The sequence below is a fragment of the Coptis chinensis genome, chromosome 5, assembly GCF_015680905.1.
Source record: "Coptis chinensis isolate HL-2020 chromosome 5, ASM1568090v1, whole genome shotgun sequence".
NCBI lineage: Eukaryota > Viridiplantae > Streptophyta > Magnoliopsida > Ranunculales > Ranunculaceae > Coptis > Coptis chinensis.
In genome coordinates this window covers 54,105,636-54,177,724 of record NC_141460.1, presented here as the reverse complement: position 1 = coordinate 54,177,724, position 72,089 = coordinate 54,105,636, and the positions used below count along the sequence as shown (strand labels likewise).

Below are 72,089 nucleotides of genomic sequence, written 5' to 3'. Positions count from 1 at the left end.
TTCGGTCCCCGGAGGTTCACTTGCCGCTTGTCTGAAGTCGGTGCTTGGCTCGCGGCGCTCGGCGCTTTTTCGGGCGAAATGCCTCGCGCGTGCTCTATGTTGGTGCTCGCCGGCCGGAGTAATCGGGGAACTGGGACGCCCGGCTGTCATTATTCGACAACAGTGGTCGATGATGACCGCTGGCGTGACAACAAAAACTAGGGTAGTTCCCTGCCATCCTTCTGGTTGGAGGGGAGGTTGTGGTGGTATCACGAGACTCGCTTTGTTCGTGATACTTTTCGATGGGGCGACCTCCATTATTTGAACTGTTGGTACGCCCGCTGCTTTGGTAGTGGCCGAGGTCGGGCCGAGAGTGGAAACTCTTGCCGGAGCCCCGCATCGTTTTGTCAAGGTTTAGTTTCACCTCGACCACTAAATCCGCGGGCCATCAGTATAGTTGGTAGGTTCGTTCGACGGAGATGGGAGGTTCCTTGCTCTTTGTCATGCAATGATTTGGTTACAATGATGGGCTTCGAAATGGTTGTTTCGGTTCCATCATTCCCTCGGGGCCGAAAACGGATGACCGATGCAGCCGTGGATGGTACGGCCTGCATCCGATGTATCCAACGCCGCCCTAGAATGGCGCCAGGGACGATTTGGTATCTAGGACGAGGGGCTGCGGTTGAAGCCGACTTTGTCTTCCGGATCCCACCGGAGACCGGGAGGATGATGTCTCCTATTGGGTCGGCTCGAGCCGTTGAATCCAAGTTAGGGTGCAATGGGGTCTATGAAGACCGACTTTGGTAAGTTCATCTCTCGATCGTGTGATAGAACAAAATATCGCACGAGCTGCCAGGGTCGATCAAAACTCGCTTGACGGTCCAGTCACTGATTTTGACGTGGACCACGAGTGCATCGTTATGCGGGAGGCAGACCTTGTTGAGGTCGGCCTCTGAGAAGGTGATATCTCATGTTCGACGCCCTGAACTGCGTGGCATAGCTGCAGCTTGTGAAGAGAAATTGTATACTTCGTGGAGGGCACCTACGCGCCTTCGTTTTTCCCGTGAGCTCGAGACGGAATCATCTTGAAGAGTGATCATGTGGATGGTTCTCGTGCTGCTCGCTCTGACTGGACGGGCCGACGGTGATCTTGACGGATGCGTTCGGAGCGCCCTCCGATATGAGGGCTTACTTTGAGAACGCAGTCGCCCTTCGGGTGGGGACTCGCCAGATCCCCGCGAGCCATGAGTTTGTGGCGCAGCCGGCGTATATTAGTGTAATCTTTTGATGTGCCCAAACCACCGTGTCTTGCAAGTAATGTTTGAGCCCCCAACGACGCCGGTCTCGGCGGCAATCGGGCGCTGATGAAAAGCGCAGAAGGTTGGTCCGGGCGATCCGGGCGGGTCGCTTTATCTCTCGGGTCGGTAGAATGCAAAGACGCTTTGATCTTTTCTAGTATGTAACTAGGAGATCTAGTGAGCTCTCGCGGAATTCCCGATCGTTTCTTGGTTTTGGTCCGGACGGCCGCCTTTGTTGTCGGGTCGCTTCTAGGAGGATGATGCTACTTCAAACCTCTCCCTCTTCCTGCGGCTTCTTCTTCTTCTCGCTTTTTCGCTTTAGCAAAGCTTCTTGTAGTTTGATGTATTTATCCACTCGAGCCGCAATTTCCCAACGCTTCGGTTGATCTTTTCAAGAGCGAATTGGTTAGGTCGGTATTGAGAGCCGCAAGCGGTTGTGGAAAGCCACCGCTGCAAATGATTCTTTGAGGCCGCTTTCCATGTCCAAGAGCTCTCGCTTTTGAACCGCTTAAGAAAGAATAGGTTTCCTCCCCGCCCTGTGAGCGAAGCCGGAAGAGTGAATTGAGATCACCCTTTTGCGCCCGGTTGCGGTAACGTCTTTGGTTTTGCGGTAACGTGTCGGGCGAGCCGCTCAAGCTTCGATGGAGTCCGCTCGCGGAGAAAAACCGGTCGAGTGGCCGCCCTTTAGGCTTGCCGGAAAAGTCCGTGATCGGAGATGGTCGAACTCGGGCGCTACCGTAGAGCGCGGGCTTTGAGCATATCGCGGCTATATATCGGCCCGGGCATGTACGGTAACCGCCATACGCTGGAAACCGTGGGTCGACAAAGTCCGGAGGGAGATCTTATGAAGAACTTCGCCGGGCGAATGGAGATGCACGATAGGTTTTCAACATTTTCTCGCGACTATCCGGGTAGAATCTTTCTTGACCGCATTCTTGTCGAGCCTTTGGTTTAGCTCTTCGATCCGGCTGACCGACGTTGATGACGCCGCCGTCCTGCGATACCCAGCTAGTGGGCTTGCGGTATCTACTTGTGTGCACGTTAACGGACGTTTTCTTGCCTAAGTTGGGCAATTTGTTCGCTCATTGTTCCTATCGGGCCGCCAAAGTGTTGAATTGAGCTTCGAGGCTTACCATGCTTCGTGGGCTTGAGAATCTTTTGGTTTGGTTTTTTGTTACTGATTAGTGTGAAAGTGGTTTGGTTTCTCAAGTGATCGAGACCACAGACGGCGCCAATGTAAAGGTGTGATGTGTTATTCCTCTACAAAACGGTCTACGGGACCGATATGAATAGATGGGTGAGACCGAAGTTCGGCTTTTGGAGTTTAACCGCCCACGTATCTTACTCTAGGGGTTGGGCTCAGAGTAGAATCAGGTCTGGCGTAGTTCATAGGAGTGGTATTTATAGAGATTGAAAGTGTATCCTCACCCTCCACGTAAAGGATGTCACCAACGTGGGGGTGTGGATCATGGGAGCACGCGGAGAAATATCTACATAGGTCCGCTTTGATGATGATGAGGGGATCTAATGCGGCGAAAGTAGCTTTGCGGCCGTGACCAAAGATGATCGACAGATTAGGATGAGTGCAAGTACACCTTCACCATGATTGCTTATGGATAGGGTCCGTGGTCATCCTTTCTGCGCAGAAGTTCGCATGATGATTCGCGACCGGTCTCGCGTGGAGCGATGTTGGCTCATGGATGCGACACGGGACCCAGGTCGGTGCATTAGTTCCACCATGTTAAGCGCGTGCTGGATAGAGAATATCACTCCCCTACAGCGACCGAATTTGCTTCCACCTAGAATTAAATTTCTATAAAATTCAGAGTTTTAAAAGCAAATTTAGAAAATTTAGGAGGTGATACTACCACTTAAAGATACTCTTAATACTTGAAAGGAGCATGTCTGCAACACTTTAGTGGTGCCCCTGAATGCTGGGTGGTGTGGATGTCTGCAAGACTCGTCAACAACTCATACAAGTATCAGGGGACAAATCTGCCATGGGACGAATAAGACGTGACTGAACTGAATTAGTCTGATATTAAGCTAGCCATCTTACTAATTGTTTAATCGAAAATTTGATTATCTAACCGTGAAGCCGTGACGGTGACGGTGACGGTGACTTGAGACAGCATTTAGCTCATAACATGGCATGTATTTATGATAGGGCGAGTGATAGATATCATGAAAAAGATGTCTTCATCGCTATCCACTAATCAACTCGTGCAAGCAACAGATTTTGGATCGGGTTCATCGTTCATGAGTTCAACTTCAATGTTGACATGCAACCTGACCTTTGTTTTTATTTAATTAGTCAAACACAATCCTCCTTTCTGATAAATACTTCAACAGGGGGTCCTAGATTTGAGTTACTTTACTCCTTTTTGAGGTTTTCTTCTCTTTCGTTGAATCTCAATGAATTGGACACAGCTTTGAATAGCCTAAAAAATGGTGGTTTTCCCTTGTAATTATGGGACATCCCTCTTAAAACTATGCCCTTATTGGCTTATTGGAATCACATGGAATGTTTTGAAGTAGATAAGAGTACCAACTTAGAAAAATTTATTGTAGCCATTGATTTAAGGCGTGCATGTGCTATGATTCCCAGATTTGGTATCAATCAAGAATCAGCCACTAGTTCTATTAATCTATGAAATTGTGTTGCCATTTGATTTACTGTTGCTTGCTTATATAACAACACATCATCAGTTGTCAGTTGTCAGTTGTCATGAAGCTGTATGTAAATGTGTAGCGAACATGCTACGTTCACATCTACTGGTTTACGAATTTGGTGGGAGTTAAGGCCTAGTATCAGTCACCGGAGTATTTTGTGAACTTCTACACACTATTCTCTACTGCTTTAAATGGGCCCATTTAAGTTGAAAACTGGATAAAGGCCGGGATCGAACCTTGCCGTGAATGTTAGAAATATTGTCAGAACTCACAAGACACATTTTAGAGCATCAGATGTGTCTTCTGACGTTGACCACACCATAGTACAAACAACAAATGGGACGACTACAAGTCTACAACACATGAACCAGCACCAAAAAATAAAGAGTTCGTCTACCAGGAGGATATCCCTATAGGGATGCCAGCCGAGACCGTTGGATCCGAGATCTAACGGTCCGAAAATCCAAAACAAACCTATATTCTCTCTCTTTCTTTTTGTTTTTGATTTTCGGACCGTTGGATCTCCGAGATGGAGATCCAACGGTCTCGAAACACTCATCCCTATAGGGATATTCTCGTGGTAGCCCAGATCAAAAATAAAAGAAACGAAGTCAGCTGTCATTGGCGGTTCCAATCTACGTGGCCAAAGAGAGAAGATTTAGGTCCACGTACAAAAAAACCGAAATTAAAACAAAAAATAAAATAAAGCTTATATTCTCTCTCGTCTCTCTTCAGCCCAAGAACTCCTTTCTCTCAGTCAAAAAAATCAAGTGGGCAAATATCATCAGGCTGATATTTCATCCCATAATATCATAACTAACTCGAAATATCTGTGGTTAGTGTTCGTATATTGCAGGTTCAAGCAGAAAAAAGATGAGGAAGATGAGAATGGACACGTGTTAGGAAGTGATTGGGCAAGACTACCAATGGAACACCATATAAAGACTGGAAAGAGAAAAAAAGATTCATTCGATTCATTTTAGAAAAATTTGTAAAACCAGCGCAATAGAGAGAGAGAGAGTTTGAGTGACTTTGTAACCACCATTACTGATGAATACAAACACTTTAGTGGTGCCCCTGAATGCTGGTGAGGAGTCGAGTTTAGGCACTCCAGTGGTGAGGAAGAGCCATCTCGAGGAAGTGAGAAAAAGCCACCTCGAAGAGGTGCAATCAGTAGCGAAATCGACACCAAAGGTGGTGCAAGAGGAAGAGGTAAAAACACCAATCATGAAGGAAATGGTGCAGGAGATTATGCAGAGGCAATTTGGGGACCAGCTCCTGGAAAAGGTATATATCAACTTCGATTCGTAAATTGGTAGACGATGTAAGTAGAAACCTGTTGAAAAAGGAAGTATAGAGGGTGCCATTACCTCCAAAATTCAAGAATCCGAAGTTTACCCAGTATGATAGGACCATTGACCCCATGGACCATCTCTTTATCTATCGACACCAGTTCTCGATATATCACGGAATGGAGTATTGGGATTTTGTACTATGTCGATCATTTTCTTCGAGCCTTAAAGGCAAAGCACTGAATTGGTTCTGTACAATACCTGAAGGGACCATTTCGTGTTTTCGTGAAATCGAAGAAAGATTCCTCACCAACTATGGTCATCAGAGGGTGAAGTCGAAATAGGTGTCAGTCCTATTCCAATTGAAACAAGGGAAAAATGAGTCTTTAAAGGATTTCTTAGCAAGATTCAAGGCCGGAACTCAATCGGTTGAGAGGTTTGACGAGTCTAAAATAACAGCCATCATGACTTTTCAAACAGGTGTGATACCTGGATCATATATGCACAAATATCTCTTACGAAAGGAATTCAAAAGTCTACAAAAGTTGTATGACAAAGCTGACAGAGATATTAGAGTGAAAGAGGGAATAAATGTAGCCACTGTGCAAACTGTATTGCAAGTGTCAGAGACAGGAAAGAGGGACAATGTTAATGGAGATCGACACAAGAGATGAGACTCCTTGAGGTCAGATAACAAAAGACCTCAGGAGCATTATACAAATCGGGATAATCAACCACAACAAAAAAGGAAGTATGAGAAGACACTGAAAGAAAAGTTAGATCCCAATAATTTTATCGCCATCAATACCACACCGGAGGATATATTAAGGAGGATCGCGAAAGAAGATTTTGTGATATGGCCAAAATACACTCTCAGGGAGATGAAGGGCATGCCTTATTATCAATTCCACAAGATTGAGAACCATGAGACAAACATATGCTTGCAGTTATTAAAAGAAATTGATAGGTTGATGAAAGATGGGAAGTTACGAGAGTTCAGGGCTGATGTTAGACTCGCAGAAACTACAACCATACACGAGAAACCCCTTGGAGTAATAAATATGATCTACAAATGGGAAGTACCATAGAAGAAAATCATGAGAGATAAAATAAGAAAGATTTCAACAGTAAAAGAAGTGCTTGAGGTCAATGTCTAGCCTATTCCAGTAAATCAAAGTCTGGTATCGGCTACCATTCCAAGAGTAATTATGTTCGTACCAGATGACCTGTCTAAGGTGATGTTGCCGCATGATAATACATTATTAATCACTTTGCGTATCTCTAGATATGATGTGCAAAAGATACTCATGGATTGTTGAAGGTCACAGGCATCGGTCTCGATGAGACTCATCTAAAGCCACCACAATTCAGTTTGTTTGGGTTTAATGGAAGCTTTACTAAGCCTGTTGGAGAGATAAAATTGCCAGTTCGAGCGGGACCTCAGACAGTGATGACGAAGTTCGTGGTCATAAAACATCACTCCGATCACAATGCAATACTTGGTAGAAAGTGGATACACAATATGTGTGCTGTCCCAAGTACATTATACCAGGTAATCAGATTTCCCGTGGTGTATGGCTTGCACGAAATCAGGGGGGATCGGTAGGAGTCAGAAAAGTGTAATTTCGTCACTGTAAATGGGATGATGAAGGGAAAAAACCAAGACACTGGGGGTGTCTTAGAAAGCTCTAAGTAGTAGTTACAACAAGCTTTACTTACCAACACCGATATGCAGATACATGAGCAGGTAAAGTTCACACAAGAGCTAAAGAAAAATGAAGAACCCTGTGAAAGAAAAACAATCGAAGCGGTGGAAAAAGTTGATATTAGTACAGGAGAAAGGGAGCGTCATATGTTCATTGGTACAGAAATGACTGGGACCATAAGAGATGAATTAATGGTTTTCTTGAAAGAGAATCAGGATGTTTTTGCATGGTCGATGTCGGACCTTACCGATATTGACCTAGCTATTTGTTCACACAAGCTAAATATGGAAGAAAATGCAACTCCGATCCATCAAAAGCATCGAAAGGTTAGACCAATGTACGAAGAAGCGGTGCAAGTTGAAATACAAAAGATGCTAAATAATGGCATAATTAAAGAAGTGGATCATTCTCAATGGGTGGCGAATATAGTCGTAGTGCCCAAGAAGGATGTAGAGTTCGAATTTGCGTCGACTTTACCGATGTAAATAAGAAGTGTCCCAAAGATCATTATCCGATGCCAAGGATAGATGAGTTGGTTGATCGAATAGTTGGTTTTTAATAGAAACAGCTGGTTCGAATTAATCAATTTCTGCGATGGATATTCGGGATATTTTCAGATTCTAATGGCTATTATAGATTAACTCAAAACAGCATTCATCGTTAATGGAGGTATATACTGTTTCATCAGAATGCCATTTGGGTTGAAAATTGTTGGAGCCCCTTATCAAAGGCTAGTGGAGAAAATATTTAAGAAGCTCATCAAACGAATTGTCGAGGTCTATATCGACAATATGGTTATAAAGTCCATGAAAGTTGAAGATCACGTGAGGACCTCAATATTGTATTTCGAATATTGTGAGAAATTAACATGAAGCTTAACCTAGAGAAGTGTACTTTCGGGGTCAATTCCGGCAAATTCTTGGGGTACAGTGTTACCAAGCGAGGCATCGACGCTAATCTAGATCAAATACGATCACTTCAGCAGATGCCATCACCAACAACTAGAAAGCAAATACAAAGGTTGACTGGGAGAATAGCTGCTCTCAACAGATTCATCTCTAGAACTTCTTATTGATGTAAGCCTATTTTCAAGTTGCTTAAAAAGAATACTAAATTCTATTGGAATGAAAAATGTGAAGAAGCATTTTTGGAGTTAAAGAAATATCTGCAAGAAATCTCAATGCTTACAAAACCAGATGAGGGAGAAAATTTGCTTTTCTATTTAGCGATATCTGAATTTGCCATAAGTTTGGTATTGGTGAAAGTTGAAAACGTTGTTGAAAGACCAGTGTATTTTCAAAGCAAAAACAATGCTCGAGGTAGAGGCACGGTATTCGACACTAGAGATATACGCTTTGGCGCTTTTATTCTCATCTCAGAGGTTGAAGCCATATTTTCAATCACACTTTGTGATCGTTATGACGAATCTCCCATTAAAGCAGACTCTGGCAAAAACTGCTAAGTCAAGAAGGATATCAAAATGGTCGGTATTAATAAACGAATTTGGGGTCGAATATCAAAAAAAAAAAAAAAAAAAAAAAAAAATCAGGTACTGGCTGATTTCCTAGCTGATTTCCCATGTGAGGATGCTAGTTGGGGCATGGAAGAGGAGGAGTTCTCAACACTACAAGAGCCTAATGATATTATTGATACAAATGATCCATGGGCTGGAATAAATAGTTAGAGACTATTTGTCAATGGATCATCTGGGAGTAAGGGATGTGGCATCGAGATTGTATTGGTTACACTCGAAAATCAAAGGCTCGAAACAGCAGTAGCATTGGGATTCCATGCATCGAACAACGAAGCTGAGTATGAAGCTTTAATTGATGGACTTGAGATGGCCAAATCTCTCAAAGTGAAAGAATTATCAATTTTTAGCGAATCAATGCTGGTAGTCAGTCAGATTAATGGAGGATATTCAGCAAAATGTGAAACATGGTGGATTACTTGAGTTTTATAAAAACTAAGTTGAGATACTTTAATAAAATAAGGCTTCAACACCTCAATAGAAATGAAAACAAGCATGCAGACGCCCTGGCGTATGTGGCAGCGATGTTAGAAAACACGGAGGGTCGCACTTTGCACATTGGTGGCCAAGAAAGGCCAAGCATCGATGTCGACAAACAAGAGGTTATGGAAATACACACATTGAGGGCGTCATGGATGGAAGCAAATATATCATACTTATTTGAGGGTAAAGTACCTGAGAACAAAAATAAGGCCAGAAGAATCAAATATGGAGTGCAAAGATATGTGTTGATTGATAATGAGTTATCTCGAAAAAATCCTAGAGGTCTGCATTTGAAATGTATATCACCTGAGGATGCACATTTAATCATTGTAGAGCTCTGACACTTCTTCTTTTTTGTGTGTGAGATGTGGTATGGTCGTTGAACAAAAGAGAAGCGTATCAAAACCTAATTATCCCTCAATAAGTAAAGGATGAGTAAGGTATCGTTCCACTTTTAAGTGTATGTTTATATGAAGGACAGGACTGGAAAGGGGGTTTGAGGGATTAAAAACTATTATTATAGATATTATAGATTCTAATGTTAAACTAAACTAAACTAAACTAACTAACTAAACTTATACTAAAACTAAGAATTGGAAATAGGGAGAGAATATGAGAGAGATAGATTCAAGAGATTCAAATCCACCAATGCTTTTGATTCAATGACCTTTTGCTTCATGTTGTTCTCCAAGTAGACTACAATCGGGCAATCAAGCGAGTGCCGATGCTCTCTTGGATGAAACATCGTTAACAATTAACTCTACTTAAGGTTGTTCCTATGTTCATATTACTAGTATCTTCTTTCCTTTTATGTGAGCTTGGGCAGCTATTCAATGAATCACCATCTAAGGCAAACACAAGAAATACTTCCCTTACTCTAAAACACTACACAATTAGAAGAAAAGTAGAGAATAATAGTATAATATTCAATTATAATAAATAAAACTCTATTCTAGCATTATATTCAATTGCAATAAATAAAAGCATGTTACTAGCAAATATTCAATTGCAATAAATAAAACCCTAAACTAGCATGATATTCAATTGTAATAAATAAAAACCTTAATCTATACTTCCATCCCCTGGTGTGGGCAATGGAACTAATAACTAAAAACATAAAGAACTAACCTGATTGAAGAACACCATAAACCAGAAGAATCATTAAACCTTAATCACCGGCTTCATCTCCTCCCTTGAAGGAGAAGATTAGCCTTCCATAAATAAGGAAGAACAAGAAGAAGAAGAGTTGAAGAACATAAGACTAGAAAGACTAATTTATTAAGACTCAGCTAGTTAAAACCGATCTTTTATTATTAATCTCTCTCTGCCTCAAGTTCTGGAGACAAGAATATAAGTGAATTGGCCAATTACATGAGGCACTTAGGTCCTCTATTTATAGGGGTTACAATGAGCTCTAGAAGCATTCCAAACCGTCATTTGTTTCCTAATACAAATAGACTTCTTCCAGAGTCCGACTTCCTCTTCAAAACTGAGAAGGAATTGGCTACAGTGTCAATTCATGCGTCTGGATGCATTATTCATGCGTCCCAAACTTAATCAATGCGTCTGGACGCTCGATTTATGCGTCCCAGACGCAATCAATGCGTCTGGACGCTCGATACATGCGTCCCAGACGCATAAGCCGATTTTCTCTCTTCTGCTCTATCCTTCTATCCTCTTTTTACGGGCTTTGGTCCAAACAACGAATCCTTTGGCCTTGGGATTCCAAATAGACTTTAAAATAGGTCCAAGTCGCATCTTTAACAGCTCCAATTCCTTGGCCTTCTCCATGATTGTCCACGGGCCTCCCATGTGATCCTTAATGTCTCAATTGCTTCGCTTTTACCCCATTTTCTCTAATATTCTACAAAACTCTCTTTTTCACCTGTAGAATCTTAAAACACAACTTATAAACACTATTAGTCCACTAAAATGGCTAAACAAGAGGCATAATCGAGGGTTAAATAGCACTTTTTGAGCACTTATCAAGCTCCACGAAGGAGAATGTGGAAACCATTCAGTTGGAAGATCATTGACAAATAAAATAACGAGGCAAGGATATTTTTGGCCTCAGATACGAAGAGATTGTCTTTGTTATGCTAAAAAGTGTATGCAATGCCAAATACATGGAAAAGTTATACATGTTCCAGCTGAGGAGTTGCACTGGGTATTGAATCCATGACCCTTTGTGCTATGGGGCATGGATATTGTCGGTCCTCTTGCACCTGGAAAAGGTAAAAGACGATTCATGCTCACGGTCATAGACTATTTCACCAAGTGGGTAGAGGTCATTGCCTTACAGCACATAGATTTTCTTTTCGAAAGAGTAATATGTCGATACGGGTTGCCATATGCCATTATATCAACAGTTCGAGGGAGGAAAAGTAAAAGCTTTCTTGGAATCATACAAGGTAAAACATTTCACATCTGCGCTATATTATACTCAGGGTAACGGGCAAGCAGAAGCAACAAATAAAACCATCATGGATAATATCAAGAAAAAGCTGGAAGACAAGAAAGGTCTCTAGATGGATGAATTAAACAGCGTTCTATGGGCTTATAGAACGACACCTCGAACTGCCACGGGTGAACCTCCTTTTACATTAACTTATGGCATGGAAGCATTAACTCCATCAGAAATGGTGGTATCGACATCCAAAACCAAAGTCTTAATGAATGGCCAAAATAATGAAGTAATGGCAACAGAAGTCCTCAATCTTGAGGAAACAAGAGATCAAGCAAGATTAAGGCTCGACACATACCATCAACAGCTCAGAAAAGCTTTCAACAAGAAAGTGAGAGAAAGACATTTTCAAGAAGGTGATTTGGTCTTGAAAATGGCCACTCAAGCAACTAAAGAGAAAGGGGCTGGCAAACTAGCAGCAAGCTGGGATGGGCATTACATCATTCACAAAGTGGGAATCAATGGAGCTTACTACCTAAAAATGGCTGAAGGTGTAATATTACTAAAGCCTCAAAATATAAGCAATTTGAAAACATTTTATTAATAAATAATATTCTAGGTTTCATGATGTATTTTTCGAAGTTATGCATTCAATAAAGAGATTGATATTTCCAAAAGCCCTATACAAGTATTGCAAATCTTGGTATCTCTAGAATTATATGTTGATAACAGGTCAAACAAAAAACCTGGTGATCTGTAGATCCTCATCTCGATACCAGGCCAAACAAAAAACCCTACAGATTTGTAGATCCTCATCTCGATACTAGGTCAAACAAAAAATCTAGTTCTTGGTAGTAATATTGAGTTCGGGTTAAAAAATCCAGTTCTTGACAACAATGTCGAGTTCGGGTAAAAAAATCTAGTTCTTGGCAGCAATGTCGAGTTTGGGTAAAAAAATCCAGTTCTTGGCAACAATGTCGAGTTCGGGTAAAAATATCATGGTATTGGCAGGAATGTCGATATCAGGTCAAGATCGTGATGAAAATCCTGGTATTGACAGAAATGCCGATATCAAGTCAAGATCGTGATGAAAATCCTAATATTGACAGAAATGTCGATATCAGGTCAAGATGGTGATGAAAATCCTGGTATATATGGTATCGTATGCTCGATACCAAGTCAAAGAACAAGGAGGCAAACACCTAAGATATGTAACATAAGGGATATTTCTTTCTTGATTTTCCAACTTGAGTTTCAAATAATTACAAGTGCCATTTGCTAATATTTATAGATGAGTTTTTTAGGTGTTGCAATATAGAAAAATTGAACATTTTTTTAAGCAAAAGTAGTGCAATAATAATTCTTTGAAAAGGGATAACATAAGCAAAATAGAGCTGTTACACATAGAGTTGAAAAGTAAATAACATAAAGAAAACATTAGTTTTCATCTTCATCATCGTCTTCGTCTTCATCTTCATCTTCATCCTCATCATCCTCGTCATCACCATCATCCTCGTCATCACCATTAGTTGAAGACCCATCATTACCTTTTTCATAGCAATATGGGTCTCGAAGCCATTCATCTTCATATTCTTTTTCTTCTTCGTCTTCTTCTATATTTTGGGGAGTATAACAGTTTGGGGAGGTGAAGGATCTTGACCTTTAAGCATATTACTCTTTAAGGTATATAAAGGAGCAACATAATTGTCAATATCTTGTAAGACAACATTCAAGACTGGATTTCCATATTTATCAGCACCAGTTCTAGCAGTTATTTCTTCATCAGTGCCTTTCAGAAGCTCCATTACTTTAGTACTCTCCATGACCTCTCGAAGTGGCAGGTCTTAGTACTGAAACAATGGCACAAGTGTAGGCCAATCAGATAAAAGGTCCAAGATGGAGTGTCGAAAACTTTTTAGAGATGGGGTCATAATGAACGTACCTCTAAGATTAAAAACACGAAGTACTAAGGAGGGAACAACGATAGATGCGGATGACTCCCATGTCCCATTGACCAGATATGATGGGAGGATAGAGTGACCATCTAAAGTCACTATCTCGCTTCACTCTTATGATGCCCTGTCGGTTACTTCGTTTCTTGGGATAAAAATAGCCACTAGGCTCAGTTAAACCATTTTTGGATATTTTTTAGTACGTTCGATAAAGGTATAATGGGTCTGAATATCGATAAGCCGGATTTTTTGGGATCTCTGCATATCGGGTTCAATATGCATATTATAGTAGTTACAAATGTACATCAATCTCTAAAAATTGCCCGTGCTTTGGTCAGGGGAGATGGTCAAATGGTTCAGTACCTCTCGATCGAGGTCAGTCAAAGGGAGTTGCAAACCAGCAGCTAGGTGCCCAACAGTGATGATGATTGACTGGGCATCACCACTTTGACATTTGGTGCCTTTCCTACATCCAGCATAGTGTTGAAGAGTGACAGTATCAGGTATCTGATATGCATCTCTAACTACTTCTAAGTTGGGTCTTTTTGGGAAGTGAGGATTCAAACCACCATTTCATATGCTGTTATCCTCTATAATTTCACGCTCCGATTCCGAGGTCACAGTCTCGAAAGGGTGGCATGATATGTCATCAACAAGATACGTTGGGCACCATGCTAGTTCATCAGTTTCAGTCCTTTATGATGTCGAGGCTGAGGAAGAAGAACTGGTTCTATCTTCAGACTCGATACCTTCATTCGACATGTCGGTATCACTAGAAACAATAAATTTTTTATTAGAATTATATTCTTCATCGATACTACTATTGCTATACTCAGTACAATTGTATAGTATATTATTTATTATACATATATTGAGGTTTCGTGGTGACAGTGACGGCGTTCGAGGTGATGGTGTTTGTCTCAAAATCATACGTTCTTGATGTCGAAGCCAGGATCATTTCGAGATAGTTTGCCTAAAATTAACACAAGTTTTTCTCCTAACCATACTGAAACAGATCAAAATATATAGTTTAGAAATCTAGTTAGTATAGTGGTTGTACAGATAAAACGTTCAAGTTCAAGCCCTAACCCTAACCCTAGACTTTTTAATTTGAAAAGAGGAACAGACGCGAAGTTGGGTATGAAAAAATAGAAAGAAAAGTAGTTTAATAATTTTGCATGACTAACCTGTTCAATTTGCAGGAACTTTCAGGTACTTTAAGAATCTGTCAGCGAGTAAGAACAAACCAAATCTTTTGGAAGATTTGGTTAATGGCAGTGGGGTTTGGATGTTTAAGTTTGACAAATAATTTAAGAGAGAGAAAGGGACAGTGAGTTTTTTATACTTGCGATATGGGCCCGATTTTTTCTTTTCCAAACAGTAACCGTTTGAGTTTTTGAATTTCAATTTTGTAAATCTGATTTTTTCACGGTCGATTTTTAAAACATTCAAATTTTCGAGGTTTGAAGTTTGAAAATTTCGAGAGGGGGCGATGTCGTGGGCAAATATCGTCAGGCCAATATTTATGCCTGTAATATCAAAACTAACTCGAAATGTCTGTGGTTAGTGTTTGTATGTTACAGGTTCAAGCGGGAAAAAGAGGAGGAACAAGAGAATGGACACGTGTTAGGAAGTGATTGGGCAAGACTACAAATGGAACACTATATAAAGACTGGAAAGAGAAAGAAAGATTCATTCGATTTATTCTAGAAAAACTTGTAAAATCAGAGCAATAGCGAGAGAGTTTGAGCGACTTTGTAACTGCCATTACTGATGAATACAAAAGCTTAAGTTTTACTTCTTCTTGATTCTCAATTCAATCCAAACCTATTCAATCTATAACTGATCTTAGAAGAAGAATTTGATCACTATAGATATAAGTTGGGGAATTATAGCCCCGTTCAATAAGCTAGCAAATATTAGTTCCATTAGTCCTAAAATTAGCTCGGGGGAAAAGAATCGCACCAAGTTATTAAAAATAGTGGTAGGCAGTTTAATGTTTTGAAATTATGCATCAATGGGTTGTTCAAATATTACAATGTTTGTCCTTAACGTATTTTACGGCGATAATCCACCGTGTGCTACTAAGTTGATTAGCAGTAATAGAGCAGAAGAATGGTGTTCCATATTTATTTGATAGAAGTGAGGATGTCTGTCTAAGAAGTTGTCAAAATTAATTAATCCTTAGTTCCTTGACACTTGCTCCTTTTGTGTATGTAGATGAGATGATGGTCGTTGAACAAAATAGAAGCGTATCAAAACCTAATTATCCCTCAATAAGTAAAGGATGAGTAGGGTATCGTTCCACTTTTAAGTGTATGTTATGTGAAAGACAGGATTGGAAAGGGGTTTGAGGGATTAAAAACTATTATTATAGATATTGTAGATTCTAATGTTAAACTAAACTAAACTAAACTAACTAACTAAACTTATACTAAAACTAAGAATTGGAAATAGGGATAGAATATGAGAGAGATAGATTCAAGAGATTCAAATCCACCAATGCTTTTGATTCAATGATCTTTTGCTTCATGTTGTTCTCCAAGTAGACTACAATCGGGCAATCGAGCGAGTGCCAATGCCTTTTTGGGTGAAACATCGTTAAACAATTAACTCTACTTAAGGTTGTTCCTATGTTCATGTTACTAGTATCTTCTTTCCTTTTATGTGAGCTTGGGCAGCTATTCAATGAATCACCATCTAAGGCAAACACAAGGAATACTTTCCTTACTCTAAAACACTACACAATTAGAAGAAAAGTAGAGAATAATAGTATAATATTCAATTACAATAAATAAAACTCTATTCTAGCATTATATTCAATTGCAATAAATAAAAGCATGTTACTAGCAAATATTCAATTGCAATAAATAAAACCCTAAACTAGCATGATATTCAATTGTAATAAATAAAAACCTTAATCTATACTTCCATCCCCTGGTGTGGGCAATGGAACTAATAACTAATAACTAAAAACATAAAGAACTAACCTAATTGAAGAACACCATGAACCAAAAGAATCGTTAAACCTTAAGCACTGGCTTCATCTCCTCCCTTGAAGGAGAAGATTAGCCTTCCATATAGAAGGAAGAACACGAAGGACGAGAAGAAGAAGAGTTGAAGAACATAAGACTAGAAAGACTAATTTATTAACTCTCTGCCTCAAGTTTTGGAGACAAGAATATAAGTGAATTGGCTAATTACATGAGGCACTTAGGTCCTCTATTTATAGGGGTTACAATGAGCTCTAGAAGCATTCCAAACCGTCATTTGTTTCCTAATACAAATAGATTTCTTTCAGAGTCCAACTTCATGTCCAAAACTGAGAAGGAATTGGCTACAGTGTCGATTCATGCGTCTGGACTCATTATCCATGCGTCTCAGACTCAAGCAATGCGTCTGGACTCACGATCTATCGCCCCAGACGTGGCGACCATTGAGTCGGACTCACGATCCATGAGTCACCGGACTTCGTAAGTCTATTTTCCCTGTTTTTCGGGCTTTGGTCCAAGCAACGAATCCTTTGGCCTTGGGCTTCCAAATAGGCTTTAAAATAAGTCCAAGTCACATCTTTAATAGCTCCAATTCCTTGGCCTTCTCCATGATTGTCCACGGGCTTCCCATGTGATCATTAATGCTCCGAATTGCTTCATTTTACCCCTTTTTCTCTAATATTCTACAAAACTCTCTTTTTCAACTATAGAATCTTAAAACACAACTTATAAACACTATTAGTCCACTAAGATGGCTAAACAAGAGGCATAATCGAGGGTTAAATAGCACTTTTTGAGCACTTATCACAACTCCCAACTAGCCATTTGCTAGTCTCTTAGCAAATAAGATAAAAAATAGATAAGTGATCAAAATCACATCCTAATAACAAAAATAAAATCCTAACTCATTTTAGCAGGCATCGCGATTGCATTTACCATATGCAACAAGGCTTTAAACCTTTAAGTTCCCCAAAAAGGACGAGTTATAGTCTCGTGAGGGTTTTCAGGTGATATACCCACAAAATCAATCAATAGCATGTTCAAGAATGATAGTATTTTTCAGAAAGAGAAATTCCTTACCCACTTAGTGCTTACTCCAACAGACGGTATCCATTGCTAACTACATTGCTGCAAAGACTCATAGATTATGATGGGAGATAGTAAAAATTGACAAAATTCTCAATCAAGGCTTATGTGTGTACTTAGTCAATCTCCTATACTCTCCTATCCAAGAAACGAAATCCTTAGTTTACCATAGGTAGATAATCTCGACTTTCAATCCTCACCGGTCATACTCTCATAAAAGAATCTCTCAGAAGATGGTCTACTATTTTACCTCATGTATGTGGGGAAAAGAATAATGCATACGAACATCCCACATACTACCTTGAAAAATAGACTTCTGAATAAAAGTACTCTCATGGAAAGAATGTCAATCACTTATGAAGTGTCGGGTCATTCACTTTAGCATCCTCTCACCTATTCTAGACTTCGTACCATACTGTAGTGATAAGCCATGGGTTGTAACTTGGCTTAGGTATTGGTTTATGAAGGAAAGGTAAAAAGGATTCTAAGGTTGTTTCTAAAAAACACTAAGGGTTTTGCTTCTTTCTTTGGAAGATTTCTTTAAATTTTGTATTGCAGAGAAAATTCTTCCTTTGTCTTAGCTTTTCCATCCATTCGTTCATTTTTTTTTTTTTTTTTTTTTTTTTTTTTCGGTGGTATATCCTTGATTAATCTTGGATATACTTGTTTTCCACTAGCTTCTTTCTTTTTGAACAGTAATGATGGTCTTCATTGTATCTCTCGATATTTCCTTGTAATCTTCCTTTTGTGCTCTTTCTTCCTCCTTGTGTCCCTCGTATTCTAAAACATATGGGTATGGTCGATAAAGATTTTGGCTATACTCTTTGTCGGAGTTGGGTAAAGGGTAGAGGGTTTTATGAAAGAAAATGGCTTATTATAAGGCGCAAAAGGGTTTAACATGATGGTCCTACTAGGTGGGATAAAGGCTGAATGGGTTTACTACTTAACTTATCAGTATGATACTCTGTTTTGAATAGACTACAAGACCTAATGGCTATCTCCCCAGTTGATGTCACGTGATTAACCAAATCAACAAATAATGAGACTATATTACAACGACATAAAGAACTGAAAGATGTTGAGTCACTAAGACTCGGATTTTTCATAAGAACTCTCCAAAGAATGGGTATAAAGCTCAAGTCTTACGGGTTAAGTCTAAAAATTCTACTTCGGTTTACTAGGGGTTTAAATCTCTTCTTAGCAAAAGTATACAAAACTGATCAAGTATTATGGTGGTGCCTTGATAAAGAATTTTATCAACAAGAACTATGTCCGAGCATAATAAATAGTCTAATCGGTAATGAAATCAATAATATCAACTATCTATCAAACTCAACACTAAGCAGCATAGAATATATATCCCAGACTCATCATTAAAATTCATTTTTCTCATGCTGCTGATATAAAACAAAAATATTTTTGTTTTTTTTTGAAAATTCATTTTCGAAATTCATTTCTCAAGTACACCCTCCCCCAACTTAACATATGCATTGTCCTCAATGTATAGAAATTAAGTAAATGAAATGAATGAGAAAAAGGGAAGATGTTACCATTGATGCCGAATTTTTAGGTCTTTTTACGTCAGATCCCCAAGACGTAATGTGAGTATTTTAAAGTCAGATTCTCAAGACTTTATATCATGCATTATCAATTTGGAGTGAGGAGATCAGATTTTCTCACCCAAATCGATTTAATGTTTGGAGGACGAGGAGGTCTCACCTTGTGGGTCATCAAAAATACTCCTTGATATGCTGGAAAGATTGTTGGTGAAGTTGCTTCTCTACCTTGAACTATTTCAGGTCTAATGATTGTGTGATAGGCCTTGTGGTTCCCCTATGTAGAAGGTTGACGAAAATCTCTCTTTCTAACAGGACAATAGTATCTGATGTGCCCTTTACCACCATAGTGATGATAATGGATGTCTGGCTGACTGCGCTCAAGGTGGGCGGTAGACTGGTTTACATACTTCTCTCGTTTAGACAATAATGGTGTAGAAGAAGCTTCTGTAGTGCAATTCTTCTTATCAATATGGTTCAATTTCTGCTTCAGAAGACTCATTTCAGTTTCTAGATTCTGTTGTTTTTCCAAAACTTCTTTAAGCTGATTCTCTAGTAACTGATTTTTCTGGGTAGAAGTTTGTTGTTCATCCTTAAATGTAGAGTTCATCTTATCAAAATATGATACTCTCTCTGTCAATTTTCCATTCTGCTCACTTATATTCTGAATTTTCTGCAGAGATTCTAAGAACATGGCTAGCAACGCCTCTATGGTGTGGTTCTCAGGTTCATCATAGTTTTTTGTAGATTGAGCACTTTCAATTGTATCTTCGAATGGGACGAATTCTTGTATCATACTATCAAGGAAGTACACCTCTCCACCTTCGGTGTTATCACAATCCTTATGCAACAGGTGAAAGATATTTATGTCCATGGACATCTTACCAAAGTTGATCTTCATTTCACCATTGTGACAATTTATCAAAGCTTTCGCGGTAGCGAGGAAAGGTCGGCTTAGAATAATTGGAATTTTATCAAAGGCTTCCTTGGTATCTATTACAATGAAATCCACTGGATAGTAGAAATCAGCTACTTGAACAAGAACATCCTCAACTATGCCTCTGGGAATCTTGGTAGAGCGGTCAGCTAACTTCAATTTGACTTGTGTAGGCTTTAGGTTCTCCAGGCCCAACTCTTGGTACACATGATATAGCAAGAGATTAACACTAGCACCAAGGTCTAAAATAGCATTACCCGTGAATTTTTCTCCTATCTTGCATGATATTGTAGGACTTCCTGGATCTTTGAGCTTGACTGGAGCTTGCTGATGGATAATAGATGTTGTTTGTCCAGCTAGAAACGCTCTCTTTGGAACATGAGTACTTCTCTTTATGTTGCATGCATCCTTCAAGAATTTAGCATATGATGGCAACTGCTTGATCGCTTTGAGAAAGGGGATATTGATGTTATCTTTCTCAAATGCCTCTTTCATCTCTAAAAATTGCTTGTCCTTTTGTTCGAAAGCAAAAACATAGGAAAATGTGCCTTTGGTACAAACACATCAAAGACGTATGTGTCCGCTCTTCTTTCTCTTTGGCATTCTTGTATATCTTGTCTTGGTCATCTTGACAAATGGGAGTGGAAAGGATTTCCCCCACTTCCTTTTGAACTTCATTTGAAATCTTGACCGATTGCTCTGTAGCAATGTCATCATGAGAAGGTAAGTCAACCTTGTTGTCTATCTTCAATCCTGATCTGAGAGTAGTAACTGAGCTAACATGATCATGGAGGTGATCAATACTAGAAGTTGTCCCAATGTGGCATACATCTTCACTCTTCAATATTGGTTCCAATAAGCTAGGTTGAGTGGCTTGTGTCTTTACAAACAAAGCAGTGGTGAGTTTGTTGACCTTAGCCTCTAGAGACTCCATTCTAGAACATTGACTTGCCTGAGATTCTTTGGAGATCGAGTGAGACGCGTGCAAGAAGCTCTAGAACACTTTCAAACTTCTGATTTTTCTGTGATAGCAAAGTAATTACATTCTCGGGTTGGGCGGCAAAAAGATAATTTCTCCTAGGATCGGCACTAACTCTCCACTTGTATTGGAATTTTGTTGAGAGTATAATTGTTGTTGAGGGACCAACTGTGAAACTTGACTTGTCCGTGGAATATAACTTTGATCTTGAGAACCTAGGGGTCCAAAGATTCTGTCTCCAATAATTACCTTGAAAGTTATTACCACCTTGGTTGGGCCTCCGAAATGAGTTTATATTGTACTCTCCAACTGATGCATGTTGATAGTAACCAGGACATTCTAAAGTTGCATGAGAAGTGTCCGAACAGACTTCGCAGTATTAGCTAGCTTGCATGACTGGGAGAGATTTAGCTTGAGACTTGTTGAACTTGGAGGGATTCATAGAGAACTGATTAAATTTCTTACTCGAGTTTCAATCTTTGGTGGCAGCCGCCAATGTAGACTTCAGTTCTTGATCTGATTGTTCATGTGCTTGGTAGCCAAATTGCTTTGGCTCCCCCTCCATGCTAGCGACATCCTCGTTGCTAGTAGTCCATTGTTGTGTTTCTTCAGCTAAATTCTCGAGAAAGTTGTAAGCTTCCTCTCCATCCATCGATGTAAACTTGCCTTTGTGCATTGATCAGATCATCTGCTTGTTCATCATCATCGAGTCCTCGATAGAAAAAATGAGCCAGTGTGCTCTTTGTCGATCCATGATGTGGACATAAGACTAGCAGATTATTGAATTTCTCCCAGCTTTGATGATATTCTTCAGTCACCTTCCCTTTGAAATTGCTGATAGCTTGATGCATGACATCTGTCTTTTGGGGTGGGTAGAACTTGTTTATAAACTTTGTTCTCAACTTCTCCCAGTTGTCTATTGAATTGATCGGCTGTGCAGTTAACCATTCAGATGCTTTACCTTCGAGTGAGAGTGGGAACAGAATGATTTTGATACTCTCATCCTTGATATTCTGGTTCTTGAAAGTTCTGAGGACTGATAGAAATTTGTTCATGTGAACATAAGGCTGAACATTGTCTAAACCGTTGAACTTTGGAAGCATAGAGATTACTGATGCTCTAAGCTCAAACTTGTTAGCCACGTTTTACGGAAAAACAATATCTTTGGGTGGGTCTCCAATGATTGGCGAATAGAAATCATTTCAACTTTTTTCCCTCCTGTTGTGCTTGCGCATGGGTGGGATAGCTTCGTGGATTATTGGTGTCCAAAACACCTTCATCATTACGTCGTGCATTATATCAATCCTCGCCTAGTATTCTTGCTATGCGAAGATGATGAAAACTATCCTATTATGCTTGAATGCAATTAAACTAATATGCAACTATTCTAAATTATACTAATATACAAAACTACTTTCCTTCAACTTGGTTGGGCTTTGGCTTTGTAGCCTAGTATCTCGCCCGTTGTCTAAAGTCGCATCTCTTCTAGGGTTATGGTGAATCACTTGGATTGCTTAAGTACCACGCCTACGCACGATAGTCCGTTTGTCAAGATTCATACAAGAAACATTAGAGTTTGATGTTTTATTTGGTTGGCTTACAACTTCAATTGTTGAAAAGGTCCTAAATGCAATTATACTAGAAAGCAATAAAACTAAACTATGATGCAACTATACTAAGAAAGCAATAAAAAGAATGATGATTCGACTAACCTGGATGGTAGATCTTGTCTTCGAGATGTCCTTCAAGCTTCTCTCTTTCTCAAAAGGTTGGATTATGCGACTAAAATTGCCTCAAGATCCAAAGTTCTAATCTTGAAAGAAAATGTTAAACATAAACAACTTAAAACGGCAGCGGCGCCATTGACACTTGCTCCTTTTGTGTATGTAGATGAGATGATGGTCGTTGAACAAAATAGAAGCGTATCAAAACCTAATTATCCCTCAATAAGTAAAGGATGAGTAGGGTATCGCTCCACTTTTAAGTGTATGTTATGTGAAGGACAGGATTGGAAAGGGGTTTGAGGGATTAAAAACTATTATTATAGATATTGTAGATTCTAATGTTAAACTAAACTAAACTAAACTAACTAACTAAACTTATACTAAAACTAAGAATTGGAAATAGGGATAGAATATGAGAGAGATAGATTCAAGATATTCAAATCCACCAATGCTTTTGATTCAATGATCTTTTGCTTCATGTTGTTCTCCAAGTAGACTACAATCGGGCAATCGAGCGAGTGCCAATGCCTTTTTGGGTGAAACATCGTTAAACAATTAACTCTATTTAAGGTTGTTTCTATGTTCATGTTACTAGTATCTTCTTTCCTTTTATGTGAGCTTGGGCAGCTATTCAATGAATCACCATCTAAGGCAAACACAAGGAATACTTCCCATACTCTAAAACACTACACAATTAGAAGAAAAGTAGAGAATAATTGTATAATATTCAATTACAATAAATAAAACTATATTCTAGCATTATATTCAATTGCAATAAATAAAAGCATGTTACTAGCAAATATTCAATTGCAATAAATAAAACCCTAAACTAGCATGATATTCAATTGTAATAAATAAAAACCTTAATCTATACTTCCATCCCCTGGTGTGGGCAATGAAACTAATAACTAAAAACATAAAGAACTAACCTGATTGAAGAACACCATGAACCAAAAGAATCATTAAACCTTAAGCACTGGCTTCATCTCCTCCCTTGAAGGAGAAGATTAGCCTTCCATATAGAAGGAAGAACACGAAGGACGAGATGAAGAAGAGTTGAAGAACATAAGACTAGAAAGACTAATTTATTAACTCTCTGCCTCAAGTTTTGGAGACAAGAATATAAGTGAATTGGCTAATTACATGAGGCACTTAGGTCCTCTATTTATAGGGGTTACAATGAGCTCTAGAAGCATTCCAAACCATCATTTGTTTCCTAATACAAATAGACTTCTTTTCGAGTCCAACTTCATGTCTAAAAACTGAGAAGGAATTGGCTACAAGAATTCATTCATGCGCCGGACTCATTATCCATGCATCGGACTCAAGCAATGCATCCGGACTCACGATCTATATCGCCCCAGATCGACCATTGAGTCGGACTCACGATCCATGAGTGTCGACTTAAGTCTATTTTCCCTCTTTTTGCTCCATCCTTCTATCCTCTTTTTGCGGGCTTTGGTCCAAGCAACGAATCCTTTGGCCTTGGGCTTCCAAATAGGCTTTAAAATAGGTCCAAGTCACATCTTTAATAGCTCTAATTCCTTGGCCTTCTCCATGATTGTCCACGGGCTTCCCATGTGATCATTAATGCTCTGAATTGCTTCATTTTACCCCTTTTTCTCTAATATTCTACAAAACTCTCTTTTTCACCTGTAGAATCTTAAAACACAACTTATAAACACTATTAGTCCACTAAGATGGCTAAACAAGAGGCATAATCGAGGGTTAAATAGCACTTTTTGAGCACTTATCATTCCTTACCAGTCAAAATTTCTCCCTCTTTACCAATTTGCTCATGAGTTGTATCATAATTTATCCCTCTTTACCAATTTGCTCACAAGTTGTATCGATGCCTTTGGCACTATCAGTTGTCTTAGTCTTTTGTTTCTCTTCGTCAGATTGTTGTCAAACAATGAAGAAAGGGAAATTGAAAAATATTTGAGCGTTATATTCCACAATTTAATTACGACTTAATTTCTATTTGGACAAAAAATTTCTAAGATTTTAAGTAAAAAGTATACTTTTATTTTAACCAAGTGTAGCAAAAGAGATGTGAAGGAGGAGAGAGTTTACCTAGAAAAGAAAATGTGGAGGAGGATAGACGTTTTTTTTTTTTTTTTTTTCATCTACGAGAAGTTGAGAGACTTTACATTATTTTTTGCTTTAATTTTGGTTTTTTGTTCGTGAACTAAATCTTTTCTCTGTGGCGACATAGATTCCAGCAACCAATGAGAGCTAATTTCGTTATTGTTTTTATATGCTGGGCCATGTGTTGTACTAGTCGTCCCCAACTAGAAAGTGTCGCCATAGATGCAAAAATCTGAAGATTCGGCATGTAACTTTTTGTGTCTATACAGTCATCAACTCATCATTGTCATATTTCCCGCGTGTAAGTCAATATGCTAATGTATGCCAGAATTTTCGTCCATACGGATACTTAGTAGCTTGTACTATGAACGTCAACAATGCAGGAGATGAGGAGAAGAATCCATTTCCTTCAAGAGAGACTAGCTTTCGAACCCGTCCTACGAACATGTGCCGTTATATTAAATTATTCTAAAAAATATTTGAACTATGTAGATAGATCCATTTATGAGATATGAATATTACATTGGTCACTCATCCAAATTTCTTGCAACATGAAAATCACACTTCAGAAAATAATAATAATAATAACGCACTTTTATAAAAACCCGTCGAGTTCTTTTTGTTGTTTAATAATAGAAGTTTGATAAAATTTTTGTGAGAATGCCCAATGAGGCGAAATTCATATTGAATATACTTGAATAGCAAGTCATTCCAAATCATATACTTGTTGAGACATTTCCACTACACATAAAACAACAATGTTTTGAGGTTAGTTCAATGCATTAGTATTTAATTTCTGATTTTCCGTTAAATATTTTTTGAGATCAGTTCATTGTATTTGTATTCAATTTTTTATTTTCTGTTAATTCATCTTTGAGGTTAGTTTAATGCAATTACATCCAATTTCTGAATTCCCATTTTTTAATTTTTGTTAATTATTCTTTGAGGTTAGTTTCATAAATTTGCACTTAGTTTTGGATTGTGTGTTAATAACTCTATGAGGTTAAATCAATGCATTTGCATCCAGTTTTCTATTTCAAGTTAATTATCATTTGAGTTTAATTAGTTCAATGCATTTGCATCCAGTTTCCGATTTCCCGTTAATTATTTTTTAGGTTAGTCTAATGCATTTGCATATAGTTTTCGATTTCCAGTTAATTATTCTTTAACGTTAGTTTGATGCATTCGCATCCAGTTTTCAATTACACCTGAATGATTCTTTGAGATTAGTTCCATGCATTGGCATCCTATTTCTGATTTGTCGTTAATTATTCCTTGATGTTAGTTCCATTTATTTGCATCCAGTTTCTGATTTCCTATTAATCATTCTTTAAAGTTAGTTCCTTGCAGTTGTATCCAGTTTTCAAAATTTTTGTTAATTATTCTTTGAGGTTAGTTTGATGCAGTTGTATCCACTTTCCGATTTTATGTTAATTTTTCTTTGGGGGTTAGTTTGATGCAGTTTAATGTTGTTTCCGATTACCCGTTAATTATTCTTTGAGGTTAGTTTGATGCATTTGTATCCAGTTTCCGAGTTCCCGTTAATTATTCTTTGAGGTTAATTAGTTCAATGCACTTGTATCCAATTCCTGGTTTTCCGTTAATTATTCTTTGAGGTTAGTTCATTGCAGTGTTACATCTAGTTTTCGATTTCCTGTTAATTATTCAATAAGATTAGTTCATTGCAGTGTTGCATCCAGTTTTCAATTTACCGTTAATTATTCTTTGAGGTTAGTTCATTATATTTGCATCCAGTTTTCAATTTTCATCCCACTAATTATTTTTTGAGATTAGCTCAATGCATTTGTATCAAATTTCTTATTTTTCATTAATTATTCTTTGACGTATCCCGTTTCCGATTTCCCATTAATTATTCTTTGAAGTTAGTTAGCTGGATTTGCATCCAGTTTTCGATGTCATGTTAATTATTCTTTGGTTCAGTGCAGTTGCATCCAGCTTCTAATTTTCCGTTAATTATTCTTTGAGGTTAGTTAAATTCATTTGGATCCAGTTTCCAATTTCATGTCAATTATTCTTTGAGGATAGTTTGATACATTTACATCCAATTTTTTATTTCCCGTTAATTATTTCTTTGAGGTTAGTTTATGCAGTTGCATCTAGTTTTTTATTTCCCGTAAATTATTCTTTGAGGTTAGTTCAATGTATTTTTATACAATTTTTTATTTCTCGTTAACTTTTCTTTGGCGTTAGTTTAATACAGTTGCATCCAGTTTCCAATTTTCCATTAATTATTCTTTGAGGTTAGTTCGATGTATTTGCATCAAATTTTTGATTTCCCGTTAATTATTCTTTTAGGTTAGTTCAATGCAATGTTGCATCCAATTTCCGATTTTTCGTTAACTATTCTTTGAGGTTTCTTCAATGCATTTGCATCAAGTTTCTGATTTCCCATTAATATTCTTTGACGTTGGCTGGTTCAACGCATTTGCATCCAATTTTCCGATTTTGCATTAATAACTCTTTGAGATTAGTTCGATGCATTTACATCCAGTCTCCTATTTCCAGTTACCCTTTAATTATTCTTTGAGGTTAGTTCATTGCAGTGTTGCATCCAGTCTTCGATTTTTTGTTAATTATTCTTTGAGGTTAGTTCGATGCACTCATATCCATTTCCCGATTACCCATTAATTTTTCTTTGAGGTTTGTTCAATGCAGTGTTGCATCCATTTTCCTATTTCCCGTTAATTATTCTGAGTTAGTTCAATGCAATGTTGCATCCATTTTCCGATTTCTCTTTAATTATTCTTTGGGGTTAGTTCAATGTTGTTGCATCCAACTTGCGATTTCTCATTATTATCCTATTTCCCGTTAATTATTCTTTGGGGTTGGTTCAATGCATTTGTGTCCAGTTTCTGATTTTCTGATAATTATCAAAGTTGGTGTGTAATACCAACTTCTATTTATCATTATGTACAGTTCTCAAAGCAGATAATAAGAATGTTCATCGTTTGCTAATTCATGTTAGCACGTAAAGAGCATGAGCACTAATATGTTTATTGATTCAATGACCCTTTTTCCAAAAAAATCAGGTACTCCTCTTCATGGTTTAATATTTGAAAACCATCATAGACAAATGTGGAATGTGGTACGTGATAGAAGGCAAATAAATACTTAATTTACTAATAGTGCAATTACAAAAAAAATCATGTACTCTTAAAAACATGAAAATTTCAAAACAAACCTGTGATAAAAATTTCAATTTTGTTCTATGAAAGAAATCTATTAATTAGAACCCCATCACAAATTAAAGTGAAGTAAAGCATAAGAAAGAGTCGAATTAACACTGAATCACAGCATCACTCTATATTAGAAATGAATTTAGACTGCAACACTAACAAAAACAAAAAGTTGGATAAGTTGCCTTCAAATATATATCAACTGCTCTGTAGAGTCCATCATCAATAACTCGACATAGTCAAGCAAGATTTCAATGATAGCAATGAATTTTTCGTAGATCTAGATATGGATCAGGCGCAATTTCCGCTAGATAAGCATCAATGAGTTGTCCAACCTTCAAGACTGAGCCATGACTTGGAGAACTAAGACTTTCAAATTCATACCCAAAATGTGATGTTTTTTTAGATTCTTCATCTTTGATTTGTTACAAGATAAACCAAGTGCTAAGAAATCCTTTCTTTTGTAATTGTAAGTGGGACGAAAGTACCAATGAAGTAGCTTAAGGCTAACAAAAATATAGTAAAACAACACATGTGAAAGAAAATCAGCATTATATTAGATTAATAGCACACCTGAATCTAAGAACACACAAAACAATTAGGTTAGAAAATCAATCAAATGTACCCAACTAGGTAGTTGTGTCGAAAAATGCAGTACCGACTGCTTTAACTTTAAGATATATTAAACATTAACTTGTGAACCGAAAAATCGGGGAAACCGACTCCCATAAAATTTAAGAAATATTAAATATGAATTATGTTGTGTGCTTGAACTTCAATTTTAAGAAAATAAATCCATATGAGCATATTACTCAACTATTATGATACATGATTATGGAACCTTTTGGTTTCTCTCAAGTATCTATATTATCATGTAAGTTTACATCATTTTACTTTAAGTATGCATTTGAAGAATGGTAGTCTGAACGGCACAAATGTTCTAACATAGACATATGTACACAATAAAATTAGTGCGACCAAAAAATTTAGAAGTACAGTTTCAAGTTTTGAATATATAGTCCAACAACTTCACAAAACATAACCTAACTCAGTTATATCGTATTAGATTTGCAAGGTTTACTTATTATTATTATTATTATTATTATTATTATAGCAAAACATACCATAAAAAATAAGAAAACCTCATTTAGTCTACTAACTCACCTTTTATTGAAGAATCTCCTATTTGTGTTTCCATGTAAAAATCTCCTATTTCTAGTAGCACCACTGACACTCCTTGAGAAATTTATCTACTCCAAAATACCATCGGCATACAAACTATTAACACACAAACCTTAAACATGTACAAAGTAATTCATTCTCACTTGAGTACACTACTAACATCAAGAACCCCATTCAAAATTTAAACAACGACCATGAACTTATCAGATTATGCAAATATAACCAAATAACAAAACACAACCTAACTCAGTTATATCATATTAGATCTGCAAGATTTACTTATGATTATAATATTATAATAATAATAATAATCATCATAAGTAAACCTTACAAATCTAATACGATATAACTGAGTTAGGTTGTGTTTTGTGAAGTTGTTGGACTATTCCCCATATTCTATATTGTTTTTATTTGTTTCAATATGTGGTTGTTATATATATATTCAACAAAACATACTCTAAAAAATAACTCTAAAAATACTCTAAAAAATAACATCAAAAATTCAAAATTTAAAAAATATCGATTAAATATCAAAAACCCCATCATATTTCAAAGATTTACTTAAAATAATTAAACCTTACAAATCATACGACCATGTTGGACTAATATTCTATATTGTTTTTATTTGTTTCAATATGTGGTTGTTATATATATATTCAACAAAACATACTCTAAAAAATAACTCTAAAAATACTCTAAAAAATAACATCAAGAACCCCATTCAAAATTTAAACAACGACCATGAACTTATCAGATTATGCAAATATTATATCATATTAGATCTGCAAGATTTACTTATGATTATAATATTATAATAATAATAATAATCATCATAAGTAAACCTTACAAATCTAATACGATATAACTGAGTTAGGTTGTGTTTTGTGAAGTTGTTGGACTATTCCCCATATTCTATATTGTTTTTATTTGTTTCAATATGTGGTTGTTATATATATATTCAACAAAACATACTCTAAAAAATAAGAAAACCTCATTTAGTCTACTAACTCACCTTCTATTGAAAAATCTCCTATTTGTGTTTCCATGTAAGAATCTCTTATTTCTGGCAGCACCACTGACACTCCCTGAGAAATTTATCTACTCCAAAATACCATCGGTATGTAAACCACTAACACACAAACCTTAAACATGTACAAAGTAATTCATTCCTACTTGAGTACACTACTGAACTTATCAGATTATGCAAATATAACCAAATAACAACCATGAAAGTAAGTTTGGATTACTTCAACTTCTAAAGATATTATGGATAGAATCATTGATGTCTACCCATGCACGAATTGGTCTAGAAATGCTCTTAGGAAATTAAGAGTGAAGAATAAAAAATAACAACCACATATTGAAACAAATAAAAACAATATAGAATATGGAGAAAAAAACACTTGGTTATCAAATCCATCAATAAGTAACTACATTTACATCTTTAGGATGCACTGAAATCTTATTATTATGTCAAAAGAAGTTTATCCGTTAGCATGGATGGAGCATGCTAATAACTTACCAGTCAGGAGCTATGCAGAAGCTACGAAGAAAAACCCTCTACCACAGGTGGTGATGAATGATCTCTCACCTCCAGAACAGATGGGTGACTACCCCTCCATCACCATCACACCCTCCGCCTATGAAAAAGGATTGGAGTACTGCAAACACTGCCTCATTGGTCGTATTGACTTGGTGAAGATGCCGCTTGAGAAGGTCAGAAGACTGGCAAAGGAAAAATGGAATCCATCTGGGGAGTGGCTTATCACGCCAATTGGGAAAGGCTTCCTCTTCCTTCGCTTCTCAAATGTAGATGACATGAATAGAGTATGGGCTCAGGGGGGCTAGAATTTTGACGAGGTCCCTCTCCGTCTAAGTTAATGGAGTCCCAATTTCAATCCAGAATTAGAGAGACAATCACATGCTTTGGTTTAGATTCGTCTGCCGAGACTTGGACAAGAATTCTGGGTGCCGAAAACGCTGCTCTCTATTGCACGAGGAGTTGGTTACCCAATGCAAATAGACGAGAAAACATTGAGTAGAGAGTATGGGTATTACGCAAGCATTTTGGTGGACGTCGATCTGTCGAAGCTGTTACCGGATCAGATATATGTAAAAACGCCTCACTATAACTTTTAGCAACCAGTGGAAGTGGGCAAGTTGCCTAAGATGTGCAATCACTATAAAATTGTCGGGCACCTTGTAACGGAATGTAAGAAGCTTAAGAGGGCCATGAGTGCAGGTGGGAAGACTGTGGTCACAGACTCGACCCCTCCCCCTCCTCCCACAGACGTCTCTCTTCCCAAGAGGAAAAGGGGACACAGGCATAGGCGGGAACACGGGGAAACTAGTTCGGAGGTCTGGAAAGTCAATCAAGGTAGTACCTCAGGAACGGCTAATGGACCGGTGGTAAATAACAGTTTCGAGGTCTTGAACACAATCAGTGAAGAGGTGGAAGGGGCTGTCAAAGAGGTTTTCTTTGACGCTACAGAGCCGCAAGTGGCAAATGATATTGTGGATGTGGATAAGGAGGTCTCCTCGGATTCTTTGGCTATGGTGTTAAATGATATGAGTGATAACCTTATCATTCCATCAGCATCGGTAGAGCAGGAACGAGATATTGTAAATGTGGAGGCAGATATGGTTCTCCATATGGTGGTCCATCAGGGTACTGCTCATGGGGACCAGGAGAACTCCAACAATACTAGCCCCGCAACGGGGATGCAATCGAGAGAAACAATGAAGAGAGGAGTACTCCTCCATGTTCTGGGGGTACGCAGCACGCGGAGATCTCTGAGTTGCATAAAGATTGGGGTTCCACATCGAATAGATGGGCGGACATGGTAGAGGAAAATCTACCACCTGATAAAGGGGATAACACAACAAAGAAAAGAGGCTATATGCCACAATGGAAGTTGCAAAAGGTTTCTCCACCCAAGACAAGGCTTCAGCCTGGGGGGAAATCAGTAAATAAGAATTGAGGCTTGCCTCATTCGATAATAATCACATCTCTTTTCTTAATGAGGTGCATATTTTGGAATGTTCGAGGTATCTCGAATAATAAAACGAAGTCTAGGCTGGCAAAGCTTGCGAAAAGATGGGAGCCAGATATCATTGGTATAGCTGAGCCTAAGATGGATCCATCTAGGTTCTCTACATCTTTTCTTCGTTCAGTGGGGATTTGCACCCAAATTATTCACAATTCTAATGACAACAGGGTGCCTAATCTCTGGCTGCTTTGGAGGCATGATGTGCTGGCCCCAACTTTACATAGTCAATCGAGCCAACACATCATGGTAGAGTCCCAGAATGGGTTGATTACTATCATTCATGCAAGTTCAGTGTATGTGAGACGGAGACATTTATGGGCGGAGTCTAAACTCTTCATCTAGAGCATGGCTTATGATAGGCGACTTCAATGCTTATCTTAGTCCAACAGAAAAGAAAGGTGGAAGAACTCCCCGGTCTATAGCAATGATGGACTTCAGAGATATGGTAAATTCAAATCAGTTGATGGAGGCTCCTCACTCTGGGTTCGAATTCACTTGGTGGAATAAACAGATGGGAGTGGACAAGGTTATGGGGAAGCTGGACAGAGCTTTTATAAACACTGAATGGAATCTTTTGCACCCAGGTTGGGGGTACAGGGCACTGAGTAAGCTGTGCTCTGATCACTCACCCCTTGTTGGCTGGACAATCACAATCCCAAGGCCTAGGGATGTACCCTTCAAATTCTTCAAGATGTGGACTACTGACCCAAGCTTCAAGGATCTGGTGCTTCAGAGTTGGTCAGAGCCTATAGAAGGACACTCAGTTTTCGTGCTCACCCAAAAGCTTAAGCGTCTGAAAGGTGCTTTGAAGTGCTGGAATCGAAATATCTTTGGGAACTTGGACACAAAAGTTAGAGAGGAATTTGAGGTTCTGGAGACTATGCAAAAAGAGTTGGAGAGGAATTTCCACTGATGCTCTGGCCACTGATCTGATTAACCAGGAAAACAAAGTCAAGGGCTTACTAGAGCAAGAAGAATCCTTTTGGAGGCAGAAGTCCAAGGTAAAATGGGACAATGATCTGGATAAAAGTACTAAGTTCTTCCACGCCTTAGCTGATATGAACAGAAATAAATCTTACATTTCCGAACTCAGAAACACAGAGGGGGTGATTCTCTCTGATCAAAAAGAGATTGGGGATTTCATGGTACGATAGTTTTCTAAGAAACTGAAAAGAGTCGAGCAGCCGACGGATGACGACCTTATCAAGTTTTTGCCAAGGTCTGTGACTGACGAGGATAATGTGAGCTTGACTCGGTTGCCCTCTCTGGGGGAAATAAAGAAGGTAGTTTTTTATTTGAACCCAGATAGCTCTCCTGGGCCGGATGGTTTCACAGGTCACTTCTTTCAGACTTTCTGGGATGTAGTGGGGTTGGACATGGCCAGGGCGGTACAATATATTTTCATCAGAAGTCGTATTCCGCGAAGCTTTAATGCAAACTTCTTGGTAATGATCCCAAAATAAAAGGGTGCGAATAAGTTGGATAGATTCAGACCGATATGTTTGGCAAACTTCTGGTTCAAGGTCATTACAAAAATCTTGGCTTCAAGGCTAAATACTCTCGCTCAGAGGATCGTCACAAAAGAACAATATGGGTTCATTGCTAATCGGAACTCTTCTCAAGCTGTGGGGTTGGCTTCTGAGCTCGTCAATAAGCTACATGTCAGGAGACGAGGTGGAAATATAGGCATCAAGCTGGATATTTCGCAGGCCTTTGATACTCTGGATTGGAAATTTCTTTGGGCAGTTATGCAGAGAATGGGGTTTGATGAGAAACTGATAGGGTGGATTCAGGGAGCTGTAACGAATAATACCATTTCGATTCTTTTGAATGGAGGTCCGATTGGGTGTTTCACAGCGGAGAGAGGGCTCAGGCAAAGAGACCCACTTTCGCAGATACTTTTTGCCTTCACTGAGGATTGTCTGAGTAAGGGGCTGGAATGGCTTTGCGTGAACAGGAAAATTCAGAGAATGGTGATACAAAGTAATTACTCCAACCCTACACATCTTATGTTCGCTGATGATATATTTATCTTCTGTAATGCAAGAAGGAGGCAGCTCATTAATCTCATGGAGCTTCTAGACTCCTATCAGTTGGCTTCGGGGCAGCTAATAAGCAAAGCTAAATGCAAGATTTTCTTGAGTCCAATGGCACATAGAAGGAAGCAAGACATTGAGGATATCATGGGCATAAAAGAGGGTTTCCTACCGGAAAGATATTTGGGTGTTCCCTTAACTATGGGCAGGGTTACAAGAGCAACGTTAGCGCCTATGGTCGACAAGATCAGGAAAAAGGCAGCCGGTTGGGTGGGAAAGATGCTATCCTTCAAGGGTCGAGTGGTTCTGGCTAAGCAGGTTCTCAATAGCATACTGGTACATAACATGGATATTTACAAATGGCTAGTGTCGGTGATTAAAGAATGCGAGGGTATTATATATCAGAAATTTCATTTGGAGTGGCAGCCCATCGGAGAGGAAATTCATCACAGTAAAATGGCAAAAGGTTTGTCGGCCAGAGGAAAACGGTGGACTGGGCCTCCGTAAGCTCAGAGATATAAACCTATCGATGCTCATGAAACTTGCCTGGAGTTTATTGAACGACACTTCGGATTGGTCAAAGTTCATGAATGGAAAATACAGGAACAAATCGGGGGGTTGGTCGAGCCATAAGAAATCTACAGTGTGGACCGGTCTACAATGGGCTCTCAGAGAGATGGATACGCATCAAGGGTGGATCATTGGGAAAGGAGAGAACATAAGTTTATGGAGGGATAACTGGATAGGGGAGGTGATCATCGGAAACCATATCCAGGACAAAAGGCTTCTGCAGAAACTCAAAGCACCACTTAGTGCTTGCATTCAGGGGAAACAATGGAAGTTCCCGGACTCCCTGAAACAAATTCTTAACAGCCTTGGGGTGGATTTAAGTCAGCTGCAGCTCCCGGATCAGCACAGAGAAGACAGAAGAGTATGGCGCCAATCCACCAATGGCTTGTTCTCGGTAAGCTCGGCACATGAGGCAATAAAAGAGAGGGACAATGGGCCGCTGTGGACCAAGTTTCTCTGGTCAGCTGAGGTGTTGCCAAGGACGCATGGGATAGGATGGAAAATAATTAATGGGGCCATGCATACAGACGAGAAACTAAAGGCGAGGAATTTTCAGTTGGCGTCTCGCTGTTGCATTTGTACAGAGGCTGAGGAAACGTAAGACCATCTTCTATTTGAATGTATGTTTGCACAAAGGTGCTGGGAGCTCATAGCAAAGAACATGCAACACCACACGAAGATTGCAAATCTGGAGGATATGTTAATAAAGTGTCGAAATGAAAGCCCTCTCGTACAAGATCTATGGAGGGCAGCTGCAATCACTTGTTTGGTTGCTGTTTGGAGAAATAGAAATGGGGTCTTATATGGCAGCAAGAAGTCGAGCATAAGGTCTGTCATGTTTCAAGTACCATGATTAAAGTGAACGCTGATGGCTGTTCACGAGGTAACCAGGGAATTTCAGGTTGGGGCACGCTTCTTCGAGACAGTACCGGCAAGGTTATTGGTGCATATATTGGAGGTATGGGCATTGCCACTAACTTTATAGCGGAGAGTTTTGCGATAGTGGAGGGCATTTCAAAAGCAGTGGAACTGGGATGTAAATATATCTGGGTGGAATCCGACTCTACTGCGGCTGTGAAATCTTTTCAAAATGATCAGGTACATTGGCAGATTCGAGCAGAAGCTTGGGACAAAGTGAAAGGACTTGCAGAATGGATCATTGCGACTAACACTTGGCGTGAGGTTAACTTTGGTGCGGACATCTGTTCCAAAGAAGCAGCACACTTGGCAAAGGGAGAGAAGAAGTGGTGGGATGGCAGGCCTGCATTCGTGCATATAATTGAGGATATGAACACCACGTACTATAGATTTGTAAGCTGAGCTTTGAGATAGTGATTGACTATCAATCATATCTATTCTTTGTACTTCAAAAATTTTCTTTTTAATACAATTACCCTTAGCAAAAAAAAAAACATGCTAATAACTACAGAAAAAGGAAATATAAGTCTTAAACACATTATATAAAATACAGCCAGTAGATGAGGATTAGGTGAGTGAAAATAGTTACTTGGAAAATTTTATTGATCAAGAATTGCTTATATGAAAGAGAAGTTCAAAGCTCCAAAACTACACATGTAAGGTTTAAAGCTGTAAATCCACTTACTAACGTTTTTATGGAACATACTAAAATATGTGGATAATATATAGATAGTGACGACTAAAATAAATAACTTAACCTTCTCCCTAGATGAGGAAGTAGACTGAGTTGATAAATAGTTAGGGTTGGTATATATACGTAAAGTGTATGGTTTGTCAATCTCGGAAGTCACAGTCAAACGTACTAATGTTAGACCTGCATTACCTTCTCCCTTAACACTCTAAACTTTATGGTAAATACAAATCAAAAGAAAGAAGACTTTTGAAATCAGCACATACTGGGGATGTAGAGAAAGAAGACTTTTGAAATCAGTACAATAGTTGTAAATTGAAGAACTCGAGAATATGGGATACTTAAAAGTTCAAGAATTGGGACTTTTAGTTCTTATTTAGTTTTTTTCTCGCAGCTTGTTTCTCTAGCTTTTTTATCAACAATTTTTTCCTCCTGATTTGAATAGAGTCTCTCATGTAATCTTTATTATTCTTTGTTTGGATGTGTATATATTAGGAGCAGAAAACATAATTAATTAGGACTCTTGAAGAAAAGAGTCTCTCCTGTAATCCTTATTATTCTTTGTTTGGATTTGTATAGATTAAGAAACAGAAAACATAATTAATTAGGACTCTTATAGGACTCTTGAAAAGAGATTTAGTATATAAAGGAAACATAATTAATTGTATACATTAGTACGTAAGTCGAACGGTGATGATTTACCGCTAAATCACCATAAATTTAATAAAACTATTATACAAGCTAGATCGAGTTTAAGATAATTCCATTTGAAAATTACAGATTAATATGCTAAACCACAAAGTGAATATGCTATCTTAATTTGATCTATTAGTTTCCAAGTACTTATGCACTATTATCGCTGCGCATTAACGTATTTCGGTTTATTTTCAATAAAAATATATTATGATTCGAAAATTTGCCGCCAAATCACCATAAATCTAATAAAACTATTATATAAGTTAGATCGAGTTTAAGATAATTATATTTGAAAATTACGGATTAATATCCTAAACCACAAAGTGAATAGGCTATCTCAATTTGATCCCTTAGTTTTCAAGTACTTATGCACTATAATCGCTGCTCATTAATGTATTTCGGTTTATTTTTAATAAAAATATATTCTGATTTGAAAATTTGCCGCTAAATCACCATAAATCTAAGAAAACTATTATACAAGTTAGATCGAGTTTAAGATAATTCTATTTGAAAGTTACGGATTAATATCCTAAACCACAAAGTGAAGATACTATCTCAATTTGATCCCTTAGTTTCCAAATACTTATGCACCATAATCGCTGGTCATTAACGTATTTTGGTTTATTTTTAATAAAAATATATTCTAATTCAAAAATTTGTGTAAGACATTTTGGAAAGCCTTTTCAGCACACAAATTATTTAATAGATCCCGGGCGCATGCCCGGGTCCAAAATCTAGTATGTATATAAAGAAGATGGCTACTTCTTTTGGGCCCTTTCTTATAAATAGTTCTTCGTGAGATGCATGGGTTAGATGGGCTCATAAGAAAAACAATGCCCAATCGAACTCTTGACTTCTTGGGCTTAAAAACCAAGTCCTTGCGTGAAATAGTAGAGCCAGGTTTGCAACGCTTTTTTTTCGATTGGCAAGCCAGGTTTGGCAACTTCACCAAACTTTTTGAAGTACAAAAAAAAAAAAGCAAGTTGGTTTAGTTTTTTGACATGGCATCATCACAATCTGATATCTCCAATGGGTAAGCTCACTAATCAACCTTGTTACTATTTGTTAATTTATTTATGGTCATCATAATTAAAACTTATTTTTGGTTGTTTGATATGTTGTTGAAGAGAGGGCGTTGTAATGAGACCAAAAAGAAGTCCCCCTTTCAAATTCCTGCTTCCCCTTATTTATGCACCTGCTCTTCCTCTCAGTAAGCCTTCTTTTTCTTGATTTTGGGTTTTGCATGCTAGCTAGGACTTTTAAGCATTGGGTTGTACTTATTTTCTTGTGTGTTTGTGTTTCAGTCCGGATTGCTTTTCGTAGAAACCCAGTTGTCAGGGATCGATTGTTTACTGCTGTCTTGGCTGGTGGTTTGTTTCATGGTTTCTACTTGATGTATCCTTTTAATTGGTATTATTGGTTATTGTTCTTTTTGTTGTTGGAATTTGATTTTTTTTTTTGATCACATCATTTTGTTTTTCTAGTATTACTTTGGACTTCGAGAATTACTTTTTGTTGTTCGTATCTGAATATTTTTTCTTTTAACTAGAATATGGTAATTGTTATTGCTGAATAAACTGCTTACATGGGAATGGGGAAACTGTTTCCTGTAATTCCATAAACGTTTTTGTCTGTGGATTTGGAGAGTCTCTCCCGTTTTACCAAAAACATATGTGGGTAGATTTGGGGTTAGAAACCTTGGGCTTCTTCAAACTTATTAATGGTGTTTGTTTTAGTATCTACCATGTGGGTAGGGGAATATAATGGTGTTTAATGTTTTGGCAATTTACTATAAGTTTTTTAGCAGTTTTTTTGGTGTTTTAGAGAACTTGTATTTGCTTTTGAAATTGTAGGTTTTAACAAGGTTAAATATTGACATGGTTTTGGCAATGTGATTCGTTTTTCCCTTATTGTTTGTTTCTTGGAAATTAATCCTAACTCGAATGTCTACAATGATATTTCTAGAGTGAGACCTTTAGTACGAAGTACAACATTTTTCATTTTTTGAAATTTTTTAAAAGAAATAGAAGCAAATATGCATAGTCTGCAACTTAAAAGTGTCTAATTTTTGCTAGATTTTGCTAGATGTTTCTAATCCCAACCCAAACAAATGGGTGCTTTGTCCTCAAAGTGTATTCATGAAAGCAAATGGAATAGAAGATATCGTATTAGAAACGAGAGTGAAAAGCAATTCTTATAACCAAAAGTTTTAAGGGGCCATCATACTTCAAAATTAAAAGATCCTAAACCAGATGCAACCCTGGTTCCTACCATTATGGGGACTCATAAATGGAAACAAGAAAACCTAATATCTTGAGACACATGGTCTTCCCATTATGGGGTAGACTCAATAAATCCAGCCATTGTTAGCACTTTGCCAATTATACGCGATGTTCTTCTGTGGTTCATTTCTCATGAAATGGACTTCAGCCACTCTCCTAACATGATAACATCCATAATCGCATGTGAAAGCATGCTGAACACCTATAACAGATGGAATACCCTGTCAAGTGCATGTTTTGGCACCTCGTAAGAATGTGCATTTGATTCAACTCGCACCCAATCATTGGACATCGTAGTGAATGCGGGGAAAACAAAGTCTATGATCACAGTCACAGGTAGTAGAAGATAGCAATGCTTGAAGTGGCTATTGCTGCATATCCTTCGATTGATCAAACGAGTGATGTTGCAGAAGTTATGACTTTGTGACAGTGCGTTGAAAACAACGCATGCATCTCTATTAGCAAAGCTAAGGTTCTGAAAATATTGTTGCTGTATAGTTTTCCAATGTTGCTCAAATTTCACTCTTATTCCGACGGCCCATTTGTTTGGGGTGGTGAAATTTTCAATGAAGAGTAACACGTGGCATTTTCGACAATGTAGAAGTTGTGAAAATCTAGCCAATGTAGTCAACCACCTAGCATTTTATTCAAGTAGGTGGGTTTTCGTGCCTAAAATGTGAATTTTAAATTCTTGGGAAGTTTTTAATTGTTTTGATTTTTTAGCCGAAATTTCATGTTGAGTCACTTCTGGAGGGAATGGATCCTGCACCACGATGCTGGCGAGGAATTATGGATGTTAGGGATGCGGCTGAAGTCCATTTCATGAAAGATTAATCTCAGTTGAACATCACGTATAAAAGGCACTTGTATAGTGCTAGCTGTAGTAGCCGTTTTCATAGATAGACCATAGCATGTATTGGGCCAAGAGATGGGATCCAGACCACGGTATGTATTGGGCCAAGAGAGTGGGCCCATGAAGTAAACCTATGAGAGGGATATAAAAAGGAAGAGAAGAGAAGAGAAGAGGAGAGAGGGAGGTGAACTACGGCGGTTTGATCCCGAAATGGGTACGTAAGCAACCTAATTGGTGCAACCTATCAAAATAGAGCGGGAATACGAGTAAAGTCAGAGGTCGCGGTAATTGGGTGCGACAAATGGCACCGTCTGTGGGGAAAGAGGCAGTAGATGAGGCGAAGATGGTGGGCAATTACCACTAATACCATGTTCCGCAGCAAATACTAGAAAAAGATCGAGATAGTTGATTTCAGTTTCCTTGCGAAGCTCAGTTTCTCCACTTCCAGGGCGGTGATATGAGACATCGAACAATAATGTGCAAAAATGGTAGAAGCAAATCAGAGATATTTGGTGGGGGAGGACGAAGCAAGTTGGTCAACCAGTGGACTGTTACAGCCCCAGGAATGAGTTGGAATCTCTCAACTCAATTATCTCTCTCATTGATATCTCTCTTCTCTGGCGATATACTGTCTTGAGCACAAACTCCCTTTGATCCCCCACTCTCATTTCATTTCATTGTTCAGCTTCCACAAGTGACAAGTCTTCTTTTTTATGTGTGCTAGACAGGGATTTTCCTCATTTTCCATTCTTCATTCTTCATTCTCTCTGAGAGAGAAGATTTGATTGAGCTAGTTTTCTTGAAGTGAAGTAATGGCGGGTGGTGGATTTTCTTCAAATCATGGAGGAGGAATTGAGTTTGAAGCGAAGATAACACCGATTGTTATTATTTCTTGTATAATGGTTGCTGCTGGTGGTTTAATGTTCGGTTATGATGTTGGTGTTTCTGACAGGACTGTTTATCGTCATCTGATAATATCCAGAAAAGGAGGATGGTTCTGTCATCCCTGTCTCAAAAGAAACTACAGAATTGATTACATACGGGGTGAAGCCCAACTATTGTGGCATATTTCCCTCTCCAGTTCAGGGTGAACAATTGAGGTAGTCAACCCTCTTATATTCGACATTGGTGGAATTCGTTTATAAGAGACACTCGGTTTGGTGTCAAGGAAGGGACCAAACTTCGCAGTCGGGTGCTCATTTTTTGCCTCGCATTCGCCTGCTGGAATCGTTGGGTGCGGTCACGATTCGGCTTCAATACCGAGTCTCACATCTGGACACCTTTTCTAGTGATGAAAGATAAGTTTTATTATGATGCTTGTGAACAAATTTCTTAGTTTGTGTGTTTGGGACCTCACTTGGACTTTGTTTGGATTAAAGTACCAAACCAGTTCACAAATTATCTTGATCAATTGGGACGACGGTGTAGTTATTTGTATGAATTGGAGATTGAACCTTGGCTTCCACATAAAGTCCGAAGAAATCATGGTTGTGTTTCACGGCCGAAGTAAGTGCATGAGGAATGTTTGGCGAAACGCGCTTAACGATGTTTGTTTTGGGTGCATGTGAAAAAGGGAATCCTTCATGAAGGTTACATAGTGATATGAAGGCGAAAGGCATGCAACGAATCATTTGGAAATCCAGAGGAACAGAGATCTAGAGTTTGGGACTAAGATCGACGGATTGGAGCGTCCGAATACAAATGGTAAGATGATTACAGAAGAGATGTAAAGACATACCGTGACAGATAGAAATGAGCTGCCTCTAAGCCAGAGAACGGGGGGATGTGTCCTTCGTGAATCGCTGTGTCCGAATCAAGTTTGGGGCAAAATGAGTGGCCTAGAGAGCGGGGGGATGAGCCTCTCGTGGATCGCTGTGTCCAAATCAAGCTTGGGGCAAAATGAGCTGCCTCTAAGCCAGAGAACGGGAGGATGAGCCCTTCGTGGACTGCTGTGTCCGAATCAAGCTTGGGGCAAAATGAGCTGACTCTAAGCCAGAGAACGGGGGGATGAGCCCTTCATTGACCGTTGTGTCCGAATCAAGCTTGGGGCAAAATGAGCTGCCTCTAAGCCAGAGAACGGGAGGATGAGCCCTTCGTGGACCGCTGTGTCCGAATCAAGCTTGGGGCAACATGAGCTGCCTCTAAGCCAGAGAATGGGGGGGATGAGCCCTTCGTGGACCGCTATGTCCGAATCAAGCTTGGAGCAAAATGAGCTGTCTCTAAGCCAGAGAACGAGAGGGATGAGCCCTTTGTGGACCGCGCTGTGTCCGAATCAAGCTTGGGGGCAAGCTGAGTTGCCCCTCATCAGACTCCACTCCATAGCATGGACAACGGGGGGAGGAGCCCTCCGCAGACATGAGATCCGAATCAAGCTTGGGGGCAAGCTGAGTTGTCCCTCATCAGACTCTATTCCAGAGCAGAAACAGCAGGGAGAATGAGTCATCCGCGGACATGAGATCCGAATCAAGTTTGGGGGCAAGCTGAGTTGCTCCTCATCAGAATCCATTCTAGAGCAGAGATAGTGGGGGGGATGAGCCCTCTGTGGACATGAGATCCGAATCAAGCTTGGGGGCAAATTGAGTTGCCCCTCATCAGACTCCACTCCAGAGCATAGACAACGGGGGGAGGAGCCCTCCGCGGACGTGAGATATAAATCAAGCTTGGGGGCAAGCCGAGCCGCCTTCATCGACTCCATTCCGAGAGGCAGTGAGGGGGGGATGAGCCCTCTGCGGATATAAGATCCGAATCAAGCTTGGGGGCAAACTGAGTTTCCCCTCATCAGACTCCACTCTAGAGATAGACAACCGGGGGGCATGAGATCCGAATCAAGCTTGGGGGCAAGCCGAGGTTGCCCTCATCGGACTCCATTCCAAAGCGAGAGGCAACGGGGGATGAGCCCTCCGCGGACATGAGATCCGAATCAAGCTTGGGGGCAAACTGAGTTGCCCCTCATTAGACTCCACTCCAAAGCAGAGACAGCGGGGGGGAAGAGCCATCCGCGGACATGAGATCCGAGTCAAATTTGGGGGCAAACTTAGTTGCCCCTCAACAGACTCCACTTTTGAGTAGAGACAGTTGGGGGGGGGGGGTTGGGGGTGGGGGTGGGGGATGAGCCCTCCGCTAGCCGGAGTTCCAAATTGCAGTTGGGATCAAGCAACATATCCAGAAGGAACAATACTATTGAGTTCTACAAAAGAGGAATAGAGGGGATGAGACCCTTCGCGGACATGATGTCGAGTTCTTTGAGTAAGGGCGAAGGGGATGAGACCTTTTGCGGACAAAATGTCGAGTTTGAAGAGTGAGAGCAAAAGGGATGAGACCTTGCGCGGATACAATGCTGAGTTCTACGAAAGGGTGAGACACTCCGCGGACATAGTAGTGAGTTCTATGAAGGAGAGATGGTGGCTGAGGTGAGACACTCTGCGGACATGGTAATGAGTTCCGAGAAGGAGAGCTGGTGGCTGGGTTGAGGCGTTCCGTTGCCATGGTAGTGAGTTTTGTAGAGAAGAGTGGATAACTGGGTTGAGACACTTTGTTGGCATGAGGATTGAGTTTGAAGAGTGAGAGCAAAAGGGATGAGACCCTTCGTGGATACGCTAATGAGTTATATGAACGAGAACCGATGGATTGAGACACTTCGCGGACATGATGATTGATGTAGAAGAGGGAGTGCCAAGGGAAAGAGACTTTTCGAGGAATGGTAGTGAATTTTGTAAGGAGAGCTAATAGTAGAAAAAGAATGAGGATTTTGGGTCACGCAACCAAGGACGTTTAGCAAAGAAAACACCGTGAAAGTAAGACTTCTTCAGTCCCAGACTATCGAAAGAGGGATTGCGGAGTAGAGTTTATTTACAGCTGACGGTCGCAGAACTATTGGAGGTTTGCAGAAAGAACCATAGCAAAGAGGCTAGAAAGATAGAAAAAGTGTAATCAATGAAAGGGGTTAGAAGAGATGTAATGCACCTACATATAACAGAAACCTACGGAGATTTGAGATACACATAGTTTATCGGCTGAGGTTGGAGAACTCGGGTAAGTAGTGGTGAAGGAAGAGCGAGACGAGGGGAGAATTATAATGCAATTTGCGGCCAACAAAGTCACAGAGTCAAGAAAGATGAGAGTGCAAAGTTGCAAAGTTCAAGAGTACGCGGACAAAGAGAATAGGTACTGAGTACTTTACAGACATACGATCTTGTAGCAGAGTACATGGATATGAAACGTCCTGAGGAGAAGAAGACTGCATACAGTCTCAGGATACTGCGAATATCTAGAGTTCAGAGAGAGAGAGACAAGGAAGTTTAGAGACGTTTTGGGCCCACCGTCGTCATCGCCGCCGAACCCGAGAGAGGGCAAATGTAGTAGCCGTTTTCATAGATGGACCATAGCATGTATTGGGCCAAGAGATAGGGTCCAGACCACAGTATGTATTGGGCCAAGAGAGTGGGCCCAAGACTACACTGTAGCCCATGAAGTAAACCTAAGAGAGGGATATAAAAAGGAAGAGAAGAGAAGAGGAGAGAGGAAGGTGAACTACGACGGCTTGATCCCGAAATGGGTACGTAGGCAACCTAATTGGTGTAGCCGATCCAAAATAGAGTAGGAATACGAGTAAAGTCAGAGGTCGCGGTAATTGGGTGCGACACTAGCATCGGCTGGATTTGTTATGTTTACCCCCATAGTGGGAAAAACTTGAGTCCCAATCTATTAGGTTTTCTTATTCCATTTATGAGTCTCCATAATGGAGGAACCCCTTGCCAAGTCTGTTTTAGGATCTTTTATTTTTGAATAATGATGTCATGGCTCTTTAAAACTTCTTGCTATAAAATTGTTGTCCAGGTAGCACCAAAATTTTGTTCTCATTTCCAATATGGTATATTGTAGAGGACAAAGTGTTCATTTGTTTAGGGGTGGTCGGGTGGAACATCCAACAAAAATTAAACACTCTTTGGTTGTAAAATATGCATATTTGCTTCTTTTTCTTTCTAAATGTTCAAAAAATATAAAATACGTTGTACTTTGTAGTAAAGGTATTGTATCCTTTTCTGTAACTAGCTTAGTCTAGAGTTTCATTGTAGTAATTAGAGTTGGTAATTTGGTGTATTAATTCAACAAAACTCTATCTAGACAAAAATTTCTTGCACCCCATTTCTTGGTTTTATAGTCCTCCATTATTGTTGTCTGAGGCTTGTTTCCAAGTTTTTGTCATACATTGTATTATCTAACTATTATTAGGGCGTCTTTGATTGCACTAGAAAAGTATCCATGGTAAAAGTGAATTGCGAAAGAATCCCTAGTGCAATCATACACTTCCTAAATTTATAGAATCAATATTATTCAGTTGTAGTTCTTACCATTCTTACGAAGCTGTTAAGGAGAGGGTTCATAATCCTTTATGAAGGAAGTATTCATTTTTTTATTCCTTTTTTCAATAGCATGACAGGATATTTACTTTCCCCGGCAGTTCAAATACTATTTTGGCCTTGCATATATACATACGTTGAAAGCAGTAGCTATTAACTTGTTTGCAGAATGTGTTTTGTTTTGTTTCTCCCTACCTTTCCTGAAGATGAACCCTCTGTAGTTTATTCATGTTATTTAAGAAGGCTTCACTTGTGACATAGTATTTTTCGCAAGACTGGACTTCTCTATTCTGAATATAGGATTTTGTCAATAGTAGAATTGACAAAATGCTGCATAGGTAAACACGAAACATATCTGTATAGTTAGTGTTTTTAGTATTTCTTTTAAAATTAATCGTCTCTGGCCACCTTTTGTATTTGGAGTGTTCCTTGATTGTACTTTCAGAACTGACCTTTATGATGTTGAGAGCAAGTGAATATACCAAAGCTGTTTGAGATAGGCATATGGTTCCTCTGATACAACTTTTTTATGTTTGCAAAGCTACACTAAATCACCTTTGTGGTTTGAGGTCAGATATGAAGAGTTTCTTATTAGATCTTGGGTTAATATTCCATTCTTGTCATTTCTTCATATGGAATGAGACTGCAGTTTTGTATTTAATAAAGTGTCAGTTCCCAAGTACTAATGTAATGAGAAATAGTTACTGTCATTTGTTTGAAATGCTTATCTATGGAAAATTTACAGGAGATTCGTATATAGTACATCCTAGATATATATTTAAATCCGATTTTCGTTTTCTACTAGAAGAATTCTAGAACTTAGTTTTAGGGTGTTGTTTTTTAATAGATTTGTCTTTGAATGTCTACTAACTGGTTTTAAAAAACCGTTAAAGAAATGAGTCGGTTTTGCAGAGTATCTGGATCCTGACCGATGCTCAATAGGACACATGTAACAATATAAATGCACTTAAGCAAAATCGAATGAATTCCTTCAGGTATTTTCTTTTTGCCTGGTCATGAAAGTTAAGATTAGTTTACAACTTTACATTTAAGATATATGCCAAATTCATCTTGTTGGTCCGCAGTCCTCAGATTGACCATGTGAACACTAACATCAGTTCACTCGGTCCACCTCTTTAATTATTGAAGGATATCTTAAGAAGTTTAATCGATTCAAGTGTCTTTGCAAGGGTCTGACGTTAAAATGCAGGAAAGTTTGCTGATTCCGGTGTAGGATCATTGATGTTTTAGTCGCATGAGTTATGAAAGGGAAAAAAAAGTTTAGATTAAGTTATGGCTGGGTCATTGGAGCAACAACTCTTTAAATCACTACTTTAAACCTTATTGTTACTATCCAAGTCCATATATGCGTGTCCAGGGTTTTAGTCCACCGTCGGAAACCTTCTTTACGGTTGTGAATGCAACTGATACTGACATACTGTATTTGTGTCATGGACTAAATTGTTTAATTTGCTTTGACATATGATCACTTCGCTCGCTTACAACTAAGGCTGTATCTCCCTTAAACCTCCCATCATTGTCAACTTATTTTTTCGCTAGCCATTATTGTCGACTGAAGCTTGCTACACCGGTTTTAAGATCGAAGTCCATATTTTGAATTGTTTCTCATCTTGGGCCGGGCATTTGGGTTGGGTGTCTCTTTATGTACTACGTACTATAATTTTCAGACGGCCCCTAAGCGGTCTCTAGGATTTAGGTGGTGCCCACTCGCATAGGCTCAAATCGTTTAAAAAATTGGTAGAGCGATTAGGCGGGCTAGGCGGACTAATCGGCCTCTAGGCGGTCTAGTCAAGTTTTTTTTTAATGATTAAATGTCGAAAATCAAAGCTCGTGTAGGCTTAATATCTATGCTATCAATATCGGATATCTTGGGCGATTAATCGCGTATCGCTTGTAAACCGATTAGTTTTTACATATTTTTAACTTTTCTCACCGAACCGATTTAATTACTGAATTGACCGATTAATCAGTCGAGATGACCGATTTCTCGCTAAACCGAGAAAAAAAAATTATTGAAAATATCGGTTCTCCATCTAAAAAAATATGTAAAATTAACGAATTGGATTCTTAAACTGTATTAATAAGAATAGAACCCAATCAATACACAAAGCTAAGAGTTTATTTATTTTTCTCTCCTTAATGAAAATTAAATATACAAATTATTGTATTATTGCATTATCTCTCTAATAAATATTATCGCTTCTCAATCCCTTTATTTCTTAAAATATTTAACGTAATTTTTGTATTAGACATATATGTAGTACTTCAAAATTGAGCTAGTTAGATGTGATTATGAGAATTTGATATTTTTTATTGTATCTCATATCACTGTTTAGAAATATTTGGTATGATTATATTATTATATATTTTGAAAACGTTAAATATATACATCCGATATAACCGATTAAATCACCGATTAACCGATTAATTGCATATCGCTCCTCAACCGATTAGTTTCGAAAATCGATTTTAATTGCTTAGCTTAAGATTTGAATAAATTTAAAAAACTAAAGGCCAATGTAAATTATATGCCACTATAGGAAACAATATGTTTTTATATGAAATTGATCTTCTTCAACTATTGTGCATTTTTTTAATAAACATCTTTGTTTGTATTTATTTTTTGAATTATAGTAAATAATTTTTTTCATTTTTTATATAATAAAAGTGTATATTACTATATATATTATAAAATATATTAGAAAAAATAAACCGCTCTTAGCGTCTAGTCCGTCTAGGTACTGCCTAGAAAGCCTTGACGCTCTCCCACCGCCTTTTTAGAACATTGTCTACTATTACCAAAAATCCAAGACCCGAACTGCAATGGTTGTTTTCCACTCTCGGGTCACTTGCCCCTTAAAAATGTCATACACATGTTGATACGTGTCTATCTATATCACTTCCTTATTATTATCATTATTTACAATAAGTCATCTAGCAGCAGTTATGTAACTCCTAGAGTTTAGGAGTATTTGAAGTTGTTGAGTCCTAGTTGAAGTAAACTTAGTAGTGGGAGACCTAGTCTTCTGGAAGTGAACGTTGTAACTTCTTTTCCTTATTGGGTGGGTTGAGTACGCTAGATATTGTAATCAAGGCCTATATAAGAAAAGCCAAGTCATGAATAAGAAAACAAGTTATCATCTAATATCTTTTAGCACACTGTGTTAACCGGAGGTCAAGGCTCCTCAATAAGCCTCTATCCATTTTTCTATCTTAATTCTCTTATTACACCATAGGTCCTATCAAAACCAAGAAGAACAACCCTCAGTACGTACCAAATTGGTATCAGGGCTTAGGGATGGACCAGCGGGTAGAGCACTTAGAGCAAGCTATGGATAAGCTCTCAACTGGCCAATCGGATCTCATGAACCGAATGAACGAAATGTTTGATAAATTGGATGCTCAGATGGATAGAATGTCCGCTCACCGCTAAAGAAGTTGGAGAAAATTCCCGTTACATTTCGAAGTTTCCATATCATGGAATGGTGAGTATGGAAGAAATGGTAGTTCCAATACAATGGGTCAAACAATTCATACGCTACGAAGTTTGTGAAGTTGGATTTTCCAGCGTTATAACGGTGAAGGCGATCCAAGCAAATTTGGTTATACAGGGGTGAAGGAGTTTTTTCATATGAATCACATTCCTCTAGAAGACCGCGGTGTCCTTTGGCGGCTTTCCATTTTGAGGGTCCCGCTTCAACTGTGGTACCAAATTTTGAAGGAGGAGATGGCCGGTCATAACATGGGAAGACTTCGAACTAGCCGCGGTTTATTCGCTATGGTCCCAATCCATTTAGCTTAACTTTTTCGGGCGACACGGCTAAATTACGACAAGTTGGATCTCAGACAAGAATATCAAGCTCGGTTTGAGCAATTGCTTGCAAAGGTTGGGCATCTTCCGCAGAGAACGACAAGTGAGTTGCTTTGTTAGTGGGTTCGTCCCTTCGATTAGAACCGATGTTCTGCCGCAAGACCGAACTCATTATCTACAAAGAATTGGGTTGGCCCGTTTGTATGAAGCACGAGATTCATCACAAAGCGACCCGGTACCAACAGGGGAATCAAAGCGAAATTTTTTATCTAGTAGAGACACTGCAAGCAGCGGTGCTAGTATTCCGGTTCGGCGATTATCACAAGCTGAATTACAAGAGCGGCGTACTAAGGGGTTGTGCTATAATTGTAATGAGAAATTTGTTCCGGGGCATCGATGCAAGAAGTTATTTGTGATAGAAGGTTGCTATGATGAAGAAGACGGTGATATAATTATGAATGAGGACGACACTATTCATGAAGTCTTGAGCGAGTTGCCTGAGATTTCTTTGCATGCAATTTTGGGTTCCCGGGCACCAGAAACAATGCGGATAAAGGGTGGCATTGGGTATGTGTCGACTATTGTTTTGGTAGACTCAGGAAGTACTCATAATTTTATTAGTGAAACTCTTGCTAGCAAGGTAGGCCTACAGCCTGAACGAGGAGGAAAATTTGAAGTTGTAGTGGCTTCTGGTGATAAATTATCCAGTAAAGGTAAGTGCACAAACGTTAAGTTAAATTTGCAAGGAGTACCTTTATTTGTGGATTTTTATTTGCTTCCACTAGAAGGCTATGATATTGTGTTAGGCACTCGGTGGCAGCATTACATTTGGTCCTATTCGTGGGATTTCACAAAATTACAAATGAAGTTTAAGGTAGCGGACAAAGAAATACTCTTGCAAGGTGTAAATCCTCCCACTAATAAACTACTTGGAGACTTTTACGGTTTTGCCATGAAGCAAAGCGGTGCAAGAAGGGAGTATTGCTTCAATTATACTCAATCGAACTCCAGTTCTAAGCTTAAGGTTGGCTATCACCCTCCCACAAAGCAGATTTTTGACGGCATTTCGGGATGTATTTGATGAGCCGGCGGCTTACCACCTCCACGAAAACAAGATCACGTAATTCCCTTGATGGCGGGTAGTGAACCGGTCACAGGTCGCCTTATCGATATCCGCATTATCGTAAAACGTAAATAGAGAGGCTAGTGGTCGAGATGCTCTCTACAGTGTAATCAAAACCAAAGAATAGTCCTTATTCTTCACCGGTTATTTTGGTAAAAACATGATGGGTCGCGGGCGATGTGTGTTGACTATCGTGCTTTGAACAAGCTCACAATCAAGGATCGGTTTCCTATACCGGTAATTGATGAATTATTAGATGAGCTACATGGGGCAAAGATATTTACAAAGCTTGATCTCCGAAGCGGTTATTATCAAATTCGAGTGGTAGCTGATGACACATCAAAGACTCCCTTTCGAACTCATCATGGTCATTACTTAATTCTTAGTAATGCCATTCGGTTGTCCAATGCAATCCACATTCCAAGCTTTGATGAATGAGGTATTTCAAGATCATTTGAGAAAATTCATTCTAGTATTTTTGATGATATCCTTATATATAGTAAGTCTTGGGAGGAGCACTTTCAGCATTTACAGATTGCATTGGCTATAATAAGATCCCACAGGTTGTTTGTTAAAAGAGAGAAGTGCCAATTCGGTCAAAGTGAGGTGCATTACCTCGGTCATATAATTACTGCTACCGGTGTCGCGGTGGATTCCGGACAAAGTTGCAGTTGATGAAAACTCGCCCAAACCATCCACGCCTAAGGCATTAAGAGGCTTCCTTGGGTTGATTGGTTACTATCGCAAGTTCGTCCAAAACTTCGGTAAGATCGCCGGTCCACTTACCAAAATGTTACAGAAGGACTCTTTTGTATGGACACCGATTCTTTGAAGAAGCATTTGCACGCTTTAAAAGAAGCCATGACAAAAGCTCCAGGTATTAGCTTTACCCGACTTCGCCAACCGGTTTGTAGTCGAAAGTGTGATGCTAGTGGTTGGTGTTGGTGCCGTTCTAATGCAAGACCGACCTATAGCATTTTTACAGTCATGCATTACTGAGGAAAGAATTTGTTGATGTCGACTTATGAGAAGGAGATGTTAGCATTGGTAATCGCTTGGCGGCAAAAGTGGCGCCCATATTTATTAGGGACGACAGAGTTCATCGTTCGAACCGATCAAGAAAGCTTGAAATATTTGTGGTCCCAAAGAATTATTACAAGAGCTCAAAGAACGATGGTTGTACAAACCGATGGGATTTGATTTTGTTATTGAATACAAAAAGGAAAGGAAAATACAAATGGCGATGCTCTTTCTAGAAGAAATGGTTTGGCACAAGATGAGAAGAACAAAAGTGAACTTGCGGCTATTACTCGGCCCCGTTCCTCACCGGGTTAGAAGCTATCAAAGAGGAAGTAAAGATCGATTCCGTATTGCAAAACCTCATTCAACGATCAATGATGACGGCGGTAGGACCATGGAAATTTCAAAGTCGGAGTTTTTTTTTTTTAAAGAGAGAATTTATCTACCCGAAAATTCTTCTTTACTTAAGGATATCCTAGGACAGTTTCACAACAAGCATCCATGAAGGCTATCAAAAACTCTACAAAGAGTTCGAGCTACTTTTATTGGAAAGGAATGAGACGACATATCAGGGGATTCATTGTCGCTTGGATGTTTGTCAACGCCACAAATCGGAACAACTTGCTCCAACGTGGTTGCTTGACCACTTCCTATTCCAAATCGTATGGGAGGACATCTCTATGGATTTCATTAATGGTGCATTTATTTCTAATGGGAAAACTACTATTCTAGTAGTTGTTGATAGTCGCCTCTAAATATGCACACTTTCTTCCTTTGTCACATCCGCATACCACGCAATTGGTGTTGCACGAAGTTTTCTTTGATAATATTTTCAAAAGCCGCATGGTATGCCATGGACGGTTATGTGTGATAGGGATCCAACATTCACAAGTATCTTTTGGTCGAAAGTTATTTAAATGGAATGGAACCGATTTTAATTATAGTTCAAAGATACCACCCTCAAACCGATGGCCAAAGCCGGTGGTGAACCGAACGGTGGAGATGTACTTTTTGCGATGCTTCACAAGTTCTCACCCGATGAGTGGATTAAATGGTTATCATGGGTGAGTATTGCTATAATACTAGTTGGCACTCGGCTATTAAAACTACTCCTTTCCAAGTTGTTTATGGCCGACCACCACCCACTTTTATCTTGTCATACATTCAGGGAATGACTGTTGTTGATTCTCGTGGAAAGACAACCGATGGATCGAGATCGATTATTAAAGATTTGCGAGACTACTCAAGGAAGCCCAATCCCGCATGAAAAAGATTTATGATCGTCACCACACGGATAGAGAGTTTGTAGAAGGAGACTGGTTTACCTAAAGCTTCAACCATATCGTCAAACATCACCGGCCCATGCGGAAAAATCTCAAACTTTCTCCTAAGTACTACGGTCCTTTCAAAGTATAAAAAAATTGGAGCGATTGCTTACAAGTTGGAACTTCCGATTGTGTACCGAATTCATCCGGTGTTCCATGTTTCCTTTGTCAAGAAAAAAATTGGGGGAAAACATTTCGTCAAACCGAACTTCCTATTGCACAAAGTCCTCGCAAATACTCTTTACCCCAAGCCACAAGCAATTTTGGATTATCGAGTGCGCAAGAAGAAGAAGGAGATTCTAATTCATTGGCAGGGGTTATCTCCAGCAGAAGCTACTTGGGAAGATTTTGATACACTACAAAACCAGTTTCCTGATCTTGGCCTTGAGGACAAGGCCGTTTTTTGAGGACAAGGGAGTTGATACGTGTCTATCTATATCACTTCCTTATTATTATCATTATTTACAATAAGTCATCTAGCAGCAGTTATGTAACTCCTAGAGTTTAGGAGTATTTGAAGTTGTTGAGTCCTAGTTGAAGTAAACTTAGAAGTGGGAGACCTAGTCTTCTGGAAGTGAACGTTGTAACTTCTTTTCCTTATTGGGTGGGTTGAGTACGCTAGATATTGTAATCAAGGCCTATATAAGAAAAGCCAAGTCATGAATAAGAAAACAAGTTATCATCTAATATCTTTTAGCACACTGTGTTAACCGGAGGTCAAGGCTCCTCAATAAGCCTCTATCCATTTTTCTATCTTAATTCTCTTATTACACCATAGGTCCTATCAAAACCAAGAAGAACAACCCTCAGTACGTACCACATGTTGTGAATGCAACATCCCAACTAGTTCGATCTGAAAGCGAATAGAGCCAAACTGTTGTTGCTTTCGGTGATTGGCGCTTTCCGTTGGATGAACTCGTGTTTGGCCATGCAGAAGAAACAAATCGTAAGAACATTACCACTTGGTTTGCTCCTGTAGACCAAGAAAGAAGATAACTAGACGTGTCACACGCATTCAAGCTGAGAGTTGACGTCGGAATGTGATATACCAGCATATTCTTTGAATCCGGAAGATCGCGTACTGCGTACCTGTAAAACATAATTATCTGTATGACGACAACGACTTTCATTTCACTTTGCTATTACCGAGTGCATTCACTTTTTCTTTTTGGCTTCATTTACTGTCTTTGTTAATTGTTACTTTGTTAGTATAGATATTTATTGAGAAGATATTTAATTCATAATTTTCCCTGATCGTATAATAATAATTGGAAAGTAACAATCCCTCTTGATTTTAAGGACTTGCTGTACTAAAATAATATAAACGAGTTAAGTTATACCAAAATACTTACCACAAGTTACAACTGCTCCCTGTGAACTGTCAAGTAATGGCTCTTCGAGAATTGTGAGGGGTGAGCAAAACTTTGTCCAACCTTCATTTTCTGTATTTTTCTAGAAGAGTCGGTTTCTCTATAACCGGATAAATAGATGAATCTTTGTAACCGTGTTATTACACCCTTAGATCTGTGCTCAACTAAGAGCACCATTGGGAGCTGAAATTTGAGTGAGGCATTGCAAAACTGTAGATCAAAACCTAAGTTCAGCAAATACCTGTGATTGAGATCATAACCGTTCCATTGCATGACCGTTGTAAATACATTCAAAAAATAAAATAAAAGTTAAATCCAAAGAAGTCTGGAATAATTCTTGTACCCTAATTCTTTCTAGCCGGTATAATTTAAAGTTCAGGACAAGGATCACCATTTTATGAAGTCGGTTAAGATAATGACATTTAAAAATGGCAGTAGCCAGTAGGGACAAAACCTTGTGCCCTTCATCAGGGTTGGGATAAAAGAGAGAATTATTTACCAGATTAGACAAAACTGCCGCCCCCACATCCCTAACTAGTTTTGCCCATTCCAACAATACTGTAGAACTAGCACCGACAAAAGAGATCATAAACTATTTTTACTATTTGTTAATTTTCTTGGATAAGAATCATAAATTAACGGGTATCAATGTATCAATCGCAATCTCTAATCATAAATCAACAATGAAAAAAAATGAAGAATACAACTTAGTTAATTTGCTTACTTATAAACACATTATCCATGACATTGTCTTTCATAAAACAACATTAAACAAAACAAAACAAAATAAACTGAAGCAAAACATAAAAAAAACAAGCTTGCTTCGGAATTCCAGGCATAGTCGACAGATTGATTTGATAAGGCCCTTAGCTTTTTTCTAATCCTACTTCTACCATCTATTATTATTATATTACATATGGGGATGACTCGACCGATCCGAAGCGAGTCGAGTTGCAATAGCAGAATGATACATAATATCATGAAACGTCGTGGTCTCCGCGGTCCTCACTCGCAGCTGCTTCGCCTTTTCTTCAGTGAATCCACCAGGCGCAAATCTAGATCTCGAACTTGACACCTCGAGATCTGCGTTAGTGTTGTTCTTCGACGCCTTTGTCAAAGAAGAGCCACCGTTTCCGTCAATGTAGTCTGGATCGGAAGACCAACCAAAGAGTGGGGTCCACCAAGAAGATGACTGTGAGCTACGGCAGATGGTGTCAGGTTTACGGTGAGTGGAAGAAGATGGTCGGATTCCGGCGGGTCGGAGGGTGAGGAGAGTTGAGGAAGAGGCCATTTTTGTTCTATTGATTTGATGAGAAAGGGAAGAAGCAAAAGCTGAGAAGCTGAGAAAGGAGGAAATGAAGGAGTAATTTATTGAAGATTTTGGGGGAGTGGATAAGATTGTACACGTGGCGGTTACGGGGATGCGAATATTCCACTTTTTGAGCATCTACTTTTTGGCTTTTTTACAGGCTCTACCGGTTTCTTACATTTTTCCGGTGGACTAGCGCTTTTTGAGTATCTATGACTAGATTGTGACTGTAAAAGTCGAGATTGAGTGTGAGAGTAAATTTTGTGGAGCCAGACGATAATGTCCTATTGTCCTATCCATTCAGAGTTTTACGGGTGTGGATCGAGAAGTCCTAATGCATAAGGATAGAACTAACCCACATGGTCCAGCACAGAAAACCCTCCGAAGTCAATTCTGATTGGTGTATTGTAGTAAAATAATGTGTTAAATTCTCTCTCTTCTCTCTCCTCTCTCCTCACCAGCCAATCACAGCTGACTTCTAAAGTCTTTTTCTGTACTGGGCCATGTGTGACAGTCGCGCCCAATGCATAAACCACGGATACTACTTCTGGCAACAACCAAGTATAGTATAGAGTATAGACTATATAGAGGCGAGTACGCAACTTTGAGATCTATGTAAGTAAGTATGTATATATATCTTTCTTTCTTCTATCTAGGGCCGTCAATCGTTTCGATAACCGATCCGAACCAAACCGATAAAAAATAAGGTGGGTTTTGATAATTAAGTTTGCCCTCTGCTTAACCGAATCGATAAGATATTGGTTTGGTTTTGGGTTTGTCCTCCACCAAACCGAAATAAACCCGAACCGATAAAATATTATTTTAGTAATATTTATGATTAATTTTGTATATATTTATCAATTGTATGGTTAAAATTAATTAATTTAATTCAAAATTTAATTGATTTTATAGTTTTCGGTTTGGGTCGGTTCGGGGTCGATTTGTAATATATTTTATCAGTTCGGTTTGGTTTCAGATTAAATGTAATATTATCAGTTCGGTTCGGTTTCAAATTTCCAATTTTCTTATCGGTTCGGGTTCGGATTTTCCAAAACCTGATCCAAACCGATCCATTGATAGTCCTACTTCTATCTAACAAAATTAGTTTTTGAGCCCGTTCAATGAATGGGACCGTTTTCATATAATTAATTTGATTTTTTTTTTTAATATTTTATAAATTTAATTTTGAATTATTATGTACCAAATTTTTTTAACTATAGAATATTATAATAATTCAAATTTTGATAAAAACACAAATTTCTAGAAATATTCAATCTACTACCTTGATAGTTAACCATTTGATAGTCCAAACTCCACTTGACTAATAGACTACAGACATTCAATTTTAATTTAATTTAAGTAAATAAATTTTGAAAAGATAAAAAAAGAAAAAGAAAGCGAACTTGAATAGGTTCTGTTTTTTGAATTAAAATGCAAATTTGGGAAAAACAGAGAGTGGCATATAATCTTTTCGCAAAGTGATTGATTTCCACATGTTGAAAAATTCACAACATTGTGTTGGATAGATTCATCGAGAATGTTTCTTAGACCCTGTAGTTATCTCTTTGAAGTTGATAAATTCAAAACAGTCTAATGAGTTCTCCATGGTATAACTATTTACTCTACATGCCAATTGAGAACAAAAAAAATTAAATTTTCAGAAAGTAAAATAATAAAATTTCAAATAAATCTCACATCTGCATATTAGTGGAAAAGAAAACATGAGGTGATGGTGAGAAATGGCGGTAGAGACGTTGACATAAATAGAGGTGATGGTGGACAACGTTCTTGGAGTTGGGTAATTGGCAAGGGATATGTTTCTCAACCTGACTTCGTGAAGTACTCAAGTACCAATGCTATTAGTTACAACAACATCAATATCCAAAACTCCTTTTAACTAACTTAAAAGAAATGAACTGTCAAAGATGTTTTAATGGATATTTCTGATAATCTTTATTGATGCTTCTAGTAGTATATATACATGAATACAGAGATCTCTTAGATCCACATATCTAGGAAAAGATAATACACTTACTAAGATTACAAGATACTTGCCAGTATATCTATATCCTACAAGATACTTGCTAATACTAAACATAGTAACAAATTGTTACTCTAACTCCCCCTCAAGTTGGTGCGTGGATATTGCACATGCCCAACTTGAAAAAAGTTGAGCACGCCCCGCGCTTGGATATGCCTGGACAAAGGCACGCCCCGCGCTCTTGTCTTGACGAACCTCCAAGTGGTTGAGCTTGCCCCGCGATTGGATATGCTTGGACAAAGGCGCGCCCCGCGCCCTACCTTATTTCAGCACCCCCTCAAGTTGGTGCGTGGATATCGCACATACCCAACTTGACAAGAGAATCATTAAACACTTTGCTAGCCACTGCTTTAGTAAGGACATCTGCTAGTTGGTCTTCAGACTTTACAAATGGAAAAGTAATAATTCCAGCTTCAAGTTTCTCTTTGATAAAATGTCTATCAATCTCCAATGCTTCATCCGATCATGTTGAACAGGATTATGAGCTATCTCTATAGCTGACGTATTGTCACAATATAGATTCATTTCCACTCTTGGTTTAAAACCCAAGTACTTTAACAAATTTCTCAACCACAACAATTCACATACCCCATATGCCATACCTCTATATTCAGCTTCAACACTTGATCTTGATACTACTGGCTATTTTTTACTCTTCCAAGTCACAAGGTTTCCACCTACAAAAGTGAAGTATCCTGAGATAGACTTTCTGTTATCGGCTGAACCTACCCAATCTGCATCAGTGTAGCCTTCTACTTTTATGTGATCCTGTTTCGAGAACAATAAGCCTTTACCTGGAGCAGATTTCAAATATCTTAATTTGTGCTCTACAACATCCATATGAGGTTTATGTGGGTCATGCATGAATTGACTCACGACACTAACTGCATACGCAATATCTGGCTTGGTATGCGATAAATAGATCAGTTTCCCTACAAGCTTCTGATATCTCCCCTTATCGGTTGGAGTTGCATTCAAACACAGAAACAGCTTGTGGTTCTGCTCAATGGGAGTATCAACTGGCTTACATCCGAGCATTCCTGTCTCAGATAATAAATCAAGAATGTATTTCCGCTAGGATAAGAAAATACCATTATTTGATTGGGCTACCTCAATCCCAAGGAAATATTTAAGGTCTCCGAGCTGTTTCATTTCAAATTCAGAAGCCAGATACTATTGTAAGCTAGAAATCTCCTCATGATCATCACCTGTCACCACCATATCATCAACATAGATAATCAAAGCAGTGATTTTACCTATTCTGTGTTTTAAAAACAAAGTGTGATCCGAGTTGCTTTGTTTGTAGCCGAACTTCTTCATAGACTTGGTGAACTTGCCAAACCAAGCTCTTGGGGACTGTTTTAACCCATACAATGCCTTCTTTAGTTTACAGACCATTGTTGTATCTGAGTATTCTGGTATTCCTGGGGGAGGATCCATATATACTTCTTCAGTAAGATCTCCATGCAAGAAAACATTTTTTTACATCAAACTGAAGAAGAGGCCAATCTTTATTAGTTGTTAATGACAAAAGTACTCTCACAGTATTGAGTTTAGCAACCGGTGCGAAAGTTTCTTGATAATCTACACTATAAGATTGTGTATACCCTTTTGCAACCAACCGAGCTTTGTATCTCTCAATAGCCCCATCTACTTTGAGCTTGACTGTAGATACCCATCTGCACCCCACTGTCTTCTTTCCCTTTGGTAACATTACAAGTTCCCAAGTAGCATTCCTTTTCAGTGCTGCCATTTCTTCTGCCATAGCTTTGGTCCATCTAGAATATGCTAAAGCTTCCTACACTTTACTAGGAATAGAGATAGATGATAACTGGAATACATAAGATGCATATGACTTGGACAACTTGTGAGATGACACATGGTTGCTTATGGGATATTTCACTCTAGCTTTAGGATCAGGTTCATATTTAATTGGTGGTTGGCCACGGTTAGATCGAGGTGGAAGATGATATTGAAGATGATATTGAACTAGTTCAAAATTAAGACTGGGTAGATTAACATCAAGAATATTAGAATCAACAATAATAGAGTCAGGTGATACCTCTAATGGGTCTTCTGGAGAAGATTGTTATAGAGAAGATTGGATTAGTGGATCCGTTGTAGGAGGTAATGTACTATTATGGATTTGATCTTCACATCCCTCATTTGAACACTCAGTGGAGGTTGCATCGACGACTTCTTCTATTGAGTTTGTATCACTAGGTGATTGTGGTCCCGATAAATCAAAGACCATTAAATCATCATGATTCTGCATTTCATATCTATTCTCCCCCTGAAGGTAAGAATCAGTGATCTATGTATAAAAAAGGTCATGTTCATGAAAAATGACATCCATTGAGACAAATGTTTTTTAGAAGATGGATGATAACACTTATAACCCTTCTGAGTTGAGCCATACCCAACAAAGACACACTTCAACGCACGTGGATCAAGTTTGGTGCATTATTGTGTATGTAAGTGAACATACACCACACACCTGAAGATATAGGGTGCTAAATGAACAATAGGCAGAAGCGTACAGTGATCAGAAAGCACATCTAAGGGTCTTCGAAATTGGACAACACTAGAAGGTGTACGATTCATTAAGTAAACATCAGAGTTCAAAGCCTCGCCCCATAAGTGAGATGGGACATGACCACCAATTAATAAAGACCGAGTAATCTCTAAAAGATGTATGTTTTTTCGTTATGCAACCCCATTTTGCTGAGGAGAATAAGAGCAAAATGTTTGATGTAGAATACCAGCTGAATGCAGAAAGCCAATCAATTCCTTTTTGAAATACTCACCCCCATTATTAGAGCGAACAATCTTTACAGAGATGCCAAACTGTGTGAGCACCATCTGATGGAAAAGGGGAAAAACTGTACAAACATCACTTTTATGTTTTAAAAAATATACCCAGGTCATCCGAGTGCAGTCATCGACAAAAGTAATAAACCATTTCATCCCGTTATGTGTAGGACGTGGGGCAAGACCTCAAACATCTAAATGAACTAAAGAAAAAGGAGCAACAAATTTATTATCACTCGAAGGGAAAACAGTACGATGGCTTTTCGCCATTACACAGGTCTCACAAGCAAAATCAGAAAGACTACAACCATTAAATAAAGAGGAAAATAATCTCCTAAGATAACCAAATGAGGGATGTCCTAGTTGTCTATGACAAAGTCAAATATCATTTTTATTTTTATTAACCTTATCGTCACTCATAACATGAGCTTGTACTCCTTGATTGGATCGTTGAAAACCATCCTCCAGATAGTACAATCCTCCACTTTGTTTATCACTGCCAATCCTCTCCTTGGTATGGGTGTTCTGAAAAAATACAGCGAGTGGGAAAGAACAAGGCAACACAATTATTAGATTTGGTTAATTGGCTAACAGAGAGAAGGTTACAATTTAGTGACGGAACAAATAAAACATCATGGATAGATAAAGAAGGGGACAAAGGTACAGTGCCAATACCAACAACTGGAGATGACACACCATTAACATTAGTAATGACTGATTTGGGACAACTAGAGGAGAAATGGTTAAATTTATATCGATTGCAAATCATATGATCAGTAGCACCCATGTCAATTATCCAATCACTATTTCCAGTAAAAGCAATAAGAGCAGAGTTAGATATACCTGACTGGGCAACAAATCGCAAAAGAAATGACTAAGTGACTCTTCGAACTTGAACCCTCTGCCTTAGAGTTAAAAGACATTGGAGACGCCTTACCCTTTGGATGCCAATCTGGATAACCATGTAGCTTAAAGCAGGTGTCAACTACATGGTTATCACCATTACAATGGGTACACTTACAAACTCCTTTCTTTGAATCAGGTCGAGCAAATGATTTTTGAGCCGCCATAGCAGTCCCTTCATTAGATGTCCCACCAAGCATGGCATCCTGACGATTCGCCTCAGCACAAACCATGGCATAAACCGACTATATGTCTGGAAGTGGCTTAATAGCAAGAACACGACCACGAACCCCATCCAAATGAGAATTAAGACCGGCCAAGAAAACATACACATGCTGAGAATTAACCTTTGTGGTATATTTCTTAATGTCATTGGCACACTCCATAGTGCAGTCTTCAATAGCGTCAAATTCCTGCCATATTTTTTTTCAGTTTTCTAAAATAAGGAATAACAAAACCTCCATTTTGGTGGACAGAAATTCCCTCACAATATAGCTAATAACCCTTCAATGCATCTTGGCTAACAGAGTAAGTTTGTTTTGCAGTATCCCAGATTTCCTTGGTCGTAGATAAGCGAAGGAAAATTGACCTGATGTCCTTGACCCAGTCCTCTGTTATATAATGGGCCACTACAAATGCCCCTTCTTGACTTCGCGGCCATATGATTGGCCCGAGGTCGAGAACTTCCACCGTTCTATCTCCTCTTTAGCTAATATTTGTCCATTTTGGGAAGCGTGTGATGTGAAAGGTACTCATCATGCGCATTTTTTCTGGCGGCCCCTGGTTTCCCGTGCGACCACATGTCGTCTTTCGGCTGGAGCCTTAGCTGATGCTTCATTTTCCTCACCGCCAAAATTACCCTTTTGCCCTCAACCTATTTAAACCCCCCACCTTTCTTCTTCTTCCCTCACTTTCTTTTCCCTTGTCTAATCTCCTTCTCTCCCTTTGCTCAAACTCCCCACTTTTCTCCTCCCCCAAACCTTCACCGGTGCACGTGTGTTTCCCTGTGGTGGTCTCCCCAGTACCTTTCTTCCTCTCTGGCTATCTCTCACGACCTCACCAACTCCTTTTCACCATTGATCGGTACGTTTTCTTGGTCCTTTCTCTTTTTAGTTGAACTGTCTTTCCCTTTCTCATTTTGAAATAATTCGATTCCTAGAGGCTGTTCATCTCCCTTCCGATGTTGGGCCGTGAATCTGGTGACTCGTCCTCTTCCCGTTCAGCGGGCATATCTTCTCCCCCTCCTCCTGCTTCCCCTGCCATATCCTCCACCTCCCGTCGACCCACTACTTTATTGCCGCCTCCCCCTAGATCTTGTAGACTTAATTTAGACGCCATTAGAGCAGCCTACGGTGTTCCAGCCGACATTATATTGGAACACGTGCCCTCTGTCACCCACTACCCCCATTTGGTTCCTCGCCGATCGGGCTCTCTTGTCATCACCGTAGGCCAAATGGTTGCCGGTCTATGGCTTCCCCTTACTCTCCTGGATGTTGAAGTTTACAACCACTTTGACATTCCCCCTTGTCAAGGTATAGGAAATTTCTGGCAGATAATGTACGCCGCGAATTCTTACAACAAGACCCGTGAACCCAAGATTTCCAGTCGCAACATCTACTCTCAATACTATCTCAAAACCAGCACCAAGGATGTCAGCATAGGATAGCAGTCCTTCTGCGTTCCTCCTAAAAACAATCTTTTCTCCTTAATCTTACCACCTCCAATAAAGTTTGCCACCACTATCCGCTCTATGTATCAAGAAACTTTCTGTCTGCGGACATTTCCTCTACCCTGACTCTTAACCACCTCGCCTTCCGACTTCGCTATGAGTATCGTAGTTCTTTCCCCATTTTTTGAAATGTTTTCCCTCTAATCTACTAACTCACCTCTATTCTTATTTACAGGTTGGCGACCAGATTCCAAATCCAGGATTTATGACAACATCTCCTGTCCTATCTTTGCCCAGCTCCACGACCTTGGCTCTGCTCAAGCTGACTTCTTAGGTATTCATCCCACCACCACTACTCCCTTACTGCCCATTCCCGCTCTCAACACCTTCCGCAGCTTAACAGGTCCCTTTTTTCGTCCTCCCCCTCCCAAGGAATGAAAGCCCCGTGCATCTCCCCCTTCCAAGAAGAGGTCTCGTACCCATAGCTCACACCGCCCCCTTCCTCAAACTTCCTCACATTCTTCCGCCCCCCGTGAACCTCAAGATCTCCACCCTTCCTCCACTCCCAGCGACATCCCTTCCTACCGCTCTATCTCCCATTGGGATGACTAGTTCACCTCTCACCCCTCACCTACTGTAGACATGGACGTCCACAAGCAGAAATTATTTGATAGCGACTCTGATGATGATGTGATGGAAGTTCCCCCCGCCGACATGTATGCGCCCGCTGACCAACCGCCAGCCAAGAGGCCGCGGACATCCACCTCTGACGAGCCTGTCTCTACAACCCACTAGGCCCCCATGCCTGAAGGCCCAGTCCCTCCTTCACCCTCTCATCCAGCTGCCTCCTCTCCCTGCACTTGTTGACTTGGCAAGGAGCCCGCTTAGCCTGCCACCCCGGCCTCCAGTCTTGCACCAGTTGAGGACTTCTGTCCCATCTTCAATGTGCGAAACCGGAAAGTGAATACGGCGGACTCCGCCCAGGACAATGCTGTCGTGGCCTCCTCCTTGTTCTACAATGCCCATCTGCCTAAGGACATTGCCTATGCAGATGGGGTTCATTTGATTCACATTGCACTTCGGTGTACACCAACTAGGAACGGGTACAACTTCTTTTTTTTTTTTTTTTTTTACCCCTCTCCCTTTTTGACCCAGGTGAGTCTAGACATCTCCTTTATGATCCGTTGCCTTCTCCACGCCAGGAATAAGGTGACCGCCCTGGAGTAAGAGCTTAACGGCCCCTCTGGCTTGCGAGCGTCCTATGTTGGTCTTTAGTCAGACCTAGCCGCCGCTAATTTGGCTAAAGTCCAGGCTCAAGATGAACTGACTGCGGCCGAATCCTCTCATCAGCGGTACATGGACTCAGTCAATGAACGCTTGCACCAAAGAGAAGAGCTTCTCCAACACCACCTGCTCGATTCGAACACCCGCACCCAACATCATCAGAAGGCCGTGGACGCCCTTAACCAGGCCCACCAAGATGAAACCGCCAAGATACTGGAGCAGCACCAACTGGATATGACGACTCTTCGTGACCGTTTCAATGCTCTGGCTGAGAAGAGGGTGGCCCGGAAGGTCCAAGAGGAACTCGACCGGCTCATTCAGGAGGGCCGCCTTCTCCCCGACAAACCTACTGTCCCGGTGATTGGACCCCCTGAGGTTGCCGGCGACCATACTAAAGCCGCCGGCCCCTCTGGCATCCCAGAGAACCTTGCGATGGGCGTAGACCCCTTTCCAGCTGCCGTCATTGAAGAGTCCCACATTGCCACCATTGAAGATGCTGTTGAAGAAACTAACATTGATTCATCCACCTAGGGAATGCCCTAGTCATTCCTGTGTATCACAATATTGTTATTAACTTGCGATTTGACTCGCCCCCTGTTTACGTATTTTGCTATGTGATTGAGTTTTATATGCCTGCTGTCTTCTCCCCTGCGACCTTCTTTCGTTTATTAGATTTGTTAAGTATATCTCTCATCCCTAGTCTGTTCCTTGCCTCCTCATTCATGCCTTCCTGCCATTTCCCTCCCTCGCGCTTTCTTTATCGAAATTGGGCCCCCTCGGCTGATATAACCATGCCCTGTCCTATGGGATCAACCTCTTTTGATCCCGGCCCCCTCGAACACTGGTTCCAGAGAAAGGCTCATCCCCTCCGCTGCTTCTCTCTCTATAGGAGCCAGATGGGGTCACCCTTATTGCCCCATGTGCCTTTTACCTCTATGATCCGCAGAGGTCTCATCCCGCTCCGCGGGCTCGATCCTTCCATGACCCGCTGGAACAACTCATCATGCTCCGGGCCCTTTCCACAGCTAGTGTCAGCGAAGGGTTCATCCCCTTCGCTGCTCCTCCTCCTGACATACATAGAATCTGATGACCGATCCGCGGAGGGCTCATCCCGCTCCGCAGATACAACTGCGCCACGGCCTGGGAGAACAACACATTTTGTTCCCGAATGACCCACCAAATCTGGTGCCAGCGAAGGGCTCGTCACCTCCGCTGCTTCTCCCTCTATAGGAAACTAATGGGGCTACCCTCATTGCCCCATGTGTCTTTTACATCTATGGTCCGCAGAGGGCTCATCCCACTCTGCGGGCTCGATCCATCCGGGACCTGCTAGAACAACTCATCTTGCTCAGGGCTCTTTCCAAAGCTAATGTCAGTGAAGGGCTCATCCCCTCCGCTGCTTCTCTCTCTCTAGGAGCCAGATGGAGTCACTCTCATTGCCTCATGTGTCTTTTACATCTATGGTCCGCGGAGGGCTCATCCCGCTTCGCGGGTTCGATCCTTCTGGGACCTGCTGGAACAACTCATCATGCTTAGGGCCCTTTCCAAAGCTAATGTCAGCGAATGGCTTATCCCCTCCGCTGCTTCTCTCTCTCTAGGAGCCAGATAGGGTCACTCTCAATGCCCCAGGTGTCTTTTGTGTTTGCGTTCCCATTTAGAAATTTCACATAATAAACATATTTCTTTTCACAAAAGTGTTATGGTTTTATATATTTACAAACAACTTTAGTCCTCTGCTCGGGACCCTCTTTACATTGCTCTGAACTTCAGTACATTCACTTGTAAAACTTTTTTAACATTCTTACGTTCCAAGGCCTCGCTATTAGCTTTCCTTCCATTGTTTGAAGCTTATAGGTTCCTGACCCCCCTTCCTCCGTCACGGTGTACAACCCTTCCCAGTTTGGACCCAATTTCCCGTCCTTTTCCTCCTTAGTGCTTGGCGTCACACGGCGGAGCACCAATTCCCCTATCTTAAATTTCTGCGGTTTGACCCACTTGTTGTATTGCCTTTGTAACGTCCGATGATACTCTTCCAGATGGATGCGGGCTGAATCTCTTCTCTCTTCTGCCAAATTTAAATCTCCAACCAAAATGCGCCAATTTGATCCTTCTTCCACTGCCTTGGTTCTCCTGGTAGTCGCCACCAGTTCCGCGGGAATCACGGCCTCAATGTCGTACGCTAAGGCGAACGGGGTCTCTTTGGTGGTGGTCTGCGGGGTGGTTCTATAAGCCCAAAGAACATGATTCAACTCGTCGGCCCATACGCCCTTCATGCCTTCCAATTTTCTTTCAGATTGTTTAGTATCGTTTTGTTGGAAGATTCAGTCTGCCCGTTGCCTTCTGGGTTGTAGGGGGCCGAAAACCCTTGTTTCACTTTGTAGGCTTCGAGGAACGCTGCCACCTTAGTCCCGTGAACTGTGTCCCATTGTTTGCAATGATGGCATATGGCAGCCCAAATCGACATATGATGTTCTCCCATAAAAACTTAATCACCTGAGCCTCCTTTATCTGCTGCAACGGGACGGCTTCTATCCATTTTGTGAAGTAGTCCGTGGCTGCCAACATATACCTTCTTTTGCCACTAGCCATGGGTAATGGCCCAACGATATCCAATGCCTACATGGCAAAGGGCCAAGGGCTGGAGACGTTATGTAGGGGCTCCGCAGGTGCAAATATCCGTTATGCAAATCTCTGACACTTGTCACACCTCTTGGCAAATTCGATTGCATCTTGTTTCATATGAGGCCAGAAATAGCCTTGCGTCAGTAACCGATGTGCCGCAGTCCTCCCTGCGGAGTGCCTCCCACAGTTCCCTTCATCCAATTCTGCCAAAACCTCTGATGATAATCGCGGCCCCAAACATTTCAGCAGCGGTCCATTGAAGTTCTTCCTATATAGTTCCCCTTCCATCAACACATATCTCTGAGATGCCTACTCTAACCTCCTTTTCTCGTTCCTATCTATCACCTGCCCTCCTTCTAGAAAGCGCTTGAGGGGATCCATCCACCCCCTTCTTCTTCTGCAACATGGCACACCTCCATTATTTCCTCTGTGCTTGGCCTCTCCAGCCTTCCCACCTTTATAGTTCTTTCCTCAGACTCTGGCATGGCGGCAGCCACATATGCCAGAGCGTCTGCATGCCTATTCTCCTCGCGCCCTAGGTGTACAAACTAAAGCTTTGTAAACTTGCTAGCTCTTTGATGCACCACCTGCAAGTATTTGGCCATTCTTGGACATCGGGCCGCGAAACCCCCATTTGCTTGACATACCACCAGATTAGAATCTGAATATACGATTAAGTTTTTCACTCCCAAGTCTTCCGCCATTCTTAGTCCTGCTATAACAGCCTCGTACTCTGCTTCATTACTGGATGCCATGAAACCCAGTTTCATGGTCAACTCTATCCTGTTATTATCTGGAGTAACCAACACCACTCCTATGCCGCTGCATGCGTCCGTAGCTGACCCATCCGCAAACACTCTCCACCCATTCCGCTTATCCCAAGGATCTAGTTGATCGGGCACCCCATCCTTGTCTGACTCCATGACCATCTCCTCTCCCCACGTCGGGTCCTCTGTTGGGAATTCTGTCAAGAACTTTGCGACGGCCTGCGCTTTCTCCATTGTTTTTATTTGATACTGTATCTCGTAGGAGCTAAGCATCACTGCCCATTTCAACATTCAGCCTGACTTCTTAGCCCTTAACACTTGTTTAAGCGGCAGGTTGGTCACCACCACTATCGAGTGTGACTCAAGGTACGGTTTCAACTTCATGGTGGAAAAGATAAAGGCCAGGGCATATTTCTCCATTCTGCTATACCGCGATCTCGGTGACCAACAATGTCTTGCTTTGGAAATACACTGGCCTCTCCACTCTGTCCGCTAGCCTGACAAGAACGGAACTGATCGCATACTCAGTGGCCCCTAGATACAGGTACAATTTCTCCCCTTGCTCCGGCCGTGATAACAATGGATCTTTGCCCAAATACCTCTTTAGCTCTTGAAACGCTTCCTCACATTCCGGCGTCCACACAAAGTCCGAAGTACTTCTCAACAACCAATACAATGGTCTACGCTTGTCCGATAACTTGGAAATGAATCTATTCAATGCCGTGACTCTTCCAGCGAGACGCTGCACCTCTGTGACGTTCTGTGGCGACGACATCTCTACCAACGCTCTTATCTGTTCTGGATTAGCTTCTATTCACCTATGAGTAACGATGTAGCCTAAGAACTTCCCGGTGGTCACCCTAAACATGCATTTCTCTGGATTCAGCTTCAGATTGTATTTTTGCAAGATCCCGAACGTTTCCCTCAATCCATCTAAATGCTCCCTCTCCGACATGCTCTTTTCCACCATGTCGTCTATGTATATTTCCATCCACTGAAATGTGGCTCATGCATTTTTCAACCCAAAAGGCATCCTCGTATAGCAATATGTGCCGCCTTCTACCACAAATGTTGTTTTCATCGATCGCATCGCGCATTACATTGCGATTGTTATTACCCATCGACGCGATCCATGAGCGAAAATATTTTGAATCCTCTTTGTGTCCTATCCACCAACTCATCCACCCCCGGCGTGGGGTAAGCGTCTTTTCGAAAGCACTTTCGGCATTCACATCTGTGAAATCCACGCACATCCGTACCTTGCCATTCTTTTTTGGTACCGCCACCACATTGGATAACCAATCCGTGAACTCTACTTCTCGTATTATTCCGACTCCTTTCAACCGCGCTACTTCCTTGCGAATGCCCGCTGCATACTTCGGTCTAATACTCCGCATCTTTTGCCTTACCGGCTTTGCCTCCTTTCTCATGAGTAACCGATGACAGGCGAACTCCGGGTCCAACCCCGTAACCTCCTCAATGGTCCATGCAAACACGTCTTGGTTTTTTGACAAGAATTGAATCAATTCTCTCTTCCATTCATCCGTCAAGCTGGACCCTATCATGGTAAACCTCTCCTCCTCCCCTCCAATATTTACCACTTCAATCTCGTCCAGCGTCTTTGGACCTATTGCCGCGTCCTCCTTCTCCTCCACCGAGGCGCACTGTAATTGCTATGCCTGCCCCTTCCTCGGATTTGAGTTTTCCTCGTCCGGCCCTCTAATCAACCGTTTAACTGTACCCCTATGACTGTTCTTAGCCGTCACTTGGTCTCCCCGAACTTCATACATACTAGTGGGAGTAGGAAATCGTATCACTTGATAGTAAGTTGACGGGATGACCTTCATCTCATGAATCCACTGCCTCCCTAGAATTGCATTATACTGGGAAGACGAGTCCACCACCATGAACCGGCAAAAACACGATCCACGGGACTCGTGGTTCTTGGTAGTAAGAGCTCTCCCATTGGCTCAGTCATGCTCCCATTGAATCCATATAAGTTAGTCCGCGACGACCTCAACTGTCTATGATCAATCCCCATTTCTTCCAGTGCTCCTTTAAACAACAAGTCCACGGCACTGCTGTAATCCACCAATACCCTTTTCACCATATAATTGCCCATTGCCACCGTGATGACCAATGCGTCTTCATGGGGAGAATCCACCGCCCGCGAATCCGTGCTTTGCTAAAGGCGATCCTATCCTATCCCCTGCTTTCCCACTCTTTTGCTTTCGCGATCTATCGGTCCGCTTCATTAACTCTTTGGATGCTCGCAATTCTTCACACTCTGTCTCTATGAGCGTTATGGCTTAATACTTCCCACTGAAGATCACGTTAATGGTTCCTAAGATACGATCTTGTTGCGGTATAACCTCCTCGTTCTGTCCTCGCCTTATAAACTCTCTCATTCTTCCTTTTTCCACCAAACGTTAAACCATTCACTTTAGTGCATAGCAGTCGTCGGTCTCATGATTGTGTATCTGATGATAAACGTAGAAAGGTTTACCAGGTAGTTCTCCAGGTGTGTTCCGCGACCCTTCATATCCCTTCATGTTCTTTATCAGTGGTAATATTTCGCTCAAGGATCTATTCAACGGTGTAACTTTTACCTCGCGGTATGGTTTTCTCTCTCTGTTCTCCCTTCTAATCCCTTCTTGGCTTCTTTCAGCCCGTGGTGTGTATCCGCAGTATCCACCCCTTTCTTTCTCGGTCGCATCCGCCTTCCTTGGTTCCCTGTCTTTCTCCAAGGATAGCACCGCCTTCCCGGATCTCTTGGACTCCTTCTGCATACTATCCTCATATCGGATATACTTCTCTACCCGCGGATACAGTTCATGTAATGTTACAATCTCATTCTTCGCCACCGACTGGTGTACTCCTGTCCCTGGCCGCAGCCCCCTTTCAAATGCAATCACCGCGGTCCTTTCATCTAGGTTTTCGACCTTCAATGTCTTAGCTTTGAACCGACACAGGTATTCCCTCACTGACTTTGTGGATCTTTGTCGAATGTTGAATAATGCCGTGATATCCACCACCTGCTTTTTCTGATGAATGAAGTGATCTATAAACGCCTATTCCAATTCTTGAAAGCTTTTTATACTCCCAACTGGTAGTCGATAATGCCAGTCCAACGCCCCCCCTTTCAGGCTAGTTGGAAACATCATACATCGCAATCCGTCATATCTAGACTCTTGCCAGAGTGGCATTTGCTGCCAAAAATGGAGGATGTGGTCTGCTGGATCGCATTTTCCATCGTACCTTTTGAATTTAGGCTGGTTGAAATGCTTTGGGACTTCCGAAGCCCAAATGCCATCCGCCAATGGGTTGCGACTCAGCCCAGCCATCACCTGACTAGTTGCTCCCCCGCGACTTTACGTCTACTGCCGGTTAGCTTCCCTATCATTATTTATCATTTCTTGCACCTGCTCAACCGTCAAACCGGTTACCAGATTTTCCACGAGATTCAGCTCATTATTCTCTTCCTCTTCCGCATCCTCGCTTGCCTCTTTATCCATCTCTTCTTCTCCCCTTTCCATTTCCCTTCTTAATTCGTCATTCTCCCCTCTTAACCTCCCTATCTCTTCTCTTATGAGCCGCGTCTCTTCCGCTTCCTGTTCCTCTCTTTTATCTCCTTCTTCCCCAACCACTACCTCGGGCATCGGTTCTTGTGTAGCCACCTTCTTCGGTCTCCCTACCTGTTTCTTAGGTGCCATCTCTTTCCTGCTTCTCGCTCCCCACAGATGGCGCCAAATGTAAGAACCAAAGAGCTCCAATGGAATAAAGCACTAATGGCTCTCAAATACAACACCGCAGTAACTCTCAACTCTCTCTCTCTTTTCTTTCCTTCCTCCTTTTTCTCTCTTCTCTCTCTGGTGCGGCCTTCCTTCACCTGCCTTCCTCTCTTCTTTTTATACCTCTCCACCCTCTATCTGGGCCATCCATCTGTCCCTTCATCTGACGACCTCCTGTTAGTCGTACCTCGGCCACGTTTGCCCCTAGGGTTCCGTGGCCCGATTCCATTGCTCCCCAGCCTACCCGGTTACATTGCCCCCCTTCATCTTTGACCCAGTCATCTGTTATATAATGGGCCACTATAGTAAGCATACACAGTTTATTATGTTTATTAACAAAAAATAACACTTATAAAAAAAAAATTAGACAAATAAACTTTTTGATCTATTATTTAGCTAAACTTAATGATCACAGTTAAGTATATACATCTAAATGTCAAAAATGTAATTAACTCAAGACTGTTAAGTTATACATTTCAGTTAAGAGTAACTAATGATTGATAAAAAAAAAGAAAAAGAGAAAGGAATCAATCATATGGAATATATATAACTGTGGAGAAACTGACTGCTTATTGGATCGAGGTCAAGGGCAAATTAATGAGGTCATGCTCTACCTTCATGCCTTAAATAACAAAACTTAATCCTTCAGTTCATCCACTTAGTTCCAAGCATTCCCAATAACTTTAGCTTCATGTGAAAATTA

The 72,089-nt window shown here is 40.1% G+C and overlaps 5 protein-coding genes and 2 long non-coding RNA genes across 7 annotated transcripts; 4 read left to right on the top strand and 3 right to left on the bottom strand.

The window, feature by feature from the left end:
• The first annotated feature begins 11,490 nt into the window (after positions 1-11,490).
• On the top strand, positions 11,491-11,970 carry LOC147497973 (uncharacterized). The gene has a single exon (XM_086563077.1). It carries the CDS (start codon positions 11,491-11,493, stop codon positions 11,968-11,970), a length of 480 nt encoding a protein of 159 aa, XP_086419203.1.
• Positions 11,971-35,568: 23,598 nt separating this feature from the next.
• On the top strand, positions 35,569-36,039 carry LOC147497972 (uncharacterized). The gene has a single exon (XM_086563076.1). It carries the CDS (start codon positions 35,569-35,571, stop codon positions 36,037-36,039), a length of 471 nt encoding a protein of 156 aa, XP_086419202.1.
• Positions 36,040-37,898: 1,859 nt separating this feature from the next.
• LOC147497971 (SH3/FCH domain protein) lies at positions 37,899-46,276 on the top strand. The gene is made up of 4 exons (XM_086560201.1): positions 37,899-38,057; positions 38,152-38,234; positions 38,329-38,419; positions 45,965-46,276. Exons 1-4 carry the CDS (start codon positions 38,026-38,028, stop codon positions 45,993-45,995), a joined length of 237 nt encoding a protein of 78 aa, XP_086416327.1. The 5' UTR covers positions 37,899-38,025; the 3' UTR covers positions 45,996-46,276.
• Positions 46,277-46,420: 144 nt separating this feature from the next.
• LOC147497970 (uncharacterized) lies at positions 46,421-54,011 on the top strand. The gene is made up of 2 exons (XR_015195341.1): positions 46,421-46,514; positions 53,598-54,011. It is a non-coding gene; the product is annotated as an uncharacterized LOC147497970 (long non-coding RNA).
• On the bottom strand, positions 53,461-54,625 carry LOC147497969 (uncharacterized). Its single transcript, XR_015195340.1, has 2 exons — positions 54,172-54,625; positions 53,461-53,908 (listed from the first exon to the last, which is right to left on the bottom strand). It is a non-coding gene; the product is annotated as an uncharacterized LOC147497969 (long non-coding RNA).
• A 258-nt stretch (positions 54,626-54,883) lies between these two features.
• LOC147497968 (uncharacterized) lies at positions 54,884-55,544 on the bottom strand. Its single transcript, XM_086560200.1, has one exon. It carries the CDS (start codon positions 55,478-55,480, stop codon positions 55,100-55,102), a length of 381 nt encoding a protein of 126 aa, XP_086416326.1. The 5' UTR covers positions 55,481-55,544; the 3' UTR covers positions 54,884-55,099.
• A 10,437-nt stretch (positions 55,545-65,981) lies between these two features.
• Positions 65,982-66,479, bottom strand: LOC147497967 (uncharacterized). The gene has a single exon (XM_086563074.1). The coding sequence runs from the start codon at positions 66,477-66,479 to the stop codon at positions 65,982-65,984; it is 498 nt and encodes a 165-aa protein (XP_086419200.1).
• Between the last annotated feature and the right edge of the window lie 5,610 nt (positions 66,480-72,089).

What these genes read in the sequence shown, in the direction of transcription:
- LOC147497973 (XM_086563077.1), top strand. Translation starts at nt 11,491, where the DNA reads ATGGATGAATTAAACAGCGTTCTATGGGCTTATAGAACGACACCTCGA.
- LOC147497968 (XM_086560200.1), bottom strand. Translation starts at nt 55,480, where the DNA reads ATGGCCTCTTCCTCAACTCTCCTCACCCTCCGACCCGCCGGAATCCGA.
- LOC147497967 (XM_086563074.1), bottom strand. Translation starts at nt 66,479, where the DNA reads ATGAAGGGCGTATGGGCCGACGAGTTGAATCATGTTCTTTGGGCTTAT.
- LOC147497971 (XM_086560201.1), top strand. Translation starts at nt 38,026, where the DNA reads ATGGCATCATCACAATCTGATATCTCCAATGG. An exon ending in TGCACCTGCTCTTCCTCTCA is followed by an intron (nt 38,235 to 38,328) that starts GTAAGCCTTCTT and finishes TTTGTGTTTCAG; the next exon opens with TCCGGATTGCTTTTCGTAGA. An exon ending in TTTCATGGTTTCTACTTGAT is followed by an intron (nt 38,420 to 45,964) that starts GTATCCTTTTAA and finishes TTGTACTTTCAG; the next exon opens with AACTGACCTTTATGATGTTG.
- LOC147497972 (XM_086563076.1), top strand. Translation starts at nt 35,569, where the DNA reads ATGATTAAAGTGAACGCTGATGGCTGTTCACGAGGTAACCAGGGAATT.